Source organism: Macrobrachium rosenbergii, chromosome 46 (genome assembly GCF_040412425.1).
Source record: "Macrobrachium rosenbergii isolate ZJJX-2024 chromosome 46, ASM4041242v1, whole genome shotgun sequence".
Lineage (NCBI taxonomy): Eukaryota > Metazoa > Arthropoda > Malacostraca > Decapoda > Palaemonidae > Macrobrachium > Macrobrachium rosenbergii.
In genome coordinates, this window is record NC_089786.1 from 50,024,092 (window position 1) to 50,096,180 (window position 72,089).

General features: G+C 37.3%; 4 protein-coding genes across 5 annotated transcripts in view; 1 reads left to right on the plus strand and 3 right to left on the minus strand.

Moving 5' to 3' along the window:
- LOC136830310 (enoyl-CoA delta isomerase 2-like) overlaps positions 1-8,653 on the plus strand; it is a 13,192-nt gene extending 4,539 nt beyond the window's left edge. Inside the window, exons 4-10 of the mRNA XM_067089723.1 lie at positions 127-255; positions 1,600-1,778; positions 2,844-2,961; positions 4,114-4,233; positions 5,225-5,395; positions 6,318-6,425; positions 8,515-8,653. Of these exons, the coding sequence (XP_066945824.1) occupies positions 127-255; positions 1,600-1,778; positions 2,844-2,961; positions 4,114-4,233; positions 5,225-5,395; positions 6,318-6,410 (810 nt within the window). The 3' untranslated portion in view covers positions 6,411-6,425; positions 8,515-8,653. The remainder of the gene's footprint in view (positions 1-126; positions 256-1,599; positions 1,779-2,843; positions 2,962-4,113; positions 4,234-5,224; positions 5,396-6,317; positions 6,426-8,514) is intronic.
- An 18,478-nt stretch (positions 8,654-27,131) lies between these two features.
- Positions 27,132-34,868, minus strand: LOC136830311 (uncharacterized). Of its 2 annotated transcripts, XM_067089724.1 has the most exons (4): positions 34,666-34,868; positions 33,437-33,571; positions 31,527-31,957; positions 27,132-28,619 (listed from the first exon to the last, which is right to left on the minus strand). In XM_067089724.1, exons 1-4 carry the CDS (start codon positions 34,730-34,732, stop codon positions 27,660-27,662), a joined length of 1,593 nt encoding a protein of 530 aa, XP_066945825.1. In that variant the 5' UTR covers positions 34,733-34,868; the 3' UTR covers positions 27,132-27,659. The 2 variants fall into 2 exon arrangements, with proteins under 2 accessions (XP_066945825.1, XP_066945827.1); XM_067089726.1 differs by lacking the exon at positions 33,437-33,571 and having other exon boundaries at positions 34,666-34,866.
- A 15,718-nt stretch (positions 34,869-50,586) lies between these two features.
- LOC136830312 (uncharacterized) lies at positions 50,587-59,335 on the minus strand. The gene is made up of 4 exons (XM_067089727.1): positions 58,993-59,335; positions 55,589-55,869; positions 54,181-54,218; positions 50,587-52,723 (listed from the first exon to the last, which is right to left on the minus strand). The coding sequence occupies exons 2-4, from the start codon at positions 55,839-55,841 to the stop codon at positions 51,833-51,835; spliced, it is 1,182 nt and encodes a 393-aa protein (XP_066945828.1). The 5' UTR covers positions 55,842-55,869; positions 58,993-59,335; the 3' UTR covers positions 50,587-51,832.
- A 1,870-nt stretch (positions 59,336-61,205) lies between these two features.
- Positions 61,206-72,089, minus strand: part of LOC136830313 (uncharacterized) — an 11,952-nt gene continuing 1,068 nt past the window's right edge. Inside the window, exons 2-3 of the mRNA XM_067089728.1 lie at positions 69,832-69,869; positions 61,206-63,069 (exon numbers count right to left, since the gene is read on the minus strand). Coding sequence (XP_066945829.1) covers positions 62,197-63,069; positions 69,832-69,861 — 903 coding nt within the window. The 5' untranslated portion in view covers positions 69,862-69,869 and the 3' untranslated portion in view covers positions 61,206-62,196. The remainder of the gene's footprint in view (positions 63,070-69,831; positions 69,870-72,089) is intronic.

The window sequence follows — 72,089 nt, forward strand, 5'->3', positions numbered from 1 at the left end:
CTCTCTCTCTCTCTCTCTCTCTCTCTCTCTCTCTCTCTCTCTCTCTCTCTCTCTCTCTCTCTCTCTCTCTCTCTCTCTCTCTCTCTCTCTCTCTCTCTCTCTCAATTTTAATGTTGCCACTCACAGGGAGCAGCTGAACCAGAAGCACAAGCTGATTCAGAACAGAAATACAAGAATCTGATAGTCACGTGCGAAGATGGCCTACGAACAATCACTCTCAATCGTCCGAAGAAGATGAATGCCATCACAAGGGAGGTGAGGCCTCGATTAATATAATGACATGGTTATTCTTGTAGTTTACGAGTGGAAAATTTACTTATTAGGTATAACTTAGGCAACCAAGTGTAAGCTCTCGGTCACTGGAATGTTCTTCCATAACAGTGAATAAGAAAAAGATGCTGTTATTATGCGGTAGAGCTTGGAAATTAAGGGCGTGCAGTTGTAAAACCATTGAGGGTATGCTGATAGTTGTAAAATTATTTCAGTGACAGTGTGCTGTGTTTATTTATGAAAGTACTTTTAATTATTAGGTGTTTGGCCTTTACGATAATTCATGATGTTGATGCTGTATGTGTATCAACTTATCTGCTATTTGTAACCTTTAGATCTTATATACAGAATTAATGAGAGGTCGTCTCAATTTAGGCTCACCATAAAATGATGTCTTAGATTAAGATAACTAATGTAACATCCCATTAGCTATCATATTCTTGTTATGAGAGGTCAAAATTTTGGGATGCAGTCTCGACGAACTTCCCTGTTAAAATATTTGATGTTACTTATCTCCCTCTAAGAAGACCTTAATCTCAATCCCCGTCAGTCATTTTTGTCTGCTTTGAATCCACCCGCCGGCACCAATCCATATCCCAGCATAAATCTGTTAATTCTTGCCTCTCTCTATAACACTAATGGAATTTTTCTCTCCTATCTGTCAGCAGTCCTTATAGTTTTATGCAGATTGCATGGTGAAGGATCTCTCAAACTAGTGTCAAGCTTTTCATAAATGCAGTAGATCTAATATTCTTTCAGTACTGTACAATTATGAATTGTTAGACAATAAAATTTATGCTGCCTGGGGTATAAAAGCGACAGAGCATACCTGAATCATATCGTCATTCACACTTATTATGAGAGGTGTATTTTGGAGTGATTGGGAAAGGAGAGAAGATATTTGGTTGTATATTACTGGATAGGAGTGATGCAGTGGGGCAGAAGAGGAGACGAAATTTTAAAGTAGAGAGAGTATGGGATATAATTGCAAAGTTTTTGGTGTGTATTTTTAGGTAGTTTAAGAGTACATAATCACATCTAATGACTAAGACTCAGTGTTTGCACATTAGATTTGTTATTCAGTAAAAGGTGAAAATTAGAGTGGTATACTGTACAACGAAAGAAGTTGGCCAGCCTTGTGATAAATAGACCAAAGGGAATGAGTTGGAAGTAAAAGGCAGAGTATTATAGCTTAGGGCCAGAGCTGCACTGCAGAGAACCTTCAGTGCCATCTACAGTGTGCCATGCAGGTTACGCCGTTCTCTTTAACCCCCTATGACGCTGGTCTATAGAAAACACTGCTAACTTAGTATGCGTATAACTTTCCAGATGTACGACGAGTGGATTGCAGCCTTGGACGAGGCTGCGGCAGATCCCAAGACTGTCATAACGGCAATCACCGGTGCTGGAAAGTATTACTGCTCCGGAAACGACCTTTCCAATTTCACAAACATCGACATGTCGAAGATGCACCAACTGGCAAAGGATTCTGGAGTTCTTCTGGAGAGGTATGGAAGAGATATGCTTGGTTCCGTGTCTGTGATAGGCACTACCAGGAGATGAAATGTTAAATGGTTTCGTCAGGCAATAACAGAGTTACCCGTCAGTCTGCTGATAATTCTGTGGAATGTTAATTGCTTTGGCATGATGGTTTTTTTCTAGAAAATGCTAAGATGTGTATGGGGATGTGGGTAATATATATCTGTACACTTATATGTGTATTAATCTTGAGTGTATGAAAGTCTGTTGGAAAGTCCAGATAGCCGCTGAATTAGGGCAGTCAGTAAGACCCAGACCAGATGGGAATTTACCCATAAAGTGCGGAAGAGAGGAGAGGCAAGAGACAACTCATTGTACGTATATTTTTGTCTTAGGTCCACTACTGTATAGGCATTACTTAAGATTCTTTGCGGCATCCCTTTGGTCCCTAGCTGCAACCCTTTTCATTCCTTTTACTGTACCTCCATTCGTATTCTTTTTCTTCCGTCTTACTTTCCACTCTCCCCTAACAATTGATTCATAGTACAACTGCGAGGTTTTCCTCCTGGTACACCTTTCAAACCACTTTGCTGTCAGATTCCCTTTGAGCGCTGAATGACCTCATAGGTCCCAGCACTTGGCTTTGGGCCTAAACTCTGTCTTCTATTCTATTCATATTGTGCAGTCATTCTATCATCTGTTCCCCTGTCAAGTCATTAATGACAAAAGGTTGAGCTACATGGCATATGGTAAGTTCATTGTAGCAAGGATAAATGTGATGTCAAAATGCAAAGGTTTACAAGGTATTCAACCTTGCATAAGTGGAGTGAAGCATGTTTGCTTGAAAATAATGTTAAATATGTTAATCTGGAAAACTTCTTGAGCCAAAAAATTATTATATTTGTAATTATGGTTTTTGGAACTATATAAACAAATCATATCTGTCAAATCTCGCTGTTGGCTTGTTATTCCTACAGTGATATTATGAAGGAGATAGGACACTATTGCAAAACAGTATAAATCTTGAATACCAAAATGCTTTGAGGGTTTTACACTGACATGCAAAATCTTAAATAATACCTTGAAATTTTCAGGTTTGTGTCAGCCTTCATTGAATTCCCAAAACCGCTTGTAGCCGTTGTGAATGGCCCAGCGGTTGGTGTGTCTGTTACTATCATGGGGCTCTTCGATGCCGTCTATTCCACCGATGCAGTGAGTACTCAGGAGATGGCAGTATTTCTTCGCTTCATGCTGCCACTATGTTTTTCGGCTGTTGCATATTTGCTATTTAGAAAAATTTAGGATTTAAAACTGTGAGACAGTCTTTATCATTACCTTTATTCTGTTTTGTACAGGTATGCTCTATAAGTCAAAGGGTTTTTAGCTGTGTTCCACATAAATTTTTACTCATCTGGGATTCAGAATTATAGGCATCATTTATAATTGCGAGGCAGCCACAGGTACCCTTTGAATAACAGATATCAGAAATTATAACTTCATAAGATGTTATGCAAAAAATGCTGTAATGTGTGCAGTTAAATTGAAGGAAGACATCAACAGATTGAGGAATTCTCAGTTCCTTTTACAGATGATTGATGGGCGTAAGAAAAATTCAGTAATCTTTTGAATACTTGTGAATTTGTCTTGAAAGTCATGTTGAAATTGATGTCATTGTGTGTGAGCAAATGAGAGTACTGTACACAATTTCAGGTGAATATAGTTAAGGCTAGATTCTAGTAGGTAAATTTGCAATGACTGATTTTGTGGTAGAGTTCCTTTTTAATAGAGTAGAAGAAAGGTGACCTTGTTAATTGTTTATACTTAAGGATACTCCCCTAAGTCTGAAAGTGAACTCACTTAGGAATAGCCCCATTATTTAATTTTAGAGTCTTAAAGTGAACATACTTAGGAATAGCCCCATACTTTAGTTTTAAAGTTATTCTGGACAGTGTTGTGTAATTTCTTGAGAGAGCCTTTTGAATAAGAATTAGAGTAAGAATGTTGAATTAAATAATTTTGTTAACTGTACAGTGATAATACTAAATGAATCTGATCATGTGTAACACTCACATTTGCTACCTTATCTCAGTTAACTGCCTTTATTAAATAACTTTTTCCAGATGAGTTTTAGTACAGTGAATCATCAGTCATATCAGGATAATGCAGTACTGTACTCGAGGGTACTCTATCTATGCGTAGTTTAGTGTTTCCTCATAAAGTTTCTGTGCATACGCTTCACCTTAAGCTCCAAAGTCACTTACAAAATGAATACATTTGTGTCTTCATGTTCACTACTTTCATTTTTATTGCCATTAACTTGTGCTGGGAATCCAGAAGGTTAATTATGTTTTTTCTCTGTTTCAGGCAACTTTCAACACTCCATTCAGTGCTCTAGGGCAGTCTCCTGAAGGATGTTCCTCGTACGTTTTCCCGAAGTTGATGGGATTCGCCAAAGCAAGTGAAATACTCATGTTCAACAAGAAGGTCAGTTACCATGCGTGTCAGATATGCGACTAATTTTTTTATTATCACTAGTTTCTTTTATTGTCATTTTTAATTGTTACAGTGATTTTTGTTTCCTTGTAACACCTAATTTTGTAATTTTCTTTCTCTTGTTGTTTCCCTTATTCCTTCAGTCTCCTGTCATTGCAAGAGTTTTGGGCATTGATGCTTCCAAGGTTAAACCTTTCATTTTCCCTTATCCATTGGGCCTAGGTAGATACAGGCATTTGATTGGCTAATAGTAACCATCACACAAAATAGTCAGATGAGCAACAAACTGACCTCTCATAGGCCTCAGATGTTAGGTTTAATCCCGTTTTAATCACAGACTGTTCTTGTGGCAGTGAGTAATTCTTTATAAACTTTGATACCCAAAAGAAGATTGCTTGCTGCAGTGTGCCTAGCGTAACACCGAGCTGGGAAAAAGATCGCTTGCAATGCCATTTCAGTCACAGCTGCATCTTTGATGTTTTATGTGCCATGTTCTCCCTTTTATCTTTTAATAATTACCTGTCTAATTTCTTCCACTGTGTCTTGTTCCAATCTTCACTTTTCATTCAGGAAAAATACTTCAGGCCAGCACTTTGAATCTGTAAATGTGATTCAGTTCTTTGATGAATCTGTAAATGTGATTCAGTTCTTTGATGAATCTGTAAATGTGATTCAGTGCTTTGATAAAGCTACCTAATAAGGTCTTACTGTAATTTTATTCCATAGTAAGTCATTCCTTTATAAGGGATATTTGATTCATGTCAGATTTGTAACAGTTGGAGACTTGTAATTTGAGTTTTATTTATTATTATTTATTTTTGGTCACCAAAAAGTAATGTCTCAGTTTGTTTAATGTAATACCTTTTGGTGATTGCTTACTTTGAAAGTTTTTAGTGTTTATAAATGTATTAAACCATTGTTGGTTCTCTCTCTCTCTCTCTCTCAGTAACGCTCAAATTAAATTTTTTTAAATTTTCAACAGCTCACAGCACATCAGGCCTGCGAACTTGGACTCGTGACCCAGGTGTTTCCCGATGCTTCCTTCCAGCAGGAGGTATGGCCCAAGATCAAGGCTTATGCCAAGCTCCCTCCCAAGTCTCTCATCTACTCCAAGGCTCTCATACGTGATGTTGAACGCGAGACACTTCGTAAGGTTGGTGTCGGGTTTCTTTGAAATGTTTTAATTAGAAAAGTAAATAATCCCCTCCTGTTAGGTACTAAGACATGAAAACAAATTGAAATTTATGTTTATGGTTCAAAATCTAATGTTATTGCTGTGTTGAAACTGAGGAATGGAATATGTTTTATGGTTTACAAATAAATATAAATACTGGAAATGGCCTCTTCATACAGTACTGATGTTAACAGGTTTGTAAAGTCTCAGTACTTGTGAGAAGCTGTACGTTACCCAAGTAAAAAGTATAAAAGATTCTTGTTAATAGGTAAAGATTTAAAACATTTGCAGAATTTTTTTAGATAATTTTTGCTATTCAGAGAACATATCAGATCAAGGATTCTGATCCTTTCCTTGTTTCTGAGGACATGCCAAACTCTTCTGTATCGCACCATCTGGGGGATGTCCCTAACTATGGTCATGACCCTTGAACTGTTTCAAAAGATATAACGAGACCATAGAGGAATCTTACCCATTTGCCAGTTCAGAGAATATATTCTCTCTTTTGTATAGTTTCAAGTCGCTGCGTAATGTTACAGAGAATACTGTATTCAGCACCCATTTCGAGTTGAATATGCACTCATTGCTTGTTGACTTCAAAGTCCTGATTTCAGTCAATTCACTGCAGGTCAATCCTGCAGTGCACTGTCAGTATTCTCAAGGTTCTGTGCAGCGTCCCTTCTGCCCCGTAGCTGCAACCCTTTTATCCTTTTAATGTAATTCAGTCTTACTTTTCACCCTCTCCTAGCAATTGTTTCATAGTGTATCAGCAAGGTTTTCCTTCTGTTACACCTTTTAAACCTTTTACTCTTGATTTCCACCACAGTGCTGATTGACTTCATAGGTCCTAGAAATCGGCCTCTGCCTAAATTTCACATTCCAAATCCAATTCCAATTGCAGGTCAATCGTGCCGAGTGTGACCGCCTGGTTGAGCGATGGACATCTGAGGATTGCATGAACGCCATCATGAATTTCTTCAACCGCAAGAAGTAAATTCTGTTTGGGGAGGTATGTTTATTGCCCTGCCATCGTAGGTTTTGAGAGCCAGGCCACACCTGGAGTCTTGATGTAGCAATGTCGTGTGTCAGTAACAAGTATTTAATTTACGGTAGTAGTACAGTAAAACAGTTGCATTAACACATATATATTACAGTTGATTGTATTTGTATTTACTTTTGCAGCACATAGTGTAAGCATGCTTCATTTTGTATTTGAAAACGTAGCAAGATTCAAAATTATTTTTAGTCTTTGGCCTGCGCAGTATTGCAAGCATTTTTCCTTTGCTTCATTCAACACTTGCTTGCATAGCAGGGATGTTAATGTGCCTTTCTTGTTTAAAGTTTTCTTGAAAGTTAAAACTAAAACCTTTTTCAAGTTTTACATATTTTTGTTGAAAGTGCCATAGCAAAGCAGATTGCAGAGGCAAAAGATTGTCTGAAAAATATGGATCATTTTATATTAATAATTTTCTTGTAAACCATCAGTAGATCAAACGAAGGTTGAAGATAATGTCTATCATTATTGTACCAAAAGATGTTATTCATAGGTATGCCCAAGAAAGATGTATAGATATCAGTGCATATATATAGATATAGGTAAGGACAGACCCTCAGAGCAGATTCTATAAAATATATATGAAGAGAAGAATCAATCACATTTATTATGTCTTTTACTTTTTAACTATCTTTTAAACATATGGAATTGAAGTGCAGTAATCATCAGCCTGGTTAAACTATTTTACAATCAACCTGTCTTCGACACGTATTGCTCTTGTACAGAGGAGATATTGAGAAACTGATATAAATTTATTCACAACATTCTTTCTAAAATGCGTAAAATTGTGAAAGATTTTCTCAACTGAAAGTTGAGTCTTATATTAAGGAAATCTCCAGTCGGCAGACACTACTCATTCTTAAATAAATGCTTAGATGGAATTTATCTTGATATAGTTATTATTTCAGTTGTATCCGAGGCAGTGTCTCACAGGTCTGTTTTCTGACACCTATTGGCACCTTGCCAGTTAACAATGCATCAGTTAGCATATATTTTTTTGTTGATATACTGTACAAAATTAGAAACAGATTTTCATCAGTCAAGCGAGAACACGATCAACTTCAATTCTGCCACCATTATTTGCCACTTTGTACAAACTTAGCAGTAAGATGCCCACTGATGTTAGAAATATTCAGCTGTGACACCACCTCAAGGTCTATAATGCATTATTGTAATCGTGCATGTCTCTCTTAGTAGTTAGGTTATGCTTTTGTTTTTTTGTAATTCATTGACAGTCTTACTGTAATTTGCCTTAGAAAACTTCTTGTGATTTAGCAGTGTAGACCTTTCTCATCATATAACAAAGAGTATTAAGTAGTGTAGACCTTTCTCATCATATAACAAAGAGTATTTTTTTGTTGATATACTGTAAAAAATTAGAAACAGATTTTCATCAGTCAAGCGAGAACACGATCAACTTCAATTCTGCCACCAGCATTTGCCACTTTGTACAAACTTAGCAGTAAGATGCCCACTGATGTTTGAAATATTCAGCTGTGACACCACCTCAAGGTCTATAATGCATTATTGTAATCGTGCATGTCTCTCTTAGTAGTTAAGTTATGCTTGTGTTTCTTTGTAATTCATTGACAGTCTTACTGTAATTTGCCTTAGAAAACTTCTTGTGATTTAGCAGTGTAGACCTTTCTCATCATATAACAAAGAGTATTAAGTAGTGTAGACCTTTCTCATCATATAACAAAGTATTAAGTAGTGTAGACCTTTCTCATCATATAACAAAGAGGTTTCATGAAAGTGAAGAGTGTTACGTCTGTCATTATTGATTAGTTAAAAGTGTTCATTATAAAACCTCAGGGTTCATTTGTGAAAACTGGAAGTATCTGATCTACAGTGCAAGACAAGAGATTATATAGTTGTGGAGTGTTTCATTTACTTGCTATGTCTCACCAAGTTGAGCATTTTATTTTGGTCTCCATAACTCACAGAATGAAATGAGATCAGATGTGTCTTTGAATAGTCTTAGTTATGGAGAGATGAAGAGTAGATATTTTTAAGTGTTCAGTTGATATCTTCTACTTTACAGTGTGGGACTTTTTCGCCAGACAAAGCTTTGTGGCCTGGTTGTTGGTGGACGGGAGCAACTATCAATGCAATTAGTTGTAATTGAATTCAGTGAATTGTAAATGTAATTTTGCTATCTGAATAAATATTTTTAAGTATAAGTTCCTAACGTTAACTGTCCACTTCGTAAAATTAATGAGTACTAGTTGAGTCATGAGGTACTAGTCAGTTGAATTAGGTTTTACTTCTTCAGCCGGGAGAGAACCAAGTTAGTTGGCGGTCATTATTAATTTACAAAGAAGACATTTACAACTTTACATGAATGAGTCATGGTTGGTTGAATACAGATAAAAATAACCAATGGCAACTCAGATAAATAGGAATGAATATAACTCGAAAAATGGGGACGAGTTTTGAAATGTCAAGTTCCAGCTAATGAATGCTGAATTTGGATCTTCACCACCAGTGAACTTGTGCTTGTCATGTTTCTAAACATTTGAGGATAATGGAAAGTTTCTGCAAAAACTGTTATGTGGTCAGTACCATTATATGAATTTCAAATGGTGACCATCTTATGCCTTGAGTACAGTACATTCTCAAGCATGTTAACCACAGTATTAATATAGTTTAATGAGATTGCTTTGTCGTATCTAGACTCATGGGCCTTGTTTGAAGGAGTCAAGGAATTATTCTTACCTATTAAGGGAAAATGGAAGCCACATAAAGTTGGACATTTAGACAGAAAGATACCATCGTGATTAAATAAAAATTAAAATGCAGCAAGCAGTGTAACAGGAGCCTGATGAATGCTTCACAAAACATTTATCATCCTTTTTGTGCCATACAGGGTACATATTAAGCAGTACCCCACTGGAGGTCATTGCTTGCTATATCTCACAGGCAGCATGACCTTACTGTCCCTGTGAGGTAAGGAAGGGGGCTTTGGTGAGGCCCATAGGTCTACCTGCTGAGGAAGTAGCATTTGCCACCTGATTCCCCCTGGTTCTAGCTTGGCTAGAGAGGGGATGTCGGTGCAGATTATACATTTATATGCTCCGTCTGTCGGGCATTGTGCAACAGCGCAAGGACCTGTCCCTTGCTTTTGCTGCTCATGAGAGACCTATAAATGTCCTGTTGACATTGTTAATCTGGGACACAGCAGAAAGTACTCCTGAAAAATGACAGGAAAAGTTGAAAGTCTAGAAGTGATTGTATCATGAAAAATCTCTGCAAAGCCTTGGTCGCCTTATGTGTGTGTGTGTGTGCGTGAGTGCGTTTGAGAAGAGGTGTGATGCAGTTATATTTGTTGCAACGGGAATATGAACCTGCGCTTTCATTGATGGAGTACTCGGTACCATAACGCTATGAAAGCGTAGGTTCCTATCCTTGGAAAAATACAAATGACTTTGAATTTGGTAGTTTATACAAATTCTGCCTCTTAAGAAACGTGTGCGATAAAATTCTTACCCGGCAGCATTGTGTCTGGACCATGTGAATGAAACCCCACACCAACTAACCCTCTCTCTCTCTCTCTCTCTCTCTGTCTCTCTACATGCCCATACCTACTGACATATTTATATTACCTGGTTCTCCCAATAAGGGACTGAATAATCACACAAATGAGGGAGCCCTGTAAGTACAGTACTTGAAAGATCCAGGAAACCAGGATCAGGAAGAGAATTCCAAAGCCAAACATTGGAGGGAAAGAAACAGTCTTAAAATTGTATAATCCTGAGAGTATACTGTATATGATTTCCATAAGTATGTGGGAAGTGGTGGATTGGAAGGTGTTCCAAGGCAAGGTCAGAGTGTCGCCTAATTTGAGGTGGCCTTGGGAACACCTGTCAAGCCAAGTTATCCCACAATGTGAGATGCATAGCAACATACATGTCTTTTTCAAATTCAAATATATTTTTTAGAAATTTATGGTTTCATAAATTAAATTATGAAAATTAGTGCATGTTAATTCAGATTTTAAATCTAGTCTTCAGTTAAGTAACATTAATGTGAAGCCTATTTTAGTTTTCTGAGAAGAAAACTGTTGTGCTGGCTTTGTCCTTCCGTACTTTTTCTGTCCACCCTCAGATCTTAAAAATTACTGAGGCTAGAGGGCTGCAAATTAGTATGTTAATCATCCACTCTCCAATCATCAAACATACCAAATTGCAGCTCTCTAGCCTCAATAGTTTTTATTTTATTTAAGGTTAAAGTTAGCCATAATCGTGCTTCTGGCAACGATATAGGATAGGCCACCCCTGGGCCGTAGTTAATTTCATGGGGCGCGGCTCATACAGCATTATACAGAGATTACCGAAAGATAGATCTATTTTCGATGACCTTGATCATACGATGTTCAGAAAACCAGATTGTTTCTTCGGCGCATTTTTAATTTATTTGGTAATGTTTCTCATTGCTGGGTGACATAAACCTTTGTGGGTAATGTTTCTCATTGCTGGGTAAAATAAATCTTTGTGGGCCAGACTCTGGGCAAAGAAGTAAATTAACTTCGTTGTAAATCTATTAAACTTTTACGGGTCATTTGAATATGTATAGAATTTCCTTGACCATTCTGCCGACCATTGTAATTGAAAACTAAAGTTATTTTTAATCCTTCCTGTATGGGGGTTAGTGCCGCCAGTGCTCCTCACGCGGTGCACTGTAGGCATTACATCAGGTTCCTTGGAGCGTCCTTTCCGCCCCTAACAGCAACCTCTTTCATTCCTTTTATTGTACCTCCTTTCATACTCTCTTCCATCTTAATTTCCACCCTCTCATAGTAATATTTCATAGTACAGCTGCGAGGTTTTCCTCCTGTTACACCTTTCAAACCTTCTTAATGTCAATTTCCTTTCAGCTCTGAAAGACATCACATCATAGGTCCCAGTGGCCTTTGGCCTAAATTTTATATTCCATCCCCACTCTTACTTCCGGTGACTTATATACAGAAGAAACAAACAGTGAATAATGACAAGTCTAGCGGTGAGCAGCGAGTCGAGATTTGACTAATGTTGTATCCCTTGTCCCATATGAGATGACGACAGTTGTTCTAGACCTATTTCTACATTTTTTAACGGACATCCGTAAATAAAAGCAAATCGGTAAATTAGTTTACTGTAAAGAAGAATAAAGAAGGACAGATTACAACGAATTGACCTAAAGTAATGTAAATATAAACAATTTCAAGGAGAGTGACAAACATTTCAGTTTGCCAACAAACTGGACCAGGCCAACCGATAACTCCATCTGGTACGAACCGGTTTCAGATCGACAGGATGTGATTTCAATGAAGTGCCGGACTTGGATCTGTGTCACGTCAAGGCGAAATAATTTACATGATTGCATTAATTATTCTTTCTCTCTCAGGGTTTTATTCTCTACCTCTCTTTACTCCTTTATTGATAAACTGAAGGGCATTTACAGCGTCCCTTAGGCCCATAACTGCATACGCTTTATATATAGCCTTTTACTTGACCTCGACCTCCATTCCCGCTTTTTTTACTTCTGTCTTGCTGTCCAACCTCTCTGGCGTTTTCTTATTAGTGCAACAGTGGAGTTCTCTCTCCATTTCAACTTTTGATCCTCGTATTTTATGTCATTAGATATATTATTTTCTGGGTCTCATTATATCATGGTGACCATCCACCCCAACTCCCTCTTTTCATATACTGACCTTTTCACCGTCCTAAGCGTTGAGTAGCGTAAAGTGCACCAGTCCTTGGCTTTATATCCTAAATTTCACTTTTTATACAATACATTCATTCTCATCTTAGTAGCCGCATTGATATTTACGCGCATAGGAGAGAGAAAGTGCTATCAACAGCAGTGCAGTAGATGTATAAGTTAAGCCAACGCGGCTAAAATACCGTTAGATTATACAATTCTTTGTCGAATCATAATAGGCCTATGGCAGGTAGGCTTTCGAAGTTGTCTTGTGAATATAAGTGTCTAATTTATTTTTAGGTATACGAAATGGATAATATGTAAATATGCATATTGTATATATATGTAAATATACTGTATATATACGTAACAGTCTTTACTGAAGCATAGGCCTATCACCTCACCAGATAAGCACTACAGAACTTTATAGTTATAGACCATGGTTGGCCAACCTACGGCTCGCAACTCGCCAGTATGCAGCCCTCAATCGTATTTTAGTTAATGTTATTAACGTAAGATATTATCCTGTAAAATAAATATTAAAATTATTTTCTAAGTCGAGAGTTGGCGTATATTAACTTCTATATTTTACGCCCCTACAACGGTACAGTTGGTATATTAAAATGGAGAAAAATTCAGTAAACTACAACCGCCTTAAATGCCTTTATTGTGTGCGTGTGTGTGTGTGAGAGAGAGAGAGAGAGAGAGAGAGAGAGAGAGAGAGAGAGAGAGAGAGAGAGAGAGAGAGAGAGAGAGAGAATTACTAACATACCCTAGTCTGAGCCTTTATGATTTTCGGGTTAGAAATATTTCTTGGCCGAGAAACAAAATGGGAGGAGTAGTGTAGGAGTTTGTTAGATAAAACCGTTGAAGATACTGACGTGAAATTTTCACCGTAGTTCTTGTAAGCTTTCTAATACTTTTAGCAGTGTCAATAAAATTGTGTCAGTAGTATTGTAGCATTCTTTTGTCAAAGCACACATTAATTTTTAGAAGTTATCTGTTAGTAATTAAGTTAAATATTATGTAATTCTGTACCTGTAGTTTGGCACAGTGAATTACGAAGCATGTTAACTTAAGATTTCCTTACAATTTAGTGATTTATGCAGTAAATTGATTAATATAAAGGATGAACGACAATGGAATTTATATTGTGCTTTGTAGCTGCAACCTCTTTCATTCACATCTTTCTACCGTCTTACTGTCCACCCTCTCCTAACAATCGTTTCAGCGTTATTTTCAGCGCTGAATGACCTCATTTGTCCTACGCTTGGCCTTTGACCTGGATTTTATATTGTGATTCCTCTGACTGTACCTCCTTTCATAATATTTCTTCCGTCTTACATTCCACCCTCCCGTAACAACTGTTCCAACACTTTTTTTTAAGCGATGAGTGACCTCATAGGTCCAAACGCTTGGCGTTTTGTCTGGTTTTATATTCCGATTCCATTTTAAGCAGAGTTATGGGGTTGGAAACCAACCAACCTTACATTCATTTGGCTGTACCCCCATTGATAATATCTTTCTTCCATCATATATTCCATCCTCGCTTAACAATTGTTCCAACACTTTTTTTTAGCGCAGAATGACCTCGTAGGTCCTAACGCTTGGCCTGTATTTTATAATCCGATTCCAACAAAAAGGCCCGTTCGGGCAGCACCACCACCGACCGATCTCACACATATTTGAATCGTTTCCGGTGTCTCAGACTGTAATATAGCGTCCGTAACCGTCTTTTCAGGTGGGGGGAAGATTATCGAACGAGCAGGTGGAGGAGTTTCTTGTCTTTTCTTGTTATCTCTCGAAATAACGAACGTTGTGTTTCCTCCGCTTGATTTCTCCTGTGGTGTTTCGTAAATTCTGTTGTCTTTGTAGAGAGGTTGGGGATTCTCTCTTAAGTTGAGCGACTTTCTTTTGTTTTTCAGAAGAGTTTGATTCGCTTTGTGAAGTTGCGTCCTTTCCTTGTTTACGGTTTGAGAATTTTATATTTGTGAGATATGTATATGTATGAATACATATTGTAGGATGAGGGTCTGTGAAACGTATATGTATATATATACATATTGTAGGATGAGGGTCTGTGAGATGTATATGTATATATGCATATTGTAGGATGAGGTTGCTAGACCCATGTTGGTTCTTAGTCACTCACTGTTTACGGTTTGAGAATTTTATGTTTGTGATATGTATATATATATATATATATATATATATATATATATATATATATATATATATATATATATATATATATATATATATATATATATATATATATGTGTGTATATAATATATATATATATATATATATATATATATATATATATATATATATATATATATATATACATACATACATATACATGTGTATAAATATATATATCATGGCGTTTATATTTCTTATTAACTTAGAACGATGCATCTTGTTCCAAACTAAAGCATGACAATTATTTAAAAAAATAAGTAAATGAATCAGATCAGTTGATAAGTTTACTTAGTGCCATATTAGAGCAAGTAACAATGAGTTGAAGAAATTTGATGATAATGAATATTTTTTTTATTAATAGGACTATCAATGCCACTTTCGTTACTATTAAAAGTAGTGCTATAAATGTTATACATTATTATTATTATTATTATTATTATTATTATTATTATTATTATTACTATTATTATTATTATTATTATTATTATTATTGTAAAGAAGAGATAATATTCCATTGAAAAGTTCTAGTCAAGAGACCATTATTCATCAGACAGTATTCTCAGAATTTCTCGTAAGATAAAGAGTACACAGTTGGCTAAGCAATAAAGTTCGGGTACATTCGTTTGAGTAATGAGGTTACTCTTGTAATGCTTGAGTGTGTTGCTATGAAAACCGTACGGTCTATGTGTGTGCGCGCGTGCGTAATATATTATTATATATATATATATACTGTATATATATGTGTGTATGTTTGTGTTTATATATCTATTTATCTATATATATACACATTACGTATATATTTATGTATATATATACCTATTTATATTAGATATCTGTATATATATATTTATGTATATATATATGCATATATTTTATATTTATATATAGTTTGCAGCTTTTTAATAATATTCAGGAAAATTAAAATTATATTATTTCTCTCTCTCTCTCTCTCTCTCTCTCTCTCTCTCTCTCTCTCTCTCTCTCTCTCTCTCTCTCTCTCTCTCTCCTATAATTCCTATTGCTTCTTCTCTCTCGAGTATTTGCAAGGAAAAGTGATTAATTGATTCTCCCTGTTTCACTGCGTGACCAAACCACCTCCAGAATACACTGATTTATCTTCTCCCCTGCTAAAAATACCTGCGTTCGATCCCTAAACTGGATGAAAAAAGAACTTATAAATCCAATACGCCATTCGTGAATTAAGCCTTGAATTATGTACATGGTTAGTCAACTGCTGTCGGTCTCAGCTGAGTTAGGGAGAAAGGAAATGTTGACAGAGAAGGTTGGTAAGTATTCATTGAGACTGGGAGGACCTCGATGAGGTAATCCTCATCCTCTGGGACTGAAACCATTCCTAAATTATTCAGTATTTGATTTTCTTTATTATTATTATTATTATTATTATTATTAATGGGAAATGCAGAAAGGGGAGATCACATATTAGAAAAACAGATAAGTTAACAAATTAATCAATAAATAAAATGTTTCTGTGAATTATAAATACTTAGAGCCATTTTTTCCCCTCACAAAAGGGCTATATTTATGATAGTAAATTTATAATCAGCATTTCAGAGGAAAACCTGACTTTTGGTTGCAAAATAGTTGGTCAGATTTTGCTTATGCAAAACAGCAGAAAAATTTGAGGATCTTTCCTAGATAGTGACCCCCCAAGGGTTTTCGGGGGTCGTTATCTAGGACTAATATTTCTTGGGGGTCGTTATCTTTACGATATTTACAGTCTTTTGTTTATGTTTTTACGATCATCCCCAACGGGTTTGTACCAAACACACCGGGTTAAAACCCTTGGGGTCCACTATGTAGGAAAGATCCAAATTTTTGAAGTCAAAGGTCCCTTGAATGATTATTAATTTGATGTAAAGAAATGCTTCCAAAATAATATTGATATATAAACAATTAAAGAACTATTCCATAATACTTAAGGTAACCTAACCTGGAACATGTGTAGGGGATGCACCAATAGACCATAGCTTCCAGAAGTTTCCTTTAAAAACTTGAGCGGAAACAGGTGGGAAATGAGTGGAGATTTGTGGAAGTAAAAGCACAAGGAATGATTAAGTGGCGGAATTCGATTGCAATATATGGCGTTGGAGGCTGTTGGCGAAACTGACAGTTATTAGGTCTAGGCTTATGCACTTTTTTCTTTGCAAGATGAGATTTATTAGGCTTATTTGAGTGCTGGATAGGGTGAATACTACAATAATAATAAATGCATATGACAGTGGTATTCTTCAGTGCTTTAAAATGAACTCATTTATCGATTTTCTTTGGCAAATAACATCAAAGACTTCTTATGCAGTCATTTGCCTACTGGAAAGGGTGACCCCGTAAGGGGGGTTAGTGCCGTCAGTGCACCTCACGCGGTGCACTGTAGGCATTACTTAAGGGTCTTTGCAGAGTCCCTTCATCCCCTGGCTGCAACCTCTTTCATTCCTTTTACTGTACCTCCGTTCATATTTTCTTTCTTCCATTGACTTTCCACCCTCTCAAACAATTGTTTCATAGTGCAACTGCTTTGAGGTTTTCCTCCTGTTACACCTTTCAAACCTTTTACTGTCAATTTCTGTTTCAGCGCTGAATGACCTCATAGGTCCGAGCGCTTGGCCTTTGGCCTAAATTCGATATTCTGTTCTGGAATATTATAGGCCTAATGATAGATGCCTGTGACACTGATCCTCGTCAGCGCTTTCAAACAAGGAAAGGGTGAATATTATAGGCCTAATAATAGATGCCTATGACACTGATCCTCGCCAGCGCTTTCAAACAAATTCATTCACCGATTTCCTCTGTCAAATAACATCCACGACTTCTAAAGCAAACCAGGACACGGTGTGGCCTTCCTTACGTAAGGGTCAAAGAGAACATTAGTCACTGCTCCTGCCAATCTTTCTCCTCCGCTGAGCGTGACTTCTCTATCTAGAGAAACAAGAAGTTCTTCGAATATTCTGGGTTCTGCGACATTTTATGGGAAACCAAGTCATTTGCGATGGTTAAGGAGCTTATTCGTCAGAATTCCCCGGAATTCTGAGCTTGTATGAGAAGAAGAAGAAGAGGGAAAAAGAGATGGCGATATTTGGCGGGAAAAAAACGCGCGCAGGTTGGCTTCAAGGCCAGTTATGTTTTCCTCTCTCTCTCTCTCTCTCTCTCTCTCTCTCTCTCTCTCTCTCTCTCTCTCCTGTTCCGACACCGTGACGTCACCAGTCCGTCTCGTGGGGATATTATACTGTATGCTTCCAAGAACGACCTTCGTGGCGACCTCCGTTGCGACTTACGACTAATTACAAAACAGTTCTGCAGAGTTTCGGAACTCTTATTGAGAAAGATGACTGGAGTTTTGGCGCCTGAAACATACGTTTAGTACTAGACCTGTGTATATATATATATATATATATATATATATATATATATATATATATATATATATATATATATATACATATGTATATATATGTATATATATGTATATATATGTATATATATATATATATATATATATATATATATATATATATATATATATATATATATACACACTTCATGGTATTGTCTGTTTAATCCTTAGTTTGACTTTGTACAAGAAAAAACTAAAGTATAATTTTATGTTTATGCTCTTTTTTTTTCTTGTATCTATTCTTCCATCTAGCTATGTCTTATATATACAATATATATATATATATATATATATATATATATATATATATATATTTATATATACATATATATATATATATACATACATACATACATACATATATATATATATATATGTAATATATATAATATACATATGTATATATAATATATATAGATAGATAGATAGATAGACAGACTGATCTTAAACTCCAAATTATACTTTACCTTGTACAAAATTATAGGGACAGGCACACATACAATACTAAGAAAAAAGTTAGACAAACAGATACCCAACAGGAAGAGAGAGAGAGAGAGAGAGAGAGAGAGAGAGAGAGAGAGAGAGAGAGAGAGACAGGCCGGCAGACAACGAAGCCTCAGGAAATCCAAAATACATCATTTCCTTCCGAATTGCGAAGAAGAAGAAGATGAAGACGACTCTAAATCATTTAAATATGCAGCGACCTTGACCTTGACATAGCTGAAAACAATTCTCGCAAGACCCTCTTCTTATCCGGACGGGTGCTGAAACCGCATCTGCTGACGTCAGCAGAATTCTTCCTTTTTGGTTGAAAGTTGTAGATGACATATATTTATTGCAAGTCAGTAGTTGTAGATGACATATTTATATATATTTATTATAGGTCATTTGTCTCTGATATCTACAAAGAATAAATTGGCCGGAATTTGTCGTTAATATTCAAGTTATTAAAAGAATCACTGTAGGCATTACTTTAAGTTCTTTGCGGCGTCCCTTCGGCCCCTTGCTGTAGCCTCTTTCATTCCTTTTACTGTACCTCCGTTTATATTTTTTTCTTCCATCTTTCTTTCCTTAACTTAGTTCCCCATTGGGCGGGTCGCTATCGTACTCGGCTACCACTCTGCTGGGCCCGCGTTCGGCCGGCCAATGAAGAATTGGAGGAATTTATTTCTGGTGATAGAAATTCATTTCTCGCTATAATGTGGTTCGGATTCCACAATAAGCTGTAGGTCCCGTCGCTAGGTAACCAATTGGTTCTTAGCCACGTAAAATAAGTCTAATCCCTCGGGCCAGCCCTCTCTAGGAGAGCTGTCAATCGGCTCAGTGGTCTGGTTAAACTAAGGTATACTTAACTTTCCTTAACCCCCTCCTAAGAATTGTTTTATACTGCAACTGTGAGATTTTCCTCCTGTTACGCCTTTAAGACCATTTAGTTTTCTGAAGAGAAAACTATTGTGCCGGCTTTGTCTATCCGTCCGCACTTTTTCTGTCCGCCCTCAGATCTTAAAAATTACTGAGGCTAGAGGGCTGCAAATTGGTATGTTGATCATCCACCCTGCAATCATCAAACATACCAAATTGCAGCCCTCTAGCCTTAGTAGTTTTCATTTTATTTAAGGTTAAAGTTAGCCATGATCGTAAGTCTGGAAAGGTGAATAAAGTTTCGTAGGCCGCGGTTCATACAGTATTATACCGAGACCACAGAAGATAGATCTATTTTTGATGGCCTTGATTATACGCTGTACAGAAAACTCGATTGCGCCGAAGAAACTTCGGCGTAATATTTACTTGTTTACTGTCAATTTTCCTTTCAGCGCTGAACGACCTCATAGGTCCCAGCGCTCGGCCTTTGGCCTAAATTTTATATTCCATTCCATTCCACAATAATTCTTTTTTTAATATCAGTTCAAGGTGGCATATATTTATGATGAGTCAATTTTCTGTGATATATCGAGGAATTTGTCAAGAATTTGTCAGTGATATTCAGTTATTAAAGACACTTTCAGATAACGTTAAAAATGAAAGTAAGTCTGGAAACTTTTTGACTCATGCCGGACAAATTCTGCGCCGAAAGATTCAGTGCATTTCTTAATCCGGTGCAGTTTTTGTAAAGTTTTACATGTGAAGAACAGTACGGGCTGCTCGGTGCAAAGTTTGGTTTGTCAGAAAGTATGGACACTTTGTCATTTCTTTTCATTTGAATATTTCATTATATATATATATATATATATATATATATATATATATAATATATATATATATATATATATATATATATATATATATATATATATATATATATATATATATATATATACATATACTGTACACTGTATTTATATGTATATATATACATATGTGTGTATATGTATAACTGAATCACGAAAATATGGAACGTGATGAATATATAAATAAAGACAATATCCACGAAGGAAAGAGAAACAGTGGAGTGCTGCGAGGCCTTTCGACCGTCGTCCTTTACTTAGCAGCTGCTAAGTAAAGGACGACAGTCGAAAGGCCTCACAGCACTCCAGTGTTTCTTTTCCTTTATGGATTTTGTCTTTGTGTGTATATATACATATATATGTATATATATATATATATATATATATATATATATATATATATATATATATTGTATATACATACATACATACATACATCCTTTAATAACTTAATATTGCAATTCCATTTATGTGGTAATCAACTCCACCGAGTTCAGAAAAGAGCCAATTATTCAACAAAGAGTTAAACATAAAAACAGTACTCAGTCATAAAACCGTGTGAAAAAAAAGCACAAAACCGAATTATAAAATAAGAGAAAAAAAAGTCATACAAAAATAACACGAAACAAACAAACAAACAAAAACACTAAAAGAAAAGAATCTTCATCTGTTCGTGACAGCCTGAGTCACTGTCAGAGAAAAGAAAATAAATAAGAACCTCTTGTCGGCAACATCCGATGTCCTTGATGACCTTGAAAGTGTTTTATTTTTTTTTTATTATTTTTTACGTTCGTAACTCGCGAGGAATTTCACTCTAGAGAGGAGGTAATGATGCATTTTTTTGCGGTTCCTTTATATATATATATATATATATATATATATATATATATATATATATATATATATATATATATATATATATATATATATATATATAGGCACAGATGAGACACGATGAAAAGACGGTTACAAAGTAAATAAAAATAACAAGAATACCAGACGGTCAGGTGTCAAAGGGTAATAAACATAATGGTAATCCAGGAAAATCCGGGATTACAAACTAAAACAGCGTGATGCCGGATTTACCTGGATTACATTTTTGTTTATTAATCCTTTGACAATTGACCGTCTGGTATTCTTGTTCTTTTTGTTTACTTTGTAATCTTCTTTTCATCTGTCTCTCATTTGTGCCCATATATATATATATATATACGAGGGGGGACCCAAAAGTAACCGGAATTGTGTCATAGAATTTTATTCAGTTATTGTTACATGTTTACAGTCTTATCACCTTCAAAGTATTCTCATTTGAAGCAATGCATATCCAGACGTGTTTTCCACTGTTGAAAGCAATTCTGGAACTCTTGTGAAGTTATGGCTTTTAATGACTCCGTCGTTTTCTTCTGAACCTCTTCAACGTCTGCAAAACGGTTTCCCTTTGAGGGCTTTCTTCATTCAGGGGAACAAAAAAAGTCACAGGGGCAAGATCGGGTGAATAGGGAGGTGGGTAAGTGTGGTCATGCCATTCTTGGTCAGAAACTGTCTCACACTCAAGGCAGTGTGCGCTGGTGCACATTGTCGTGATGAAGCCGCCACCTCCACTTTGCCAGGGTGGCGGCTTCATCACGACAATGCACCAGCGCACACTGCCTTGAGTGTGAGACAGTTTCGACCAAGAATGGCATGACCACACTTACCCACCCTCCCTATTCACCCGATCTTGCTCCCTGTGACTTCTTTTCGTTCCCCGAATGAAGAAAGCCCTCAAAGGAAACCGTTTTGCAGACGTTGAAGAGGTTCAGAAGAAAACGACGGAGTCATTAAAAGCCATAACTTCACAAGAGTTCCAGAATTGCTTTCAACAGTGGAAAACACGTCTGGATAAGTGCATTGCTTCAAATGGAGAATACTTTGAAGGTGATAAGACTGTAAACATGTAACAATAACTGAATAAAATTCTATGACACAATTCCTGGTTACTTTTGGGTCCCCTCGTATATATATATATATATATATATATATATATATATATATATATATATATATATATATATATATATATATATATATATATATATATATATATGTGGTATATATATACATATATATTTTAAATATTTATAAATGTACATAAATATGTGTATATATATATATATATATATATATATATATATATATATATATATATATATATATATATATATATATATATATAGAGAGAGAGAGAGAGAGAGAGAGAGAGAGAGAGAGAGAGAGAGCGTATTTAAGTGTATGTGTGTCTGTGTGTTTTATAAAGGCCTGCTTGGCTCCCAAATAGAGCACTGAACTTGTGTGTGTAAGGTACGCGGTTCGCGCTGGTCATGGGGCTAGCAACCTCACCTCCAAGAGGTAAAATCATACAGACAGAGGGTCAGACACGAGAGAGAGAGAGAGAGAGAGAGAGAGAGAGAGAGAGAGAGAGAGAGAGAGAGAGAGAGAGAGTTTATACACAGCGCATGACGTCACGGCATCAGAAAGGCACAATCATTTTCCTATAAAAAAGAATCGAATGAATTTTTTAAGCATAACGGAAGCCACGCCCTTGAAGCCACACCCCACTCAGTCAAAATCTGTAAACAAAGAAATGGATCTCTCTCTCTCTCTCTCTCTCTCTCTCTCTCTCTCTCTCTCTCTCTCTCTCTCTCTCTACATTTCTCTTATCTGGTGAGCATTAACTACAGTTACAAGTCAGTAATGAAATTCATTTGTATTTATTTGTTTATCTCATTTATTTAGTATATAATTTTATTATTTTTTATATTATATAGTATTACATTTTTCTTTTATTTTATGTTATCTTCTTTCCGCAATAGGCAGTCCGTTCTCGACGGATCACGGCTAATAATAACGTAATATTGATAAAAATCATCATAGCAAGACCAAGGATAACGCGGAGCCTTGATACTTAGCGTGGAAGAATTGAAGCGTGTTATAGACTCTAGCCGGTCTCAAGCCCGGATCAAATCGCTTGAGCTTAGGTATGACGCCACCAGCTTGTCAGACAAGCGACGATTTAACTTAAAAACCCCGCAGGGAGCTAGTGCCGTCGGTGCAGCTTACGCGATGCACTGTAGGCATTGCTAAAGGCTCTTTGCAGCGTCCCTTCGGCCCCTAGCTGCAACCCCTTTCATTCCTTTGACTGTACCTCCGTTCATATTCTCTTTCTTCCATCTTCAAACCTTTTTATTCTCAGTCTCCCTTTCAGCGCGGAATGACCTCATAGGTCCCAGTACTTGGCCTTTGGCCTAAATTCTATATTCTATGCTATTCTGTTGGTAGAAAACTTTTCCTGTATTGCCGAGCTTTCTCTTGGAGAAGTGGGAGGAAGAGGGTCGGGCCAGAATTGCCTGTTTCGGGCTCCTAGCCATGAATAAATGTGGATTCTCCCAGCAGAGCATAGAAGTAAATATCTGTCTATCTATTTACGTACCTATGTGTCTGTTGTATGTAACCTTCGAGCCATGAACAGATATGTGTTCTGCCAACAGAGCATATAAGTCAATATTTATCTATCTCTTGTATCTAACCTTTAACAGATCATAAACAAATCCGTTTCAGTTCCACTTCAATTTCAGGTCGGTGTTCACCATCACCCAACCAGAAAAGGCTGGAATAATTTGCTCATTTTCTCATGTGTACAGTCGTGGACGAAAGTGCAGTCAGCAGAGCGCACACCCCCACGAGGCTGTAGCCTTCTGCCACTGAATCGAAGCACGTCGAAACGGTTATGTAGCTGATATTTTGTCATTTTATCCACTGGAAGGTGTTCTTTAAGTGAGGTGCCCTATAGTTACAACCTCGTCTCATTCCTTTTACTGTACCTTTCCACCCTCTCCTAACAGCTCTTTCATAGTGCAACTGCTTTGAGGTTTTCCTCCTGTTACTCCTTTCAGACCTTTTTACTCACAATATCCCTTTCAGCGCTGAATGACCTCATAGGTTCCAGTGCTTGACCTTGGGGCCTAAATTCGATACTCGATTCCATTCCACTATAGAACTTAACATACCACAACTTTAGGCTGGAGTCTCCCAGTACTTTATCTATCGGAACTGGATCCATTATGGATCTGCCAGTACTTGGTCCATCAGAACTGGATCTACCATAGATCTGCCAGTACTTGATTCATCAAAACTGGATCGACCTTGAATCTGCCAGCACCGGATCCTTTGGAACTGGATCGACCTTGAATCTCCCAGCACCGGATCCATTGGAACTGGATCGACCTTGAATCTGCCAGCACCGGATTGATTGTAACTGGATCGACCTTGAATCTGCCAGCACCGGATCCATTGGAACTGGGTCCACCTTGGATCTGCCAGCACTGGATCCACCATGGATCCACAAGCACTAGATCAACCAGAACCAAATGAGCTTTGGCCCACAGCTGCCATTTCCAAAATTATTTATGCAGTTATCCATCATTAACACTTTAGTGCCAGTAGATAATAAAATAGACAAACCAGGTAAATACCAAACATTAAGACAATGGCCTTTGCCTTAGGGTCCAGTAAATGGGCAACTTTCAAGACGTACCACCTGTAACCTTTTGCTGAATCTTATCAGCACAATAATCTCTACCGGTGTTGGATGAAGGATACAAATTGTGAATTGAAATATGTAAATTTCCAATTCAGTTCACTCGGTCATTTGGAAAGAGCTCCTTAGGGGGTTATGGCCTTCAGTGTTCCTCGTGCGGTGCACTGTAGGCATTACTTAAGGTACTTTGCAGCGTCCTTTTGGCCCCTACCTGCGGCCCTTTCATCCCTTTTACTGTACCTCTGCTTATATTCTCTGTCTTCCATCTCACTTTCTGTAACCCCCTCCTAACAATTGTTTCATAGTGCATCTGCTAAAGGTTTTCTTCCTGTTACAGCGTTGAATGACCTCATAGGTCCCAGCGATTGCCCATGCCTAAATTTTATATTCCTTTTCCAGTTAGGAAATAGCTCCCGGTTTTTCATCTCAGAGCTTTGGAACTCTCTACCTCTGGTTTCCCTTGACACCCACAATCCTTCATCCCTGCTGTAGGGTCAAACCACTCTTTTTCTGCCTTTCATCATACCTGAGCATGATTTAGGCAGCAGGATGCCCTCCCCATCGGCCTCTGGTTTTGCCAGTGGCTCCAGTAGTTTATCAAAAACCTTTGGGGTGAAGTTGCAAGACCCATACCTTTTTCTAACCAGGCTGCGACCCTTTAAGGTCGACTAACCACCAGGTACGTAATTTCTTGCTTGGGTCAACATAGGAACAGTGGATGTTTCAGGGTATCGGCCCAAGTTATTTCCCCTCCCTGTGAACGATCTCGGGACTTTTGATGATAAAGCAAGGCGTGGGGACCATAATTATTGTTATTAACTTGAATTATTATTATTATTATTATTATTATTATTATTATTATTATTATTATTATTATTGTCGCTTCGGTTTTATAATAATGATAAAAATTATAACAATAGTATTATTAGTATGGTAATTATTATTATTATTATTATTTTTGGCGTATCACAGTCATCCTATTCGACAGGATGGTTTTTATAGTTTTGGGGGAGGGGGAGAGTTCAGGGTTGCATCCTGCCTCCTTAGGAGTCCATCACTTATCTCGCTATGTGCGCTATTTCTAATAGCACACTCTTCTGCATGAGTCCTGGAGCCACTTCGGCATCTAGTTTTTCCAGATTCCTTTCCAGGGATCTTGGGATCGTGCCTAGTGCTCCTATGATTATGGGTACAGTTTCCACTGGCATATCCCATATCCTTCTTATTTCGATTTTCAGGTCTTGATACTTATCAATTTTCTCTCTTTCTTTCTCATCTGCCCTGGTGCCCAATGGTATTGCGACACCAATGAGTGACACTTTCTTCTTGATTTTGTCAATCAACGTCACGTCTGATCTATTGGCACGTATTATTATTATTATTATTATTATTATTATTATTATTATTATTATTATTATTATTATATAAATTTTGTAACTTCATCCAATCAAGGGGTATGAAAAATTCATTTAACAAAAATATCACATCTTTATTTGTCAAAAAAAAAGAAAACGTGTTTTTGAACCACGCACATAAGAATATATTACAAGTTGCTGGCAAGGAAAACAATTCAAAATAAATAGAACAAACGTAAAGAAAGAGCACCTAAAATATATATATATTGTTTATTAAATTTCTAGAAATACTCAGCAGACGTTTTATGCGTTAAAATTGTTATTTGAGAATTTTTTTAATTGATATTCAGATACAAGAAACAAGTATTTTCAGCATTGGCACAAAAGTACTTAACGCATAGAGTATTTTTTAAACTTTTTCTTTAAATGCTCAGGCAGAAACTTTAATGTATTAAAACTGTTAATTTTAAAAAAATATTTTTAAAATTAGCATGCAGATACAAGAACAAACAAATATTTTTAATATTTTAAATGTCAGAAGAAAATAATGGAATCCGGATGGTATTATTACAAAGGAAAAACATATTTCTATATTTTTAAACATTACAAAATCCTAAAAAGAGAATAAATGTTATTACATAATATTCATATCCTATATTTTTAAAACAGCTGTTCTTTACATATAAAACAAAAATAACCCTTAGTCATTAGTATTACTGAAACAAGATAAAGTATACAGTCTTTTAAAAAAACTAGAACAATAATGAAAATCGAAGAAGCACTTTGTCATCGAAGTGATTTTGTAATAACAAACGAGAACAGCATTTTACGAAACTGGCCCAATAATAGAAAATAGAGTAACCAGTTATTGGCGACAAGTCACAAACATTAAAAAGATGATAGGAATTTGGAAAATGTCAGGAACAATTAAGCCACTCGGACTGCTGAAGTGAAAGTGTAATGTGAAATTGAGCTAATTGCTGGGTACGTGACTTGAAGATTTAGTTATCATTGTCAGATAGATTTCAAAGATGTGAAAGAATATTAAAAGCATTTCGCCACTTGTGAAAGGAAACCACTGGACAGATTTATCTTCAAGGCCGTTTGAAAATAAAAATAGAAAAATAGATAATGTGGAATGTAGTTTGGAAATAAATACTTAAATATATATATATATATATATATATATATATATATATATATATATATATATATATATATATATATATATATATATATATATATATATATAACTTACAGTGAAACACAAATTATGGGTCTTCTTCTAAATATAGCAAAACACACAGATCTGTTATTACGTACGTAATGCTATTCAAAACAATTGAATTCTGTCAACCGTGAACAAACGAAAAGCAGGAAGCAATTTGCCTTGGTTGGCTGGCCAAGGACGGACGGCCAAGAGGCGGAAGAGAGGTAAGAAAGAGACAGAGAGAGGGAAGAAAGAGAGTGAGAGATTGAGATTTCCAAACCTCAATCCAGTTCCGCTTGATCCATGATGGCAGATCCATGGGCGGTCCAGTTCTGGTGGATCAAATACTGTCAGACCCATGGTGGATCCAGTGCTGATGGATCAAGTACTGGCAGGTCTATGGTGGATCCAGTGCTGATGGATCAAGTACTGGCAGGTCTATGGTGGATCCAGTTCTGATCGAAAACTGCGCAAACTGAAAGAATGGGGTAAGACCCATTTGCCCACATCAGCCAAATGGGGGAATCTACAGCAGCCGAAGAGACTTCTTGAAAGGCAGACGAAACTCTTGAGTATCCAGTTGAGGAGCTGTTGGTTGGGCCCTCTGAACCTGAGTTTCCAAGGGCATAGATCTCAGAGCCTGTCGCCTCAACGGGCTTGACCTCAAAGGCTCAGTTATGGTGGGTTTTGGCCCCAGGGGCTCAACTGCAAGGGATTGTGACCTCAAAGATCTCAGATGTTCAGCTACAGTTTCAGAATTCAAAGACTGCAGAGGTTCAGCCATGACAAATTGTGACCTCAAAGGCTCTGCCACAACAGGCTGTGACCTCAAAGACCTCAGAGGCTCAGACCTGGTGGGGTGTGACCTCAGAGACCTCAGAGACTCCATCCTGATGGGCTGTGACCTGAGGCTCTCAGCCACAGCAGACTGGGACCTCAGAGACCTCAGAGGCTCAGCCCTGGTGGGTTGCGACCTCAAAGACCTCAATGGCTCAGTCCTGATGGGGTATGACCTCAGGCTCTCAGCAGCAGGCTGTGACCTCAAAGACCTCACAGGCTCAGCCCCGATGGGTTGTGACCTAGGAGGCTGAGCCCTGGGTGGTGGCTTTGGCCTCGGGGGCTGTGCCATGACTGGCGCGGAGGTCCTCGCACGGGACCTCTCTGCGTCGGCCCTCACCAGATCCACGTCGAAGACCTCCGCGTCAGGGTTCTCCTCTCTAGTCACTGGGCCTATGTAGTTGACGTCCGTGTCTCCTTCCAGCGTCGGGGGTTTGGGCAACCTAGGCGACACTGGCGCAGGTGGGGGCGGGGCAGCAACACTGAGGGTATTCGAAGTGCCCCCCGCCACAATCTCGGCGGATTCGGTGTCGTCACGGCACGTGGGCAGAGATTTAGGCCTGAATTTCCTGCGCCTCACAGGGTTTAGATAGTCCAAGATGGTCCATCTCTTGCGCCGCGCCATTGTAGGTGACGATGACGCCATTTCCTGCCAGGAGAGTAAGTCTCTGGTTAGGGGGATTCTGGCGGCTGAGTTAAATTCAGATTGACAGAATTTTGCTGTAGAACTTTTAAGGTTAATTTTCAGTGACATTTGGTCACAATTTGGACAGAGAAGCTGCAAATGATTTAGAAAGTATAACTACTACTATTCACCCTAAAAATATCATTATAAGACAATATAACCATAACTTCATCAGTCTCAGTGCGGTGATGACTTAGACATCATATATATACACGAAATCAACGGAAATTCTGACTTACCTTCAAATTCTTTATGTCAGGCTCTGGAGCAATGCATCCAACAGAAGCCCAGAATCATTGGCGTTAATAAGCTACAGCGTGTTTGCGTAAAGTGTGACCAAGAAGTTTGTATCCTCCGTTTGTTTGCATACACAAGCCGACTGACTTCCGTTTGTTTACTTGTTTGTTTGTCAATTAACAACTCCAGGTCGTATTTCTGTTTGTTCATTTCACCAGTTTCGTTGGACTAAGACAGACATACTGGCTGCTTGTTTCTTAGAAAATACCTGAGTAATGTAGTAATGTTTTATGTAATTTTTTTTTTTTGTTTACCATACAAACTTTTTTTTTTTTTGTTCAGGATAATAGTTAATACTTTTGTTTGTGTGTATGTTTGTTTGTGAATTACCACCAATTGGTATCTTTATTTGTTCAATTTCCCATTGTTATTTTTTTGTTTGTGAAGCAAATCAACTTGGTTTATTTATTGTTTGTTGATTATATCAGCTAGTTATTTTTTTTGTCTAATCATCGTATGTCTATAAATGTTTTCTTAATAATTAATATTTGTTTATCGATGTCTTTGTTTACATCAGCCTGTAATGACTATAAGCGCTCAACATTTTACTTGAAAAATTATAAGTAAAAGGATTCTTTTACGGAAAAATAACACCAATATTCATTCATTTCTAATTCATCATTTATCAGTATGTATTTTCGAACGTATTAAGCATAAGATTTTTCCGTAATCGTTATGTTATTCAAGAATACATGCTTTCATTACAGCACATATCCAGATTTATCAATGATGTAATTAATTATCATAATTTATAATCCCAGAACAAAAAACTACATACACTGTTAATTATCAGAAGTGTTGATTTCTGGTAATTTAACATACTGAAGAATATGTTATTTATCGAAACTTTTTTTGTGTGTAAAATAATTTAACATATTGAAGATTATGTTATTTATCGACACTTTCTTTCTTGTGTGTAAATTTACCCAGTCTCCAAATTCTCACTTTGAAAATTATTATGGTGAAATCATCATAACACTATAACCCCTGCAGGCATTACTTGAGGTTCTTTGCAGCGTCCCTTCGACCCTTAGCTGCAACCCCTTTCATTCCTTTTACTGTACCTCCGTTCTTATTCTCTTTCTTCCAACTTGCTACCCACCATCTCCTAACAATCGTTTCATAGCGGATCTGTGAGGTTTTCCTCCTGTTACGCCTGTCAAACCTTTCCATCTCAGTTTATCTTTTAGCGCCGAATGACCTCGTAGGACCCAGCACTTGGCCTTTGGCATAAATTCTTTATTCCGATCATATCACGAAAGAGCTTTCGCTCCCAAAATGTCGTCGTTCCAATTCACGTAACGTTTGTGGACACGTGAATTGTTAAATTCGGTTTATGGCTTTTAACAGGCGCAATATTTTCATTGGTCACCGGGCTGCACACACGTAAAGAAGGGTTAGAAAAACATGGGGTTAATTCAGAAGCGAGAGAGAGTTAGACACAGATGCGTATGCAGCGCGCGCGCGCGCACACAGACACGCATATATGTAAATATAAATGTAATATTTATATATACATATATATATGAAACTGATGAACACATGAGCACGTGTTTCACAGAAATAGACTTCTGACTCACATCGGGATCGAACCCTGATCTCTGAAGCGAAAGGCCATGACGCTGTGTGGGTCAATTGGTAGCGCCCTGGCCTCTCGTAGTATGAGAGAACGGGGTTCGATTCCGATGTGAGTCATCTATATAATATATATATATTATATATATATATATATATATATATATATATATATATATATATATATATATATATATATATGTATATATTATTGATCTTAATAAACACAATATCATTTACTCCCTCAGAACTCAAAATAAAAATTCTTATTAAAATTTCTTCACCAAATCTTTATTTTCTTTCAGATATAAAAAAAATCAATTACATAAAAAAATAATTTGTTAGTAACTTATCTAAGCCAAAGGAATCAAACCAACTGACATTTAAGGTATCTCAGAATTCGAGAACATTTAAAATCAATATGTTATTTTGTATCCTATCTGAAGTCAATGACATTTAAAATCAGTATATGATTTGTATCTTGAAAGCCAAATATTATTACAAGTCAAGTAAGTGTCTTTATCTTAAAAGCTATAAGCAATGGTAAGATTATCTTGAATTTACAGGACAAAATACATAAGCAATTACAAGCAAAGATTATGCTCTTTTAGAGAGAGAGAGAGAGAGAGAGAGAGAGAGAGAGAGAGAATTATCACATAGGATTATATTTATCCCAAAGGAACGAATTTAGCAGGCTGATTTTTATCACAAATGGACGAATTTATGCAATATTCAGTTATCAAATATAAATGAACTTATCAAATAGAGATATATCAGAAATAAAGTTATGGAAAATAACTGACTTTATCACATAGGGATTTATCACAAATGGGTGAATTTATCAAAAATCAAATTATCGAAAAAATGAATCTGTCACATAGGGATTTGTCACAATCGAAGAGATTTATCATCAAGGAAATTAAACAAAGCAAGGAACACTGACGAGCGTCGAAAAACAAAATAGCCGAAGTACGAAAAGTCCTCAAACCCGTTCTATACCTGGTTGACGCGCGGATTCTCCGAAGTGGCTTCCTTAGGGATCACGGGAGCCTTGGGGGAGACTCCTGCAGTAGTCCCCGTGGGGGCGGTGCCGTTGGTACCAGCCTTTCCTTCACCGTCATCCATAGGTTGGACATTCACCAACACCCTCGTGAAGAAGAAGCCGCCATTTTTGTCCACTCCCGTCGTCCGATTCACCTCGAACTTTTGGCCGTCCCTGACTGTGACTTCGTAGGTGGAGTTCATGTTCATCTCGTCGTCGGAGGGGATGACAGGGCCGAGGCCTCCGAAGAGGGAGGGGAAGATGCTGGTGGCGTTCGAGGTGGAGTTCGACTCGGGGAAGTCGGGGTCGAAGGAAGGCCTTCGGTTGAAGAAGGTCGAGAGGAGGTTTGGTAGCAGGTCGAAGATGCCTCTACGGTCGTCGTCCGATGCTGTGTTGGGAGAGATGGATAATAATAATAATAATAATAATAATAATAATAATAATAATAATAGCATGCACAATATTAATAATAGTATGTTAGCAATAGTAGGCCTAGTAGTCGTTGTATCAGTAGGCCTAAAAATATCATCAAGACTGGTTTTATTGCACTGATGTACTTTTTATTTTTATAATAATAATAATAATAATAATAATAATAATGATACCACAAACACTATCATGCACAATATTGACGATAATAGCATGCCATCAACACTAGGCCTAGTGGTTGTTGTCATTAGGGCTATCAGTATTAGCGTTATCAATATCGATAGCACTGAAGTTCTGTAGGCAACATGACACGAAGTAAAGGAAGACGAAAAAAATAATAGACTAGCAAAGAAAAAAGATGAAGATAGAATAAGATGTAACTGAAAAATGAAAAACGCTTCAGTTTATCTGAAACTGGGTGGCTCCAGAAAGTATTAGACTCCAGGTTCACTGCAAGTCCTTTGGAGTGAAGTTGCAAGCCACATGTCTCTTGTCTGCCATGGTTTGTGACCAACTCCACTCGACTAACCACCAGTTACGTAATTCCTTCCTCATAACCTTGCTGAAGGCTTCATACGTCCCTGCGCATGCGCACTTCCGCCTAAAGCAGACAGTGGGCTTGACAATGTCCTCCAGCGGGCGGATCGAAGGGAAGTGGGCGCAACGCACTCAAGACAATGGCCTCAGGGCGTTACGAAAGCGATGTTACAACCAACGAGAACAGACAGTCACTGTATCACGTGATCTGGGATTTCAAAAAATTGTGTGGTGGATGTATTATCGCGGAAGGAATTTCAGTTACCTTTTCGATTTTAAAATAAGTTTCTAAAGGATGCATTTGTGATGAAGTGTGACGCCTGACACGATCAGAGAGAGAGAGTGTGGCTTTTGTTCTTTAAAAATTAAATAAAGGACATAGAGAGAGAGAGAGTTGCTCTAGTTCTTTGCAATCAGTGTAGAGAGAGAGAGAGAGAGAGAGAGAGAGAGAGAGAGAGAGAGAGAGAGAGCTGCGTATGTTCATTAAAACTAATGTACTGAGAGAGAGAGAGAGAGAGAATTCTACTTGTTCATCTGTAAACAGTGCACATGCACGTGCTCCCAGAGAGAGAGAGAGAGAGAGAGAGAGAGAGAGAGAGAGAGAGAGAGAGAGAGAGATTTCTACGTGTTCTTCATCTGCAAACAATGCACATGCACGTGCTCCCAGAGAGAGAGAGAGAGAGAGAGAGAGAGAGAGAGAGAGAGATTTCTACTTGTTCTTCATCTGCAAACAATGCACATGCACGTGCTCCCATAGAGAGAGAGAAAGAGAGATACCGCGATTTCCCTAGACCCACCATGCACTTGGCTATCTCTACCCAAACCCACGCACCGCCAGGAGAAGCGACCACCACCACCTTTTGTGCAGAAACGTTTCATCAAATAATTCCGTTCTCTTTACATATGAAAATAGGCCGTCTCCGGATAATGATAACAGGAATGCTGTCGTCAGGGTCGCCTCCAGGAAAGCTTGCTTCAGGGTCGCCTCCTGTATTCACAGGTTCAACTGGCTCCGCGTCAGTTTCAATGGTGCCAGCTAAAGGAGAAGTGGTTATAGGCCTATGCTTAGAATGTTGGTCTATATATATATCTCTTCCGAAAGGAAGCTTTTCAGTTATGTAATTTTAACTAAATAAAAATCTTATTTTTTCTTCAGTTACATAATTTGGTCAAATAGCGAAAACATTATTTTTCTTAAAATCCCAAGTTGAATAATTAATCTATATAGATTAAAAGTGATTAAATTTAACTTTTTGCGAGGGAGCAGTGGGGGTGTTGTTATAAAATTACAATTGTAACTGAATAAAAAACACCTTAATTTTTTCTTCAATTACGTAATTTGGTCAAATAGTGAAAAAATTATTTTTCTTAAAATCCCAAGTTGAATAATTAATCTATATAGATTAGAAGTGATTAAATTTAACTTTTTGCGAGGAAGCAATGGGGTTGTTATAAAATTACAATTGTAACAATAAAAAACCTTATTTTTTCTTCAATTACGTAATTTGGTCTGAATAGTGAAAAAATTATTTTTCTTGAAATTCCAAGTTTAATTAATCTATATAGAATAAAAGTTATTAAATTTAACTTTTTGCGAGAAGGCAATGGGGTGTTGTTATAAAATTACAATTGTAACTGAATAAAAAACCTTATTTTTTTCTTCAATTACGTAATTTGGTCTGAATAGTGAAAAAATTATTTTACTTAAAATCCCAAGTTGAATAATTAATCTATATAGATTAAAAGTTATTGAATTTTTTGCGAGGAAGCAATGGGGCTGTTGTTATAAATTTGCAGCTTTTGATGACAGCAATAGATACTTAAAATTCCATTTTCTAAAATGTAAATTAGGGTGCTTTCACTTACTGTATAAAAACCTAATAAAAATTAAATATAATAACTTAACAAGCTAACTACATAATGACAATAATAACAATCGCATCTTCATTATTGTACTATTGTGAATGGTAATTTCCCTCCGATATTAATACAGTGAAATCAAGTCATTTATGTCGAAACCAAATTATATTTACAATTCTTTTTGTACCAATTTTCCATTGTAACTTCTCTTTTTCTTTATTTATTTACATGTTTATTATATAATTTAATGTTTTGTATCTTTGTACTTACCTTGAGGAAGAGCGGAAACAGTCAAAGCGCAACAGGCGAGAATGAACAGCGTTTTCTTCGTTGCCATTTTTTGGTCAACAAAACTGACAACCTTTTTCAAAACACAAAAGATATTAAGCAAAAACTGGAGTTTGTCCTGTAAGGTATAAACAAATAATGGACGACCTCACGATACAGTGTCACTTCACAGACAACCGCCAAAAGTTTTGGAGCCGCCGTATTTATACTCTTGTGACGGATGTCGTCGTTGCCGGATACTGCCAGAGTCGCCAATCCAGGCGAGTTAATTATAATTTATATATATATATATATATTTTGGCGTTGACAGTCATTTTATTAACGACAAAACAATTGACTGTTCGCTCTCCACGAGAGATATATAGTTTTACGATATAATTTTGCTTACACTGAAAAATATTCGACGTTCCAACCTCAAAGTAAAATTACGTCTAGCGTCTAATGACGTCATCTCTTCGTCAACTACGCGCCGTACACTCACATTAAGTGACTTTATTCTTTTCAAGGAATTCATGGTCTGAGAACGCCACCTTTTATGTTTTTATATCGCAGCTCAAGGACATGATTGATTTAATGTCGAATTTCTTAACTTACGTTCCATGAAAAGCCGACCATTCGGAGAACGGCGGTTAGATTCGCCTAAAGTGCTCTCGTTCACCATAGATTCGGAATTAGACTTACGTTACCGGGGCTCCATTAGACTAGCAACAATTGAATACTCTCTCTCTCTCTCTCTCTCTCTCTCTCTCTCTCTCTCTCTCTCTCTCTCTCTCTCTCCGGCTGGTCGTGTTCGTCATAGTTTTGGAATTTAAAAGGGGGTTTTTATAGTTGAATTTGTATAATCTCTCTCTCTCTCTCTCTCTCTCTCTCTCTCTCTCTCTCTCTCTCTCTCTCTCTTCTACTTCATAGGCTTACAAGGTGGCCTAGGAATGGCAAAATTTTTAATCTCTCTCTCTCTCTCCCGAGTGGTCATACTCGTCATGGTTTTAAAATTAGACTTATGTTAACAAGGTGGTCTTGGAATGGAAACATTTTTATAATCTCTCACTCTCTCTTCCTCTTCTTCTTCTTTTTCTTCTTCTTCATGTTTTAGAATCGTATTTAAGTTAATATTATAGTCTTTGATTAGCAACATTTTTAATCTCTCTCTCTCTCTCTCTCTCTCTCTCTCTCTCTCTCTCTCTCTCTCTCTCTCTCTCTCTCTCTCAAACAAACAAACAAACAAACAAACAAATATGTAAGTTACAAAACTAGAGGAAGAAAAATTTAACGTAGAAGGAAGCGCAGAAATAGTAACACCATTTAAGTTGGGTTCAAGAACTCTAGACCAATGTTTGAATTCCATTCTCACGGCTTAAGCACAAAACTAAAATTAGTCGATAAACACTTCTGTTCTTTAAAATAACCTTCATTGGTCAGTCTCACCACGACTTTCAAAATAAATATATACATTTATATCACGCATAAACATACACATTTGAATGAAAATAACTCCCCATCACACAAGAGGCTGGAGCCATGCAGGAAGTGACTAAGAGGAACTCGTGTTTCCTGTCACCCAGGACGTCAGAGAATGATAGCGCTGTTGCTCTGTCATTATTGCAACCCAGAAGCAAATCCTAGCGTTCTGAGTCAGCCTAACCTCTACCTTGGTGGTTTGAGAGCCCTGGGATACTTGAAATCCTTCAGATATCCTGAGTACGACCTATTTTTCCAGAGGCATCTCGGAATTTCGCTCGTGTCCTTTGCTTCGAATGGCGTCTTTGGATCTTGAAAGCACTCTGAATTCTAGATATGTTTTGGGCTCCTCGTGGTAATCCAGAATCCTATTGGTATGTTGCGCAGGACATGCGCAAATGTGGAGGATTACAGATGGGTATGGTGAATAGGACTAGCGGGTGGACCAAGGAGATTTTCATAGAAAGGCTATACAGTATCCTACAGAATCTACAAAAATCCAACATGTCTGGGTTGAGATGAACCAAAGCAAGAGTAGTACAGAAGGACTGGTACCAGGAAGTGGTCGTCAGAGTGAGTTCGAGAGTGCCCTAGGTTCCTGGTAGAGGCGTGGGCTTCTGGTGATGTCATAGAATCCTTCAGCATCATCTTTTGACAGCACACTGATTCCTTGACAGATCCCCGTGGTTTTGACAGCCTGGGTGTCTAACCAGGACCCTAAACTTGTGATTATACACAATGTCAACTTCATTTTAGTTTTCTGAAAAGAATACTATTGTGTCTGTCAGTACTTTTTTCTATCCGTACTTTTTCTGCCCGTCCTCAGATCTTAAAAACTACTGAGGCTAGCGGGCTTCAAATTGGTGTGTTGATCAACTACCCTCCAGTCACCAAACATACCAAATTGCAGCCCTCTAGTCGAAGTAGTTTTAATTTTATTTAAGGTTAAATTTAGCCATAACCGTGCTTCGGGCAACGATATAAGATAGGCATCCCACCGGGCAGTGGTTAAAGTTTCATGGGGCCGAGGCTCATACAGCATTACACCGAGACCACCGAAAGATAGATCTATTTTCGGTGGCCTTGATTATAAGCAAAATTCATGGCCCTCTGCAGCTAGGCCCCTCACACTGCACACCAGTGATTGGCTATAGGTCTCGAAAGGGGAATGACGTCACGCTGGTTAACAGTCCAAAAAGACTGCTAAATTTGCCAGTACGGATTTGACTCCGTTCGGCCATGTTGAGATTCGTGCGTAAACGGTGACATCACAGATTTCAGTTCCGGGAATTGTGAAGTATATGCAGTTGACATCTGCGATAAAAGATATTTCAAGTTATATAACATCATTACGAAGATCTTGGACCATTCTGCCTGTGCATTTTTTTTTTTTTTTGATCATGCGCAGCCTAAATACACAAGCACCTTGCTTTTTTTTCTTCTTTTAAATTGGTGTTGGCCTGCATAAGCGATTCCACATAGACCACATTAATTGAAATGAAGCATAGAATTATGCAGCCAATTCCGATATTAGGATATTAATTTATCAAAATCCTGCATGTCAAATGTTGATATCATTGGGAGATTAGGCCTACATATAAAATTCTTATAACTTGAGGCCGTGCAGGGCATGGCCTACACGTCAGTTTTGCATATTTTGAGGCAATGACAGGACTTATGTGTCAATTTTATATATTTTGAGGCAATGACAGGGCCTACATGTCAATTTTGCATATTTTCAGGCAATGACAGGGCCTACACATCAATTTTGCATATTTTGAGGCAATGACAGGGCTTACACATCAATTTTGCATATTTTGAGGCAATGACAGGGCCTACACATCAATTTTGCATATTTTGCGGCAATGATAGGGCTATACGTCAGTTTTGCATATTTTGAGGCAATGACAGGGCCTACAAATCAATTTTGCATATTTTGAGGCAATGACAGGGCGTACACGTCAATTTTGCATATTTTGAGGCAGTGACAGCGCCTACACGTCAATTTTGCGTATTTTGAGGCAATGACAGGGCCTGCACGTCAATTTTGCATATTTTGAGGCAATGACAGGTCCTACACGTCAGTTTTGCATATTTTGAGGCAATGACAGGGCGTACACGTCAATTTCTTATATTTTGAGGCAGTGACAGGGCCTACACGTCAATTTTGCATATTTTGAGTCAATGACAGGGCCTACATGTCAGTTTTGCATATTTTGAGGCAATGACAGGGCCTACCCGTCAATTTTGCATATTTTGAGGCAATGACAGGGCTACACGTCAATTTCTTATATTTTGAGGCAATGACAATGCCTACACGTCAGTTTTGCATGTTTTGAGGCAATGACAGGGCCTACACGTCCATTTTGCATATTTTGAGGCAATGACAGGGCCTACACGTCAATTTTGCATATTTTGAGGCAATGACAGGGCCTACACGTCAGTTTTGCATATTTTGAGGCAATGACAGGGCCTACACATCAATTTCTTATATTTTGAGGCAATGACAGGGCCTACACATCCTTTTTGCATATTTTGAGGCAATGACAGGACGTACACGTCAATTTTGCATATTTTGAGGCAATGACAGCGCTTACACATCAATTTTGCATATTTTGAGGCAATGACAGGGCCTACACGTCCATTTTGCATATTTGAGGCAATGACAGGGCCTACACGTCAATTTTGCAAATTTTGAGGCAATGACAGGGCCTACACGTCAATTTTGCATATTTTGAGGCAATGATAGGGCCTACACGTAAATTTTGCATATTTTGAGGCAATGACAGGGCGTACACGTCAATTTCTTATATTTTGAGGCAATGACAGGGCGTACACGTCAATTTCTTATATTTTGAGGCAATGACAGGGCCTACACGTCAATTTTGCATATTTTGAGGCAATGACAGGGCGTACACGTCAATTTCTTATATTTTGAGGCAATGACAAGGCCTACACATCAATTTTGCATATTTTGAGGCAATGACAGGGCCTACACATCAATTTCTTATATTTTGAGGCAATGACAGGGCGTGCACGTCAATTTCTTATATTTTGAGGCAATGACTAGGCCTACACGTCAATTTCTTATATTTTGAGGCAATGATAGGACCTACACGTCAATTTTGCATATTTTGAGGCAATGACAGGGCCTACACGTCAATTTTGCATATTTTGAGGCAATGACAAGGCGTACACATCAATTTTGCATATTTTGAGGCAATGACAGGGCCTACACGTCAATTTTGCATATTTTGAGGCAATGACAAGGCCTACACGTCAATTTTGCATATTTTGAGGCAATGACAAGGTCTATGCGTCAATTTTGCATATTTTGAGGCAATGACAGGGCCTACATGTCAATTTTGACTATTTTGAGGCAATGACAAGCCTACATGTCAGTTTTGCATATTTTGAGGAATGACAGGGCCTACACGTCAAATTTGCTTATTTTGAGGCAATGACAGGGCCTACACGTCAATTTTGCACATTTTCAGGCAATGACAAGGCCTACATGTCAATTTTGCATATTTTGAGGCAATGATAGGACCTACATGTCAATTTTGCATATTTTGAGGCAACGACATGGCCTACATGTCAATTTTGCATATTTTGAGGCAATGACAGGGCCTACATGTCAATTTTGCATATTTTGAGGCAATGACAGGGCCTACACGTCAATTTTACATATTTTGAGGCAATGACAGGGCCTACACATCAATTTTGCATATTTTGAGGCAATGACAGGACCCACACATCAATTTCTTATATTTTGAGGCAATGACAAGGCTTACACGTCAATTTCTTATATTTTGAGGCAATGACTAGGCCTACACGTCAGTTTCTTATATTTTGAGGCAATGATAGGACCTACACGTCAATTTTGCATATTTTGAGGCAATGACAGGGCCTACACGTCAATTTTTCATATTTTGAGGCAATGACAAGGCCTACTCGTCAATTTTGCAAATTTTGAGGCAATGACAAGGCCTACACGTCAATTTTGCATATTTTGAGGCAATGACAAGGCCTACATGTCAATTTTGCATATTCTGAAGCAATGACAGGGCGTACACGTTAATTTCTTATATTTTGAGGCAAAGGCAGGGCCTACACATCAATTTTGCATATTTTGATGCAATGACAATCCCTACACGTCAGTTTTGCATATTTTGAGGCAATGACAGGGCCTTCACGTCAATTTTACATATTTTGAGGCAATGACAGGGCCTACACGTCAATTTTGCATATTTTGAGACAATGACAGGGCCTAAATGTCAATTTTGCATATTTTGAGGCAATGACAGGGCGTACACGTCAATTTTGCATATTTTGAGGCAATGACAAGGCCTACACGTCAATTTTGCATATTTTGAGGCAATGACAGGGCCTACATGTCAATTTTGCATATTTTGAGGCAATGACAAGGCCTCCACATCAATTTCTTATATTTTGCGGCAATGACAGGGCCTACACATGAATTTTGCGGCAATGACAGGGCCTACACATGAATTTTGCATATTTTGAGGCAATGACAGGGCCTACACGTCAATTTCTTATATTTTGAGGCAATGACAGGGCCTACACGTCAATGTTGCATATTTTGAGGCAATGACAAGGCCTACACATCAATTTCTTATATTTTGCGGCAATGACAGGGCCTACACATGAATTTTGCATATTTTGAGGCAATGACAGGGCCTACACGTCAATTTCTTATATTTTGAGGCAATGACAGGGCCTACACATCAATGTTGCATATTTTGAGGCAATGACAGGGCCTACACGTCAATTTCTTATATTTTGAGGCAATGACAGGTCCTACACGTCAATTTTGCATATTTTGAGGCAATGACAGGGCCTATGCATCAGTTTCTTATATTTCGAGGCAATGACAGGGCTTACGAATCAATTTCTTATATTTTGAGGCAGTGACAGGGCCTATGCATCAATTTCATATATTTTGAGGCAGTGGCAGTGCCTATGCATCAATTTCTTATATTTTGAGGCAATGACAGGGCCTACGCATCAATTTCTTATATTTTGAGGCAGTAACAGGGCTATGCATCAATTTCTTATATTTTGAGGCAATGACAGGCCTTGTGCATCAATTTGTTATATTTTGAGGCAATGACTGGGCCTTTGCGTCAGTTTCTTATATTTTGAGGCAATGGCAGGGCCTATGCATCAATTTCTTATATTTTGAGGCAGTGACAGGGCCTATGCATCAATTTCTTATATTTTGAGGCAATGATAGGGCCTACGCATCAATTTCATATATTTTGAGGCAATGACAGGCCTTGCGCATCAATTTGTTATATTTTGAGGCAATGACTGGGCCTTTGCGTCAGTTTCTTATATTTTGAGGCAATGACAAGGCCTACGCATCAATTTCATATATTTTGAGGCAGTGACAGGCCTTGTGCATCAATTTGTTATATTTTAAGGCAATGACAGAGCCTATGCATCAATTTCTTATATTTTGAGGCACTGACAGGGCCTACACATCAATTTCTTATATTTTGAGGCAGTGACAGGCTCTATGCATCAATTTCTTATATTTTGAGGCAGTGACAGGCTCTATGCATCAATTTCTTATATTTTGAGGCAATGACAGGGCCTACGCATCAATTTCTTATATTTTGAGGCAATGACAGGGCCTACACATCAATTTCCTATATTTTGAAGCAGTGACAGGGCATGAGCCTACGCATTAATTTCTTATATTTTGAGGCAATGACAGGACCTACGCGTAAATTTCATATATTTTGAGGCAGTGACAGGCCTTACGCATCAATTTCTTATATTTTGAGGCAATGACAGGACCTATGCGTCAATTTCATATATTTTAAGGTAGTAACAGGCCTTACGCATCAATTTGTTATGTTTTGAGGCAATGACAGGGCCTACACATCGGTTTCTTATATTTTGAGGCAATGGCAGGGCCTATGCGTCAATTTCTTGTATTTTGAGGCAATGACAGGGCCTACACATCAGTTTCTTATATTTTGACGTATTGGCAGGGCCTACGCGTCAATTTCTTATATTTTGAGGCAATGACAGGGCCTACACATCAGTTTCTTATATTTTGAGGCAATGACAGGGCATGAGCCTACGCATCAATTTCTTATATTTTGAGGCAATGACAGGGATTACACATTATTTTCTTATATTTTGAGGCAATGGCAGGGCCTACACATCAGTTTCTTATATTTTGAGGCAATGACAGGGCCTACACATCAGTTTCTTATATTTTGAGGCAATGGCAGAGCCTACGCATCAATTTCTTATATTTTGAGGCAATGACAGGGCCTACACATCAGTTTCTTATATTTTGAGGCAATGGCAGGGCCTACACATCAGTTTCTTATATTTTGAGGTAATGACAGGGCCCACACATCATTTTCTTATATTTTGAGGCAATGACAGGGCCTACACATCAGTTTCTTATATTTTGAGGCAATGACAGGGCCTACACATCAGTTTCTTATATTTTAAGGCAATGACAGGGCCTACACATCAGTTTCTTATATTTTGAGGCAATGACAGGGCCTACACATCAGTTTCTTATATTTTGAGGTAATGACAGGGCCTACACATCAGTTTCTTATATTTTGAGGTAATGGCAGGGCCTTCACATCAGTTTCTTATATTTTGAGGTAATGACAGGGCCTACACATCATTTTCTTATATTTTGAGGCAATGACAGGGCTTACACATCAGTTTCTTGTATTTTGAGGCAATGACAGGGCCTACACATCATTTTCTTATATTTTGAGCCAATGACAGGGCCTACACATGAGCTTCATATATTGTGAGGCAATGGCAGGGCCTACACATGAGCTTCTTATATTGTGAGGCAATGGCAGGGCTTACACATTAGTTTCTTATATTTTGAGGCAATAACAGGCCATGGGCCCACACATCAATTTCTTATATTTTGAGGCAATAACAGGCCATGGGCCCACACATCAATTTCTTATATTTTGAGGCAATAACAGGCCTTGGGCCCACACATCAATTTCTTATATTTTGAGGCAATAACAGGCCATGGGCCCACACATCAATTTCTTATATTTTGAGGCAATGACAGGGGATGCGTCTACACATGAAATTTTTATATTTTGAGGCAATGACAGCGCATGGGCCTACCCTCAGTTTCTTATGGAAAATAGTTTTTCACCTGTAGCTGTTGGAAATAGAGTAGCTTTAAATGAATATAGTAGCTCCGACCCCACGATATGCAATGTAAATGCATATGCTGAAATGTACACGTATAAGGATATACATGTGTACTTGCGTCCATGGCCATAGTAAACGTAAAGCCACTTATACCACAGATAATAAAAGTAAAATTTGTGGGCATGTAGCCGGTGTCATACATAGACCAATCATGAGGCTATCTCAGCCTTACAACTATGGAACTGCTCGCAGTGAACTATATTGAAAATATATTTACAAAAGGGATAACAGATTATAGTACTGTGATGAATAAATATAAGTCTGCTCTATCATTTCTGTCAAAGTGAAGGCTATGGTAGGAAGGCATCGTAAAATACTTCACGAAATAAGAAATAAATGAATGATAGCTGAGAAAGTTATATATGAGGTGCTCCAAACCAGTTTGCGAGTAGCCCACGACTCATTTGCTTTTGGGGGCATTCTTGTAGGTTACCCTGCTGGACTAGAGGATACATAAGAGTCAGTAAATTTCTCTCTCTCTCTCTCTCTCTCTCTCTCTGCTGTTAGGAGAATATTCTAGCCTAGACTATATTCATAGAGATCTCGATTACTTTTAATTAAAACAAATGACTAGATTTCAGTTAATAGGAGTAGGGAGATAATTCTTTACATTTTTATTTTATGAATAGGTCTATGTTTATCCTGCAGCGTTAGATTACCATATGGAAAATTTTCGAAGACACTACAAGCACTATAGCAGCAAAAAAAAAAAAAAAAAAAAAGAATAACCACAACAAGAACCGTAATAAAACGGCTGAGTATAGGAATAGGCCTATAATCCAAACGTCATAAGCTGCGTAAACCGACAAAAAGACATAGGACATTATAGGTCTACGTCGTTTTTTATGATCCTGTTGTTTCGAAAGGAGAAAATGTCCCTAAGAAAATTATCAGCAAATAGCATCCAATGTGACTCGTATAGCCTGTCATACTGTAACTTTAAGCTAAACATAGGCCTAGGCATATTCTGGTTTTGTAGAGTGCAGCCACTGCTTGTCATCCCTCCGAATGTGTGAACGAGTGCAATGAAATCGATTTTATGACTATTAAAATGTAAAAAAAAGTCTTAAAATCAATATGAGATACCAATCTGCATAGCTTTGAGAAAGTCCTTGTCGTAAATTTAGAATAGTGAACACGCTTGACAATATCAGACGGTAATTATCACTGTCCAGTGATTCAAATGCACCGATTCAAACGCAGACATCCCCTGTGTCACCTCCTCATTCAGGTGACCCTCATTTACGAAAAAGAACATCGCAGCATCGCGGAACATTCCTGACTTCAAGTCATGTTTTCCTAATTTTTTAACCGTTTAGAGGGGTGCTTCTTATGGTTTTATTTTAGGGGATAATATAACGTTTCTTTTTGATAATCAGCAGAGCGCATTTTGGTTCGGTAAAACAACCATTGCTAAATTAATGAAGATGAAACGAACCCCAGATTAACCAACTTTTCGAAGCCATTGCCAACCAATCAGCTTCAAGGGGTGGTCGTGACGTAAGCAGTGGACGGGGCGTAGTTGCAAAGAGCGGTGGATTTTGTTATATGTGATGTACAGAAAACTCGATTGCGCCGAAGAAACATCGGCGCATTTTTTTACTTGTTATTCATGCATCATTAACCCGTGGCACAGTTTCAATGATTTCATCATATTTGCAGCTGTTAAATTAAATACATGAATATATGTGTGTACATACAGTATGTAATCTAGGTATAACTGTTATATTTACATATGCGTATGTGCATGTATGCTGACTAATTATATATATATATATATATATATATATATATATATATATATATATATATATATAGATATATATATATATATATATATATATATATATATATATATATATAATGTGATGTATATATAGAATCATAACATATAAAATAAAATACCAATTAACTTACTTCTACGATAATGCGAATGATGTGCAAAATATATCAGTCTGTACCCACGGCAAAAAAAAAAAAAAACTATAACGACTTTTCTTCTCTGATAACATTCAAATCTTCATCTGCGGCTTCCTGTGTGACGTCATCAACCGATCTGCCCCGAATGAAATAAAAAGTCGACTATTGTAGACGACACAATTTCAAATGAATGTTTATGTTGTTATTTTAGAGTTTTCTGAAAAGAAAACTATTGCGCCGGCTTTGTCTGTCCGCACTTTTTTCTGTCCGCCCTCAGATCTCAAAAACTACTGCGTCTAGAGGGCTGCAGATTGGCATGTTGATCATCCACCCTCCAATCATCAAACATGGCAAATTGCAGCCCTCTAGCCTCCTCAGTAGTTTTTATTTTATTCAAGGTTAAAGTTAGCCATAATCGTGCGTCTGGCAACGATATAGGACAGGCCGCCACGGCCGGCTGAGAGTTTCATGGGCTGCGGCTCATAAGAGCATTATACCGATACCACCGAAAGATAGGTAAATTTTCGGTGGCTTTGATTATGCGCTGTGCAGAAAACTCGATTGCGTCGAAGAAACTTCGGCTCATTTTTTACTTTTTTTTCTTAGCCCTTTTTTCCAAAACTGTTTATTTTGTGGAATTAAATTTGTGTAAACATACTTGTGTGTGTGTGTGTGTGTGTGTAATCTGTGTGAAGGATTTTAAATGCGTGTAAGTCTATGGTAATGATTTTACTTTGTCATCTAATACCATATTTTAAATCAGTGGTTCCGAGACGTTTATTGCAAGAAGGGTTGAAACTACTCTTTTTACTGTTTATTATTATTATTATTATTATTATTATTATTATTATTATTATTATTATTATTATTATTATTATTATTATTATAAAACATAACCAATGAAGGCTAATAAGTAGGCTACCTATGCAAAAATCCACTAACTGAATGGGTCTAGGTCCGTGACCAGCGTAACGGCATACAATAGAATACAATAAACAAATAAGCAAAGAAACGGATAAATATTAATGAAAAACTGTAAAAGACCCCTAAACGAAACAACGAAAAAACAAACAAGACAAAAACAGCGCGAGAGAAATGAGCTGGAAAGCGTAATACGGCCTCCATTCAAACTCCCAGTCATACGTTGCTGATGTCGGGAGCATCGACAAGCGCCCGTATACATCTCGGGGGCTGAAAACCGAGTAAAACGATTCACCTAAACAACGAATAAAGCAAAGCAAACAAAAATAAGAGAAATGAGCGAGAAAGAAAGCATAATATGACCCCCGCCTAACTTCCGATGTTCGTGGTAGCCTCTTGCGTCCTGTGTCGATGTGAAAAACAAACGCCCCGTCTCGTCGCCTCGCTCTGCGCTTATCCGCCGGTTCTTGGCGACCGTCTAACTAACCGTGTTGCTGTTGGGGATTTTTCTGAGGCCACTCTGGGTGACGTTGTAGCTCCCGTGACGCTTTATTGTTTCACCTGAAATCCTGCTGGACTTTTGGTGTCGGGGTTCGTTAGGTTATTTGGGAATTGGCTAGGGTTTTTTTTTTTCTTTTTAAATAGGAGGCTCAGAGTGGATTAATGAACTGGGTAGAATTGGTTGTGTCGTCAGTTTTAGGTACGGTACAGTGTGTCAGTGATTCCTTTGCTGGTATGTATGTATGTATGTATGTATCTATCTATGTATATATCCTGAGTCAGAATTCCTTGGTTGTATAGTATAATATAAAATATATATATATATATATATATATATATATATATATATATATATATATATATATATATATATATATATATATATGTATACAATATATATATATATATATATATATATATATATATATATATATATATATATATATATATATATATATATTGTCAAGGAATTCTGACTCGGAATGATATTTCCACAGCCTGGCAAAGAGGTGGGAAAACTGCAAATGATAGCAAAAACGTCTTCATAAAGGAAGATTATAGATCTAAAGAAAAACAGAATTAAGAATGAAAATCTACTCAACCCAGTGACGACGATGAAAAGTCAAAGTGATGACGAAAGCCTCGTAAAAAAAGGAAGGCTATACTGTAAGTCAAGTGAAGATGCCACAGCCTGGTGGTGGAAGGGGGACTGACTGACGTCACTGAGAACGAAAAGATGAATGAAGTCTTACATCACCAGAGGGCAGGTCGACCTTCAAACAAGGTCATTTTTATGTTTAGTGGAAAACAAAGGTCTTTCCCCCCGTAGAGGGGTAGCGCCGTCACGTACCTCGCGTGGTACACTGTAGGCATTACTTAAGGTTCTTAGCAGTATGCCTTCGGCCCGCTATCTGCAACCCCTTTCGTTCCTTTTACTGTACCTCCGTTCGTATTCTCTTCCTTCCATCTAACTTTCCACCCTCTCCTGACAATTGATTCATAGTGCAACTGCTTTGAGGTTTTCCTCCTGTTACACCTTTCAAACTTTTGTACCGTCAATTTCCGTTTCAGCGCCGAATGACCTCATAGGCCCCAGTGCTTGGCCTTTGGCCTAAATTCTATATTCAGTTCAGTTCAATTCCTTATACTTTTAATGACGATGGTGGTAATAATCTTAAATTCATCCATAAAGTTGTTACTAGATAGAAGAAATTGATGTAAATTAGATACGTGTCTTCTGCGAGAGAGAATATAAGAACATGCAGGTAGATTTCTCGTAGTGGGACGAGAAGAAGAAGAGGACCAGTGAGAGAGAGAGAGAGAGAGAGAGAGAAGAGAAGATTTCTCGTAGTGGGAGAAGAAGAAGAAGAGGACCAGAGAGAGAGAGAGAGAGAGAGAGAGAGAGAGAAGAGAAGATTTCTCGTAGTGAGAGAAGAAGAGGAACAGAGAGAGAGAGAAGAGAAGATTTCTCGTAGTGAGAGAAGAAGAAGAAGAGGACCAGAGAGGGAGAGAGAGAGAGAGAGAGAGAAGGGAAGATTTCTCGTAGTGAGAGAAGAAGAAGAAGAAGAAGAGGACCAGAGAGAGAGAGAGAGAGAGAGAGAGAGAAAGGTGAAGAGGAAGGACGCAATTAAATCTGCGGAATTGTAACACCGTTTTTTAAATCGCCAATTGTGGAGAGCTTATTATAAACCCAGGACAAAATGTGTTGTAATTTTGTCTTTTCCTTTAGAGAGAGTTTTTAAAAACATTTAGGAATATTGAAAGAAATAAACAGAGAGAGAGAGAGAAGGAGAGATTAAACAGCAAAAACAGCATATATAAAAAAATTCTAAAATCATGCTCATGTCGAAAATATGTAAAAACATTATCTATATACCGCTTAGACCAGCTAAAAAAGTATACCTCAGTTTTTACCAGACCACTGAGCTGTGACCAGCGGTCCTTAAACCCTGGGGAAGGGAGTTGTTTGGGTTTTCTCAGGGGCTCACAAAGGGTTCGGGAGAATATAATTTATTTTCATATATTTGGATTAGCCAGATGTTCAATGATGTGGAATTTACAATGTTCTTGCATTTGTAGGGGCTATGTGGAATTTCTCAAGGTTTTTGTTCGTTTATCTTACCTTTTCACAAAATTCGCCATTTCAAAATTTATTATAGTGGTTACGGTAATACCCCGGAGAGCCTTGGTGGGTCATAATATAAAAAAGATTAAGAACCACTCGCTTAGACAGACAGACAGATTATCGGGGAAAGAACAATTTGTCTCGGCATTGAGAAACTCTACGGCAACATCACGCCATCTTTGAAATCTTACAAGCGGCGCGTTTAAAACAAATATAAAAAGGCGATGTAAAGTTCCCACGAATGCGCGATTCGCTTGTATTTCTAATCACCAAATCAGTTGCAATCCTCTCTCTCTCTCTCTCTCTCTCTCTCTCTCTCTCTATATATATATATATATATATATATATGTATATTATATATATATAATATATATTATATATACATATACATACATATATATATATATATATATATATATATATATATATATATATATATATATATATATGTATGTATAAATACAAACGTGGGTTTGCTGACAGTTTTCCATCTCGCAAAACCCACTGAAACCTTCATCACAACTCCGGATTTCAAAGTCTGTAGTAACTGGAAGCAAGCTGAAAATTAATAGAACGACTTAGCCTACTCTCAATTTCCTAACCTCCACGAAAAAAAAAAGCAAATCTATAAACCCTTTTCCCATGTTATGTAAGAAGAATCTCTTTTTCCGTGAAGGACATATGAGACTAAGAGGTGTTAATAAAATCCAAGTGGTTCTTCTTTGTCCTCCCCTGGGTGACAGTAGGGGAGACATGACACAGCCACCCTCCCCCTGCAATCTGGTTTGTCCGCCCCGGGTGGGGGCAGGGTAGGTAGGGGAATGGGAGTGTAGGGGAGACATCCACCCTCCTCCCGCAAACCTGTTTGTCTGCCACGGGTAGGGTGGGGTAGGTAGGGGAGACATCCACCCTCCTCCTCCAAACCTGTTTGTCCGCCCTGGGTGGGGGCGGGTTAGGCATGGGAAAGAGCAGTGCCGGGTTCCAAGGCTCGTAGTGCACGCCAACAAGCTCATAATAATAATAATAATAATAATAAAACACGTAAAGTTATTATGGTTTGGCACAAAGTGGTAAGAACACCAACTTTCTGTGGCAAACTTCAGCGAACGAAAACCGCACTCTGTAGATTTCTATGGGTAACTCTTGTGTCCTAATCTCGCGAGGCCTAGGCCATGAAATGCTATAGGCCTATCTTGATCATATATAGTATATAAACAACAAAAAATTGTAAAACTGAAGACAACTACCGTTGCCTCGTTCCCGCCACTCGGCGACCGTAATATTTACCGCCGTTTCTTGTGTTTTTATTTATATTTATGCCTTTCGTTTGAGTTTATGATATTTACAGTCTTGTGTTTATGTTTTCACTTTCATCCTGAAGGGGCTGGTAGTAAACACGGCGCCCATTTTACACGTAAACTGATAATTACCGAATCGGAGGGGTGCGGTAGTAGGCTTAAGTTTTACCTAATAAGATGTGGTACAGATAAGCACGCATGTGTAAGAACACAGGTCTAGGCTACATCCGTGAAGCGTAGACTCATAATTCTATATTTTTTATTTTGTCTCGGTAAAAGAGATTAAACTCGTACACCTGAGTCAACCAGTCTTTGCATTCCTTCATGCTGCTCACTTATGTGATAAGGAATTCTCTATCTCTCTCTTGTGTTTCCTTTCAAAAGTCTGTGAACACATAATAAAAACTCAGCACAGTAGGAGTGAAAGAATTACTAAGCTGAAGCCAATCATTTATTTTTCATATAAAAGAAACTGGATATTTGATTGGTTTACATATATCTTTTCTTAGTTGAAGGAAAACTAAGGATTTTAAGGTACAGGTTGTATGTGTGTATATATATATATATATATATATATATATATATATATATATACATACATATATATATATCACATCACCGTGACATTTTATACTCACCAACATTAATTAAACTACATATGTCTTTCAGTGATGTCCTCCAGACCACTGGACTGTCAAGAGTGGTATAAACTGATGCCGCCTCAGCCGTACGTATCCCCGACGTTTGTAGTTAATGTTTGTGTATATAAAATGTCACAGTTGTGTGATGAAATTCATTCATAAATAGCTACGTGTGTCAAACGCACTGATCGCCTGTCATGGTGGGGAAGGGTTGATGACGACGCTAAGTATAAATACCTGCATTCGTCGGGGATGTATAGAGCGAATTGGATATTAAACGGCATTTGTAGCTTAATGTTTATGTTTGTATATATATATATATATATATATATATATATATATATATATATATATATATATATATATATATATATATATATATATATATATATATATAATTTATTTATAATATAGGTAACGAATTGCTTATAGCCACATGTTTTCAGTAACGGTAATGCTTAGGTACCCATTTTCAACAAAACTTACGTGCAGGTCCCCGTTTTTAAAGAAGGCTTAAGCCCAGATACTCATTTACAACCATGCGTAAGTTGGGGTAACAATTTTCAACCATACATAAGCACAGATACCCATTTTAAACAATACTGAAGCTCAGGTACCCATTTTCGACAAGGTTTGAGCTCAGGTACCCATTTTCAACAAGGCTTGAGCTCAGGCACCCATTTCCAACAAGATTTGAGCGCAGGTACCCATTTTCAACAAGGCTTAAGCAAAGGTACCCATTTTCAACAGTACTTAAGCAAAGATACCCATTTTCAACAGTACTTAAGCGAAGTACCCATTTTCAACAGTACTGAAGCAAAGGTACCCATTTCCAACAGACTTGAGCGCAGGTACCCATTTTCAACAGTACTGAAGCAAAGGTACCCATTTTCAACAGTACTGAAGCAAAGGTACCTATTTTCAACAGTACTTAAGCAAAGGTACCCATTATCAGTTATACTCAACTTTTTCAGCGATACTTGCTGACTTATAGACATTTCATTAATTGAAACAAGGTTACCGGTACTAGGCCAATTTCGTCATTACGCTGCAGATTCTGGACAGTCAGTTGCACTTTCTTTCGCTTCTGACAAGCACCATTTAGCATGCTTTGTCAGTTTTGGATATATCTTTTTCCAGCTGACTCCCATTTCCTTCAGATCGCTTCGGAATGCCACTGCAGTTTCCAGGGACGTGTAAGGAGTCGGGCAGGACTTGTTCCTGCGCTGGTATCTGTTGCACACGTGGACCTGCCTTTTATCTCTGGCGTTTTGGTGGTTCTTGAAGTCGATTTTGCAGCTCGACAGGATCTTCTTCTCGTCCTCGGCCGTGGCCTCCAGCATGAATTCCAGGACGTGATCGAACAAGTTCGTCCCCTTGAACCTGTAGCGGGAGCACTTGCGCAGGACAAAGTGGCCGTCCTTCTTCACCAGCCAGCCGCCACCTGGTTGCCCTCTGCTGTAGTGAGGCAGCACAGAAGAATAGTCTTTGTTGGTCAGTAGAATCCTGGAGTCTGTGTGGGTGGGCGCGGTCACCATCTCGACCAAGAAGCAGTACTGGAACATCTCCAGGAGAAGGTGGCATGGAAGGACGAACTCAACATTCCCATACCAGTTCGGGTCCTCTCCTGCCACGCTCTTGAAGCGAGCTGAGAACCAAAGCACCTTCAGGTTCTTGCAAGGGTGATCGTCAGGTAATATCTCGCTCTGGAGGCTGCTAAACGTTACCAGGCCCTTCGGTTCCATCCTGTCGGTGGCCAGAACCTGTACGGCGTCCTCTAGGTGGAGAGCTCTGACGACGTGGGTGAACGGCTCGTAGGCGTTCCGACCCTGGTCAATATGGCGACCGCTCCCTGGGAGCCAGGCAGCCTTCTTCCACTCGCCGTTCTGGACGAGTTTCCGCAGGAGTTTGTCGTTCCAGGTACTTGCTGGTCCCTGGGAAAGAATAAGACCAGTAGATAGATAGATAAGATAGATAGGTCGGTAGATAAAATATAGTAGGAAAAGCACGTACCACAGATGTCACAAAGAAAGAGGAAAAAACCAAGATAAATTATATTTATTACAAGTTTTGTACCATATTGATCGTTTATACATACACACATATATAATATATATATATATATATATATATATATATATATATATATATATATATATATATATATATATATATATATATATATATATATGATTGATGAGATGTGTAATCAGAAAAATACCAAAATACAGTTGTCAACGGAGAGATAAAGAAATTGTGATGTACACACAGACATATATATATATATATATATATATATATATATATATATATATATATATATATATATATATATATATATAGTGTGTGTGTGTGTATGTATGTATGTATAAAAACTATAACTCCTACTCATCGTGTAATACATAGTTATTACCTGAAAATGACGCTACACTGTGCGCAAAACCTATTAGCTCTGAATATTTATTTCAAACGGGGGGAGATCGGGTCATATTCACAAGAATTGTTGGTGAACTTCAGTAATCATACCTGTTGCCTGATTAATATAATGCCTTTCTGTTTCTTACGGAACAGTGTTTATTATGAACGCAAGCGTTGAAGGAAATATTCGTGCCTACAATATACGTATACAGAAATATACAAAATATCCAGAATTTGGTTGTTGGAGACAGGAAAATAAAAAATGAATGTTCAAAAACATACGTAATTGCGGTTATTCATTGGAAAAATTCAGAAAATATCAGACATCTGAACAAAACAAAGTACAAAATATTGAACTATGTCTGCAGTCGGTCAGAATATACAAAAGTATGGTGTATATTGTCCTTAACATTATTTTTTCCAAAATGCAACAATATACCACGTCTCTGGAATAAAAACAAATGATAGAAAAATGCATTTTTTACAGGATTTGTGATAAAATATGCTGCGGTACTATATAATGTCTTGAAGACTGAATAAAAATAGGTTGGTTATAGAAGACGATCAGTAATAATAATAATAATAATAATAATAATAATAATAATAATAATAATAATAATAATAATAATAATGATAACAATAATAATAATAATAATAATAATAATAATAATAATAATAATATCTTTTTTCTCTTAGAAATTAGTCACATTAGAATTAAATCTGACAATAATAAAGTCCTCATATCAATAAGTATTACGATTGGATATATTAGATCTTCATAAAAACTATTATAACGAAGAGAAAGGGAGTGAGAAGTCGTCTTTACAAAATATATATATATATATATATATATATATATATATATATATATATATATATATATATATATATATATATATATATATAATGTAAACATGCAGTTTTCACTGCCCCCCTTTTTTTTTTTGTTGGCTTGTGCTGAAATTATACATACCATTGTTGTCTTTGGAGTGGCGTTTGTTTTTTTGCCTCCTGTAAACAAATAAACACAATTAGCATTAAAGGCTGTCACAGTAGTTTTCATATGTGGCGCCTACACACAATACATATGTGTATACACACACACACACACACACCCATGGCCCTCAATGCATTTTACATAAAGGTCAGACCCAGACCAGAGCTCTGCAATGAACTTGTCCTAAGTGTTATGAATCTGCAATGACCTTTCCACTGAGATCAAAGTTCAATGCTGCCTTCCCATTTTGACAGTCATTCACTAATTAAAGAGAGGTCGATAATACTGCCTGCAGTATTTAAACAAACAAATTTCCAGAATCTAAGAGGGGCAGTGAAAGCATAACAAGCAAAACGCTTTCAAGTTAACAAATGAATGTGCTGCGGTGATTGTTGTCTGGAACCTGTAGCAATTGTTGCCTAAAACCTGCAGCAATTGTTGTCTAAAACTTGCAGTAATTGTTTAAAACCTGCGGCAATTGTTGTCTAAAACCTGCAGTGATTGTTGTCTAAAACCTGCAGTGATTATTGTCTAAAACCTGCAGTAATTGTTGCCTAAAACCTGCAGTAATTGTTGTTTAAAACCTGAAGTAATTGTTGCCTAAAACCTGCAGTAATTGTTGTTTAAAACCTGCAGTGATTATTGTCTAAAACCTGCAGTAATTGTTGTCTAAAACCTGCAGTAATTGTTGTTTAAAACCTGCAGTAATTGTTGCCTAAAACTTGCAGTAATTGTTGTTTAAAACCTGCAGCAATTGTTGTCTAAAACTTGCAGTAATTGTTGTCTAAAACCTGCAGTGATTGCTGTCTGAAACATGTAGTAATTGTTGCCTAAAGCCTGCAGTAATTGTTGTCTAAAACCTCCAATAATTGTTGCTTAAACCCTGCAGTAATTGTTGCCTAAAACCCGCAATTCGAAGGCTGTTGTTTAGGTGCGGATACCATGAAAAGTTACGGGGTTAATACGATGAGGACGAAGAAATTGATCAGTAAAATATAGTATTAATCCGCAAGTTTCCCGAAGAGAATTAAAGCATGTAATAAGAAAAACTTATCGTGCAATCATCAATACCAAATTTTTAAGAATGCAATCCTGAATTCTACATTCATCGAGAAACTTGACAAAAAAAAAAGTCATCCTGAACCCTAAATTTGGTGAGAAACATGACAAAATTACAATTCTGAACGCCACAAGGAATGAGACACGTGACAATATTGCAATTCTGAACTCCACAAGGAATGAGACACGTGACAAAAACGCAGTCCAGAACTCCACAAGGAAATGAGATACATGACAAAATTGCAATTCTGTACTCTACATAGATTGAGAAACATGACAAAAATCCAGTACTGAACGCCTCATAGACACAAAACCATTCACTCACCGGCACCTCCCGTAGGAGTAGTAGACGCCGGAGCGTTACTTTGCCCCTTTTTACTGCCTCCCCGAGCAGAGTTATTCTTCCTGTCTGGCTCCTCGGACGCGTATCCGTCGTGTCCGATGGTGATTATCTCCCGTTCTTCATCCGTGACCTTCAACTTGGTCCCCCAAATTCCCACGACCTCTCGGGTCTTGACGGATCCCGAGGTAGGGGTAGAATCCTTGAGGGTCTTCGGACTCTTGGCTCCGGAAGCCATGTCGAGGATTAGGGGCTTCAGTGGAGTCCTGATATGAACAGATATATATATATATGTAAGTTGCGTATATATATATATATATATATATATATATATATATATATATATATATATATATATATATATATATATATATATATATATATATATATATATATATATATATATATATATAAAATCTAAGCAAAATGAATGAATGATTTAAAGTGCTTGGGGAAATGAAAATATAGTAAAACGACGGATAATTCATTAACGAGTGAATAAAAGCGGTGAATAAATATAAAAGTTAATGAGGTCACTTATTAACCAGTATGAAGTAAATATTGTGTCTCGTTGCCGAACTTCCCAGTTCCAGAGGTCCTTTATTCCTCACACCGCTGGACTGTGGAAAAAGTTAAGTATACCTTAGTTTAACCAGACCACTGAGCTGGTTAACAGCTCTCCTGGGGCTGACCCGAAGGATTAGATCTATTTATTTAACGTGGCTAAGAACCAACTGGTTACCTAGCAACGGGACCTACAGCTTGTTGTGGAATCCGAACCGCATTATGACGAGAAATGAATTTCTATCACCAGAAATCAATTCCTCTAATTCCTCATTGGCCAGTCGGAGAGTCGAACGCTGGGCCCAGCCTCCCTGAGGACTTAGTGCGATTGGAAAAACCTCATGAGTTCAAGTGAAGACGCAATGCATTACTACCCTATAGAAGTTTTCCCTTGTATTTTATAATTGCGTTTTTATCTCTTTATCTGATAATTTATTGATTTATGTTTCCGTTTCTAATAACTAATATTTTTTAGAGGCTTGAATTTCAAGGCAGTGGCTCCTGTGGTGGGCTTGATCCAGTATCGACAAGGTTCGACATCTGAATAATAATAATAATAATAATAATAATAATAATAAAGCTTAACTTTCAAGTCAATGACCCCTGTGGGCTTGTTCCATATGAATATGGTTCATCTTCTGAATAATAATAATAATAATAATAATAATAATAATAATAATAATAATAATAATAATAAGCTTAACTTTCAAGTCAATGACCCCTGCGGGCTTGTTCCATATGAATATGGTTCATCTTCTGAATAATAATAATAATAATAATAATAATAATAATAATAATAATAATAATAATAATAATAATTATTATTATTATTATTATTATTATTATTATTATTATTATTATTTGAATGACATGTAAATGAATTCAGCAAAGAAATGAATAAAGATAAATACGATTTAAGAAATGTGCACAATAATTATACTCTGTGACAAACACTGACATGTGTCGCAAGGGACGCACACAGCCCGATGTGTTGTGTATATAAAAAAAAAAAAGGTTAGTAAGATTTTGGTGACCTCAGCTACTGACTAAGTCAGTTTTCAAATGGAGTTGTGTGATAAGCTGTTCGTTATCAATATTGCAAAACGTGTTGGGAAAACCCTATTTCCTGCAGTTATAATAATAATAATAATAATAATAATAATAATAATAATAATTGTGTAGATATAAATATATATTTTAGAAATGTATATACAAAAGAGAGCTTTCCACAACCAAATCGATTCTCCTTCTCACTATTAACCGTTGTAGTGACACTTGCTGTTATGAGATTTTTATGAATAATAATAATAATAATAATAATAATAATAATAATAATAATAATAATAATAATAATAATAATAAGAGATTCTAGAAAGGACCTCGACCTGAAATATTCATTATATGCAATTTGTATCTCCAAGTCTAATTGTGTGTGAGAGAGAGAGAGAGAGAGAGGTCTGTGACCATAAACTCCAGATTCTTACTTACAGTAGACCAACCCACTCTCTCTCTCTCTCTCTCTCTCTCTCTCTCTCTCTCTCTCTCTCTCTCTCTCTCTCTCTCTCTCTCTCTCTCCCCGAAGCAACGGGACAAACAATAGTTCTATTTTTATTTTATCGCTGACCAGATACCACGAACACTTTTCACTGCATTTTTGAAATTACTCGCAGATAAGATAGTGGTGACGCCATCTGTTATTGAACTTAGCAGGCTTGTGTGAACGCGATGACGTCACTGTTGATACGGAATTTAACGGGAAGCAGTGTAAAAACATACTTTATTTCTGTAATTATTGTTCTTGCTGAAGTTGTTGGTTTGTAAACGTTCGCGTGGAATCAACAGCATTTAGAAGAAAATAATTGCCTTTCGTTTTATTGTGTGTGTTCTTTGTTTGCCGTATTATTTAATACGTAAAACCATGACATGAATTATACGTGATATTGTTTGCGTTTGAATGACATGATAGCACACTGCAAACTGCGCTTTATTTTTATTTTACAGGTGCTTTCTTTATTTCATGTTTCGATGGAAATCTTCTACTTTAAAATTTTAGAAATTATACGCTATGATATATATATATACTATCTATCTGTCTATCTATCTATCTATCTATCTATATATATATATATATATATATATATATATATTATATATCTATATTTATATATATGGTCTGTGTCCATCTTTCTCTCCCAAACTGCTGCACTTAACTGACTGTAAACCAGAACGTAGTGTAACTTTTCACCAGGAATCTAGTGCAGTGCACTACAGTTTGCAAAGTTTTCGTTTTCCAGACCAGAATTTCAATTTAAGTAGATTCAGATAGTGAATATTTTTTTAGTTTTTATCAAAGAAAACTGTTGAGATGGCTATTTGTCTGTCCGTCCGCACTTTTTCCGTCCGCCCTCCGATCTTAAAAACTACTGAGGCTAGAGGGCTGCAAACTGGTATGTTGATCATCCACCCTCCACTCATCAAACACACCAAATTGCAGCCCTCTAGCCTCAGTAGTTTTCATTTTATTCAGGAGTGATTGGGCCTTTGTATCGGGAACCTGGCCACCTTATTTATCAGTGCCATTATTTCGAAAATAGTTGTAAAAGATCACACGAATGGATATTGAAAACATCAAGTACAGAAACATTTTTCCGAGAAACAAAACTTTTCACTTCCACTTATTCCTGTGTCCGTATACGGTGTATATATATATATATATATATATATATATATATATATATATATACAGTATATATATATATATATATATATATATGTGTATATATATATATATATATATATATATATGTATATCAGTCCATACTTACTGTCGGTATTATAAAGCTACGCTTAGTCAACGAATCCCTTCCTGCGTATAAAACTAAGCAGATCGAAGCACTTGCAAGTAGAGGCAATGTTTTTGTGATATGCTCAGATCCTCCTCCGCGCCATAGCACAACCGCTTGCGCTAATCAGTCTGTGGCAACAGCCTCCCAAATCGAGCCTTTTCTTATCGTCTTATCTTGGAGAGCAACCGCACGCGAATCATACCTGTGTGACTGAGGACACTTGTATAACTCACCGGTTTACCTGTCGATAAACGAGTAAAAAATGCGCCGAAGTTTCCTCAGCGCAGGTGAGTTTTCTCTACGGCCACTACAGAGTATCATCAAGGCCACCGAAAATGGATCTATCTTTCGGTGGTCTCCCTATAATGCTGTATGAGCCGCTGCCCATGAAACTTTAACCACTGCCCGGTGGTGGCCTATCCTATATCGTTGCCAGAAGCACGATTATGGCTGACTTTAACGTTAAATAAAATAAAAACTACCGAGGCTAGAGGGCTGCACTTTGGTATGTTTGATGATTGGAGGGTGGATGACCAACATTCCATTTTGCAGCCCTCTAGCCCCAGTAGTTTTTAAGATCTGAGGGCGGACAGAAAAAGTGCGGACGGACAGACACAGCCGGCACAATGACGTTCCTTCCGTATCTGTGCGATATAGCTTCTATTTGTGGGAGATTCTAACTCTAACATACCGGCTGATGGTTGCTATAGACGTCATATAGAACGCTTCGTCAATGGCGACGATCTTTTTATAGAAGCGTCGTTTCCAGGCCAAACAATATGGCGGTCGAATGTGGAAAGTTGCATTTTATCACAAGCCTGGGACAAATCGCTTGTGATTTGTGTCTTCTCCGTTGGAGAGAGAGAGAGAGAGAGAGAGAGAGAGAGAGAGAGAGAGAGAGAGAGAGAGAGAGAGAGAGAGAGAGAGAGATTTTAAACAGGCTCGGTAGTCGATGTAAGACTTCAGAAAGCAGGTATTACAAAAAAAAAAAGATTTACATGTTCATATCGAAGATGAATAAATACATCGTGTTATCTATATCTCTTAGATAGACAGATTAACACAGAGCAGATTCCGTCTTGCTTCAGAGAAACTTTGAGGCAGAAACCTCATACGGGTTAAGTTAAATATGCATATGTATATGTATATATATATATATATATATATATATATATATATATATATATATATATATATGTATGTATGTATATACATACATACAAACATATACATTCATATATATGTCTAAATATATATACATACATTCATATATATACATATATATACGTATATATAATTTAAACGCGTGTTGACAGTTTTCCTTCACAACAAAACTACAGCAGCCTTCATCACAAGCAATGATTCCAAAGTATGTAGTAATTGGAAAGAAAGTGAAAATGAACAGAACGACTCACGATCGACAGTATAAGACAGGAGAAAATATAATAATAATAATAATAATAATAATAATAATAATAATAATAATAATAATATAGAGATTGCCACACGAAGTTGCAAGAACACCAATTTTCAATAGCCAACTTCAGCAAAGGAAAACCGCGCTCTGTAGAATTCTATGGGTAACTCGTGTGTCCTTCTAATCTCGCGAGGCGTAGGCCCTGAAATGCTATAGGCCTGCCCTGATCACACTGCTTATAAATAACAATAACAGCAAACAAGATGTGACTGAGATAATCACACGTATAGGTCTAGGCTGCATCTATGAAGCATAGTCTCATAATCCTATTTTTAGTTATCTGTCAAAGGAAACTATTGAGATGGCTGGCTATCCGTCCTCACTTTTTCTGTCCGCCCTCAAATCTTAAAAACTACTAAGGCTAGAGGGCTGCAAATTGGTCTGTTGATCATCCACCCTCCATACATCAGACATACCATATTGCAGCCCTCTAGCCTGACTCCACCGCATCTGGGAGTAACTGAGCGTTGCGAGGTCGTAGCTGATAGTTTTATACAGCATTATACGCTAGACAGAAAACTCGATTGCGCCGAAGAAACTTCGGCGCATTTTCTACGTTTTATTTTCATCTCAATGAGCCAGCTTGGCCATTCCTCTTTGTTGTTCATTTACATGATGTGGGATTCTTACCTTTCCTTTGTGTTTCCTTTAAGAATCTTTGAATCTTTGAACACTTAAAAAAACACCACACAACAGGAATTAATGAATTAGTAACTGAAATCATCCATTTATTTTCATATAAGAAAGAAATAGGATATTTTGACAAGTTAATGTATATTTTTACCTAGCTGCAGGAAAACTAAGGGTTATATATACATATGTATATATATATATATACATATGTATGTATGTACGTATGTATATATAAATCCTCGGTACTTGTATAACAAATGTGGAAATTACACTGCAGAATAATGAGCATTCAGATGACAAAATGAAGGTCTTGCACAGCGTTCTTTGCTGCTTGTCAAGGCAACAAAATCTGAACTGTCATGTCTGCTAATTGCAGAGATCTAGTTTCAGACAATAAGTTACTTGTAGGTGCACATTTAGGTGCCAGCAGACGCTGCAGTGTCTCAGATGCTACAGTACACCAACTACTTCATTGTTGCTCGTAGATATTAACCATTCTTTTGCAATTATACCACTTGCAGGTGCATGTTGCTAGTGTCCTAATATCCTGTCTTAACATTACACAACTTAAAGCTACTTTCTATTGATAAAATCTGCTTAAGCCTACCTTTTTTCAGTCTTATGCTCAGGTATCTATTTTCAACAATACCTAAGTTCTGGTACCCATTTTCGACAATACTTAAGCCCAGGATCCCAATTTACCAATACTTAAGCTCTGGTACCCACTTTCGACAATATTTAAGCTACTATTTTCAACAGTACATAAGCTCAGGTACCAATTTTTAACAGTAATTAAGTTCAGTAACCCAGTTTAACAATACTTAAGCTGTGGTACCTATTTTCAGCAATACTGAAGCTCAGTTACTTATTTTCAATAATATTTAAGCTCAGGTACCCTTTTACAAAAATACAGAAGCTCAGGTACCCATTTTCAACAATATTTAATCTTAGGTACCCATTTCCAGTTATACTCTACTTTTGCAACGATACTTACTTAAACATACACATTTCATTGATTGCAAAGAAGGTTATTGGTACTAGACCAATTTCCTCCATGACGGTGCTGCTTCTGGTCAGTCAAAGTAGTTTTCATGTGCTTCTGACAAGCACCTTTTAGCATGGTATGTTAATTTGGGATATATCTTTTTCCATTTAATTCCCATGTCCCTCAGTTCACTGCGGAACTCTGCTGCGGTTTCCACAGACGTGTAAGGAGTCGGACAGGGCTCCCCGATACGCTGGTATCTGTTACACACTTGGGCCTGGCTGGTATCTTCGGCGTCTTCGTGGTTCCTGAAGTCAATTTTGCACTTTGATAAGATTTCCCTCTCTTCTTTCTCCGTGACTTCCACCATAAATTCCAAGTTGTGATCGAACTGATTTGTCCCTTGGTTTCTGTAGCGGGAACACTTACGCAGGGCGAAGTGTCCATCCCCATTCTCCAACCAGCCGCCACCAGGTTGCTTCCTTTTGTAGTAAGGAAGCACAGAAGAATAGTCTTTGTTGGTCAGTAGGATCCTGGAATCTGTATGTGTACGCCTGGTTACCATCTCGACCAAGAAGCAGTACTGGAACATCTCCAGGAGAAGGTCACACGGAATGGCAAACTCAACATTCCCATACCAGTTAGGGTCTTCTTCTTCCTCGCTTTCGAGACGAGCTGAGAACCAAAGCACCTGCAGGTTCTTGCAAGGGTGATTGGTAGGTAATGTCTGACTATGGAGGCTGCTAAACGTCACCACGCCTTTTGGTTTCATCCTGTTGGTGTCCAGAACCTGCACAGCATCTTCTAGGTGGATAGTCCTGACAAGGTGGGTGAAGGGCTCGTAGGCTTTCCGACCCTCATTGATATGGCGACCGCTACCTGGGAGCCAAGCTATCTGTTTCCACACACCATTAATGTCGAGTTTCTGCAGGAGTATGTCGTTCCTAGCATTTTCTTCTCCCTGGGTAGATAGATAACACAGATACCAATAGATGAAATAGAGCCGGAGAAGTACATATCACAGAGGTCAGAAGTAAAGAGAAATAACAGCACAAACAAATTATACTTTCAAGGAATTGAATTATAAACAATGTACTCTATTATCTTTCATATCTGACATATTTATTAATCAATTGATAAGATGTTTAATGACACGGTGTTACAAAGTGTTCACAGTAAAATTGATGACAAGGAAATGAGGAAATAGTAATGCACGAACACATGTAACAGGCATGATGCTCACATGCACACACACACATATATATATCTATATAGTTAGTAATCCCTCAATTATCCGAATCATCATTATCTGGAACTCATCATTATCTGGACACAGCCAGACCCCAGGGACCAAGGTGCAAAAAATATATTATATATAAATTTCAAAACAGTTGTAAAAACTGCTCTCCTATAGGTGGCAATGCTGCGCAATCTCAGGAAAATGTTGGTAACACTGCTTACATTCAAACAGACTGAGAAAGGATTTTGGGGGTTAGAGGAAGCCTCGAGAAGTTCCAAGGTTTGGGGAGGGTCGAATGGCTAGGTGCCATGGGAGAGGAGGGGTGGTAAGGCTGTGTAGAGGAACACTCAGAGAAGGGGTTGTTTTGGAAGGTGGGTGGAACTAGGGAGTAGTTTCCCTAGCTGGGTGGGGTTGGGGGTGGGGATGCAGTTTTTGATGGGTGAAGAGTGCTAGGTAGACATCTGACTTGCCAGAGGCTATTTCTTACTGTTGTGCTTATGATTTTTTATTTATATTTTACACTTTTCTCATTAAAACGTTGACTGCATTTTCTCATTTTTTATTTCAACAGCGTAAAAGATAAATCGTGTGTGTAGGGTATGAGAGAGAGGGTGAGAGAACAGCAACTGAGGTGAAATATCTACAGTATTAAAATATTCTCTTGGGTACTGGTATGATATGTGCCATAATCATACTTATGGTCAACTAGATTTGTAAAAAAAATACTGTTCAGTAAATCAAACTAAGCAAAAAAGGAAAAATGGCAAACATGATACCACGCTAAGAATCACAAACACGAATGCGCACTCTATGCAGAGACAGTAACGTCAACATCAACCCTTTATGCAGAGACAGTAACGTCAACATCAACCCTTTATGCAGAGACAGTAACGTCAACATCAACCCTTTATGCAGAGACAGTAACGTCAACATTAACCCTTTATGCAGAGACAGTAACGTCAACATTAACCCTTTATGCAGAGACAGTAACGTCAACATTAACCCTTTATGCAGAGACAGTAACGTCAGCATTAACCCTTTATGCAGAGACAGTAACGTCAACATTAACCCTTTATGCAGAGACAGTAACATCAGCATTAACCCTTTATGCAGAGACAGTAACGTCAACATTAACCCTTTATGCAGAGACAGTAACATCAGCATTAACCCTTTATGCAGAGAAAGTAACGTCAACATTAACCATTTATGCAGAGACAGTAACGTCAACATTAACCCTTTATGCAGAGACAGTAACGTCAGCATTAACCCTTTATGCAGAGACAGTAACGTCAACATTAACCCTTTATGCAGAGACAGTAACATCAACATTAACCCTTTATGCAGAGACAGTAACGTCAACATTAACCCTTTATGCAGAGACAGTAACATCAACATTAACCCTTTATGCCCTTTATGCAGAGACAACGTCAACATTAACCCTACTGGACGGACATGGTCATGTGAGGCATAATAACAGCTATAGAGTGGGGAGAGGACTGCCTCTGGTGAGAATCAGTATTTCGCGCCACACAGTTTTGAACGAATTTTGCGAGAAAAATGTTCATATCACTTCAATGGGCCATAAATGACTTATGGCAACTCTTACAGCAACTCTAGTAGCTACTGTACATGCTTGTCTGCTTGATAGGAGTGGATCAGTGCGACATGAGATTTCATTGGGGAATTTACTGCGCCTCCCTATCCTAGGACATCTTTCTATGTATTTGCTCATAAATATACCCAGGGATCGCTGTTGGTTTTAAATTCTTATCTTATATGATAGATTGTCAGCTATAAGTGTAATTTTGCAAAGAAATATTAGAAAAAAACATGTATACCTCACCAAAAGCTACTGCATCTCCCCATCTCAGTACATCTCGTAAATATTTTACAAAAAATATACTCAGAATCTGTTACTGAGTTTAGTTCTTATCTGTTATGATATTGTGTGAGCTGTAATTATAATTTTACAATATAAAAAAATTATTAGAAAAAACATGTATATCTTGGTAAAATTAGCATGTTTTTACTAGCGTCTTGGAAAAGAGGACCCGCACAGAGTTGGAAATATTCACTTTGAACTTCCTGTGGAAGGTACAGAAAAGTTTTTTCTTACAACATGTGCATTTCCGCATCTTCCTCTTTCCATTGATGTGTTTTTTTTTTCTTAAACTGGCCATCCTTAAAGTTTGCCCAGTCTAGGGGTGTGCTTAATATATATATTTAGCACAGCCTGTAAGGGTTAATGAAATGCCACATTTAGATGTAAAAACACACAGGCGTGCAAGTAAAGCTTCCATGAAAAATCATTAATTCGAATCACACAGAACATGATCAACTACTTTTCAGTAGAGTTCTTAAAATGAATCTGCTCTGAACAGACAAGATTACCAAACTCAGGGCTTATGTAACAATTCATAACCATCCCTTATGATTAACAACCACTTACCAAAGAACTGACGTAGACAGCATCAAGCATGACTGAAACAAACGAATCGGGAAACAGCTGTTTTGCCGTTTTGATGGCTTTCGCTTTAAACGTAAAGTGTGTTAGAGTACCTCTGTATAGAAATTTTACATTTATGTACAAAAATAGAAATATATAGTTATTCCAGTAACATTAACCCTTACAGGCTGGGCTAAGATATATATTAAGCACACCCCTTGACCGGGCAGACTTTAAGGTTGGCAGATCAATGGAGAGAGGAAGATATGCAAATGCCCTTTGTGTAAGAAAAAAATTTCTGTACTTTCCACCAGAAGTTTAAAGTGAATATTTACAACCCTTTGTGGGTCCTCTTTCCAAGACACTGGTAAAAAATATGCTCATTTTACCAAGTTATACATGTTTTTTTCTAATAATCTTTTTATTTTGTAAAAATAAAAAAAATTTTCACATTTATGTACAAAAACAAAAGTAATGATTCCAGTAACACATTCTGAAAACATACACAATAGTCATTGCAAAGGGCAGATGACTGCTTTATTGACGCACGTTACGAGGATGATATAACATGATGATAATGCAGTGTAAATGGATTCAGTAAGTAAAATACCAGTTTAATTATCATTAATTTTATCTTAGATCTGTAATAGCCTATTTCACCTATGCAAATGGATACTGTGAGTGTATAGCGTAGGTCACTAGTTCACACATACATTTTGCGTCTCGTGCGTGGCAATAAAATACAGTAACAATTGATGAGAGAGTTACTGTATAAAAATATTTTAACGAACATAAAACCATGGTAGGCTGTGGGCAAACACGGGTAGGTTACCTCCCTACCGAACTGTGTCATTTCCGAGAGAGAGAAAAAGAAGGGATTGCATTTTTTTTCGAAGTGTATTTATGCAGCCTCTTTTGTTACAGATATGGAGAAGAAAGGTAGATAGCTGCCTTTGGCATAAAGTGTTCACTTTAAAGTATGGTGGTTGTTATTTATAAGCATATTGAGTGTTGTACAGTTATGTGGAATTGACAGGCTAGGTGAGGAAGGGTATGGAGTTGTCCTTGAACACCCCTAAATTTTTTTACTCGCCATTATCAGGATTTCGCCATTATCCGACGTGCCCTTGGCTCTGTTGATCCGGATAATTGAAGGCTTACTTATATACAGTATATATATATATATATATATATATATATATATATATATATATATATATATATATATATATATATATATATATATATATATATATATATATATATTGTAACGTGCATACGTTCATTGCAAATGCACATGATATTAACGTAAAGTTTAACAGTAGAGTATATGTGTATAGGTCACTCGGACCACACAAGCAGAGTCATAAAAATGCTCCCTGACAATCAGGAATTCACTATACGGCAGACACCCTCACAGTAGGAACTAAGGAGGAGATCACGGATTACGTGAGCAGCGTACGACAAGTCCAGGTAGACTCCTTTTTCCCACAAGTGACTTTTGATGTGTCTGTCGGATCTGAACCACCACTGACCCCTCGTATTAAATCAGAGTCTGGCTTTAACATCAAGATGTTTCGTCCCCTGGAGAAAGGTACAAGTTGGAATTGTTCGACGCACATTTCCTTTGCTATATTTCCTATTACTCTCACGTTCAGTGCCTTGCAATCTATAGGAGCCTACGCTAAGCGGTGTAATTTTACTCGTGTAACGCAACTCATAAGTGTTTACCCAGTTTGCATTTTGTTCTTCTTTGAATGATTTCCCTCTCAGTCCTCGGCATTCCCAATTTGAACGTGTTAATTGTGTTTGCAATCGGGTGACAGTGCCATCTGTATTGCAGAACAGGTGATTGTGACTGTGTGCCAACCTGTTATCCACGGAGCCTTTTCCCCGTCTTCCGACTTTGAGAAGATTCCTTCAAGATTTGACATCTGAAGATATATTTAATTATTGTTATCTGCTGCAAGATACTGTTTAATCTTAAGCTAATTTTAGAGGTTCTTAAACCAACTGTGATTGTCCCCACTGTAAAATTCTGTTTAATCTTCAGATATTTTGGAGGGTCTTAGATCGTATTTGAATAGCTAGTGGCGCCATTTGCTTCTGTGAATGAACGTAACCACGGTGCCGCGGAGCTGGTGGTTGAGCTCCTCTGTGTACGTCTTCTGATTTGTGTAGTTATGTTCTACAGTATTGAGTCAGTCCTTGATTTTCCCTCAATTTCCATTGAGTTTACTGTTAAAGCAGCTTCTGTAATCTGTTTTTCACGTGTGGCCCCCCTCCCCCACTAGTTAGATGCCTTTAGGACTTAAATAGTAGATAGATGGCACGTTGCAGGCCACACCTGTAAGTATATATATATATATATATATATATATATATATATATATATATATATATATATATATATATGTGTGTGTGTGTGTGTGTGTGTGTGTGTGTGTGTGTGTATGTATGTACGTATGTATAAACAAAAATATAGTAACAAGCTTGTAATGAATATGTAAAACTAAGAAATTCATTTAAAATGCTACTGCCTGATACTTAGCTGGTAAAATATGTTTATTAACTGGAAATTAGATTGTAATAAATGCAAAACCAGTTTCTTTAAGGTGTGGATTTGTACTTAGTAAGAACTGTTGGTGAAAAATAGCTTTAGTCATCATACCTGTGGCTTTAATAATAATATTTGTGCTTTTCTGACAGCCATGGCATAATGGTTAGAAGTGTGGCAAGCGTTAAACTAATGTAAGTGACTGGAATGTACTGACTTACGCAGGAGTATACGAAATTCCCGGAATCTGATCTTGAGAGACTGCAAAAATGTGCGAAAATAGACGTCATTGCGGATATTATTCTGAAATATTCATGAAATTTAAGAATTCTGGTGGACATGCCCCGTACGGAAGTAGTACCGTCAGTGCACCTCACGCAGTGCACTGTAGGCGTTACTTAAGGTTTTTTGTAGCGTTCCTTCAGCCCCAGCTGCAATTCCTTCCATTCCTTTTACTGTACCTCCATTCATAATCGCTCTCTTTCCAATTGATTCATAGTGCAACTGCTTTGAGGTTTTCCTCCTGTTACACCTTTCAGACCTTTTTACTCTCAATTTCCCTGTCAGCGCTGAATGACCTCATGCGTCCCAGCGCTTGGCTTTTTGGCCTAACTTCTGTGGTCCTTCCTCCCTCAGGAGAACATGAAAAAAGTAAAAATACTGTAATATTTCTTCAGTGAATTTAAGTAAAAATATAGAAATGTGAATAACAGATATCGATAACAACACGTTTATAGTAAACGGTGATCAGTTATTGGGTTTAAAGAGTAATAATGATGATTATAGCCTTCAGATTTTCTTATGTTCAAATTTAATCAGATTAGAATTAATGGTAATGATATAGGCATCACATTCATAAGTATTATCATTAAATATATTAGAGAGAGAGAGAGAGAGAGAGAGAGAGAGAGAGAGAGAGAGAGAGAGAGAGAGAGAGAGTTCTTTTCACAAAGCCAGTAGTGAATGCAACGCCACTGCTATTGCAAAATACATAAAAACTGTACTATATACTTATATATGTATATATATATATGTGTGTGTGCGTGTGTGTATGTATGTATTAACTTTATTACTTACACAATTGTTCTGTGCAAGAATACAATTACTAACAGTACCTCATTGAGACTGGATGGTATCTTGAGGAGATATTTATTCAAAAATGTCACAAGCTTTCTAGGATAAACAGACCTCATTGTCAAGTATCCGTATCAAGTGTCTGCGGATACTTGACAATGAGGGCTGTTTGCCCTCGAAAGCTTGTAACTTTCCTTGAATAAATGTCTCCGCTAGATACCATTCAGTTTCAATAAAGTCCTGTTAGTAATATGTATATGTATGTACTGTATGTATATGTGTGCATGTATATATATATATGTGTGTGTGTGTGTGTGCATTTGCCCTCATACAAGGAAGCTTTCACCACAGGGTATTTTTTTTTTTTTTTTTTTTTTTTTTTGTCCAGCACTTAAATTACGCTTACCTTTGTAGGACTCGGAATGACGTTTGGCATTGTGCCTCCTGTAAACAAATAACCACTAGTATTATTAAAGGCTTTCATAAACTTTATTCATGTGCAGTACACACACACACACACATGTACTATATATATATATATATATATATATATATATATATATATATATATATATATATATATATATATATATATATATATATATATATAAAGGTCATTCCAGAACTGACCTCTGCAGAGACCTTTGCCTGTGGAGATTGGAAATGTAGTGACCTGTCCATACAGGTCAAAAATTCAGCATTTCCTTTACTCTATTAACAGTCATGACAGAGAGGCCGATAAAACGGCAGCATTTAAATAGATGCATATTTTCAGAATCTAAGACAAAATGATTTTATGTTAGCAAATAAATGCTTCCGCTCAGCTGGAACTCGGAATTAGGCCTCCACGTTCAATTACAAACGTTATCGTCATGCAGTCATTAATCTCAGATTACAAAAATTCGACACTGAACTCTAAAATCAGTGAGAAGCAAGCAAAAGTTACAACCCTGAACTCAACATTCAGTAAGATTCATAAATAATGATAATAATAATAATAATAATAATAATAATAATAATAATAATGTATTGCCACCAATAAGACCGAAAATGCTAATAATAATAATAATAATAATAATAATAATAATAATAATAATAATAATAATAATGTATTGCCACCAATAAGAACGAAAATAATAATAATAATAATAATAATAATAATAATAATAATAACAATAATGTATTGCCACCAATAAGAGCGAAAATAATAATAATAATAATAATAATCCCCTCGATTTGGGACCACCTTGGCGTGGTGAGGTTGGGGGGGGGGCTCTTGAACCCCAGAAATCCGTTCGCTGGTTTGAGTCCCCCATTTTATCCACAAATACTCGTAGGAAGCAAAGAAACATTAGAGGGAGTATCGATGTTTGGAGTTCGGGTTTTAATCGTAGCAGAAGATTTGAGATCATCCTACCACGGCTTAGAATTGGCCATACCCACACCCATAGTTGTATTTCAGAGGGAACCAGTGCCCCAGTTTGTGACCACTTGGGCCAAAGTACTTACTGACTGGGAAGACTATTTTAGAAATTTTAAATGATCCGTTGAGGTAGAAAACCTTATGGGGTATCTGAAAGAATCTGGTTATCTGAATGAGATATGATCTCAGTATATTTGATAAAGATTTTAGTCATGTTTATTTTATATACGAAGTATATATTTTGAATATTAAAGTTTCATATATATTTATTTTCTGCTGGTTCTATCCAGTATCATTCTTCATTTTTAACGTTCATATTTTAACACTGAATTTTACTAGCATGTCATCATTCACCTGTTCATTATCAGTCATATCATCAACTTGTATATTTCACCTTCATTATGGCGCCGAATAATCAATTGCATATTCAACCGATTACAAAGCGAGTAAAATCGGCGAATAAATAGGAGAGTTAAGGAGCTCACTTACTGCGTGACTGACGACAAATAGATGAAATCAGTACAGAAGTGAATAAATAGAGACAAGAAATAAGAGCGAATAATTAGTCAGCCTCTGTGACAAACGTAATTCACAAGGGTAAAAAACATTTTGTGTCTTAAGAGGTCAATAAGATTTTGGTGACCTCAGCAGCTGACTAAGAAAACAGAAATTGAGACCCAGTCACTTAAAAGATTTTTTTTGGTAAGTTTTTCGATAGCATTAGAAAACGTGTTGGAAAACCCGTACTGCTTGCAGTAATGATAATGATAATAACATTGTGAAACATAAACAGTCCAATTTGAAAGAAAAACAAAAACATCTTAGAAAGCAAGTCACCATTTTATACCGTTAAATGCAATTTGTATCTGCAAGACTTACTTTCTTATGTATGACAGAATAGTCTTCGTCTCTCCTCTCTCTCTCTCTCTCTCTCTCTCTCTCTCTCTCTCTCTCTCTCTCTCTCTCTCTCTCTCCTGTTCAATAAATGTGACAAACAGCAGGTTTTTCTTTTTATCGTTTTCAGTAAATGAGACAAACAGAATATTGAATGTTGATTTGCATTTATCGTTGATCAAATATCACGAACCGTTTTTCTGGCTAACTGGAATTACTTACAGATAAGATAGTGGTGCCGTCATGTTTATATTTAACTTGGTAAACTGGCACCAACTGATTTCTGCAAGATGACGCAATTTTTGGTAACGAATAGACCAGGAAACAGAGAAGGTAATAGCACACTT

Excerpts from the sequence above, each read along its gene's own strand:
- LOC136830311 (XM_067089724.1), bottom strand. The coding sequence starts at position 34,732 with ATGGCAACGAAGAAAACGCTGTTCATTCTCGCCTGTTGCGCTTTGACT. Across the intron at positions 33,572-34,665 it reads TGTTTCCGCTCTTCCTCAAG|CTGGCACCATTGAAACTGAC; the intron begins GTAAGTACAAAG and ends CTTCTCCTTTAG. Across the intron at positions 28,620-31,526 it reads AGAATCCGCGCGTCAACCAG|GAAATGGCGTCATCGTCACC; the intron begins GTATAGAACGGG and ends CTCTCCTGGCAG.
- LOC136830312 (XM_067089727.1), bottom strand. The coding sequence starts at position 55,841 with ATGGCTTCCGGAGCCAAGAGTCCGAAGACCCTCAAGGATTCTACCCCT. Across the intron at positions 54,219-55,588 it reads TACTCCTACGGGAGGTGCCG|GAGGCAAAAAAACAAACGCC; the intron begins GTGAGTGAATGG and ends ATTTGTTTACAG. Across the intron at positions 52,724-54,180 it reads CCACTCCAAAGACAACAATG|GGACCAGCAAGTACCTGGAA; the intron begins GTATGTATAATT and ends ATTCTTTCCCAG.